Raw genomic sequence first — 72,089 nt, forward strand, 5'->3', positions numbered from 1 at the left:
ACGCGTAAAACCTGAACAGTTGCCAGAAGCCTTATCAAAAGTCCCGTAACTTGTTCTCACGCCATTCGCCCAGACGCAAAGGGGAAGAAAGGAGGCAGGACCTGTCCCCAGAGTCTGCAGCTCGGGCTTTTGTTTGCTGGGAGGAGGGGGAAATAATCCAACAATAATCATGCCAGCGAATGGGAGAAGCGAAGTGTGCAGCGCCCCTGCCTCCCTCTCCCCCTGGGGTGCGCTCAGGGAACTCTGGCCAGACTGGACTCGCGCCAGCTCCCAGACAGGCACGCACTGGGCTGCTGTCCGCGCGGAGTCCCGGGAGACTGGGCATGTGGAGGAGGAAGGAGGGTGGGTGTGAGCTACAGGGCAGGTGACACCGAATGAGGCTCCCCGGGGCTGGTGCGCTTGACAGCTTCCTTCTCGCCTGCTCGCCCCAGACACACGACCGTCAGATAAAGGAGACAGTGACGCTATAAATACCCAGCGCGAGAGCGCACGCCCCAGAGCCCTGCCAGCCGTGGCGAGGGACGGACAGACACGGGCGCCGCACTCCGCCTTTAGCAGGCAGCGACCATGCACGTGAATGGCAAGGTGGCGCTGGTGACTGGCGCAGCGCAGGGCATTGGCAGAGCCTTTGTCCAGGCGCTGCTAGAGGAGGGCGCGAAGGTAAGCGTGAGAGTCCCTGGCGGGGAGACCCCGGCCGTCCCTCAGCCACTGGTGCATCTTGGCGGGCGGCTTCCAGCCTGCCTGCTAGGAAACCACGAGCCCTTCTCTGCCTCCCCTAGTAGGTACCTGCTGCTCTCCCTCTCCTGGCTGCGGGTCCCTTCCCACAGCAAGTTTTCCTTCTCGCGAAGCGTGCAGCCGGGAGCACCAAGGCCCTTAGGTACGTCTGCTCCCCGGCTGCTAAAGGGCTGCGTGGGCTTGCGGGGGGGGGGGGAGGGAGGATTCCGTCTGTGTCCCCCCCCCCCAATACCTCGGAATGTGCCTTACCTCACCACGCTGCCTTCATGGCACAGGTGGCTCTCGTGGATCGGAACCTTGAAGCCGGTGAGGCGAGCAAAGCTGCCCTGGATGAGCAGTTTGAAGCTCAGAGGACTCTCTTCATTCAGTGCGATGTTACACATGAGGAGCAACTGCAAGGTAAGGAGGGAGTCGGTCAATGTTATACACCATCTTACCATGCAGCAACCTGGAAAAAATAGGACTACTGCACCTATAACTGCAATTCAAGCTTCTGGAGGGCAGGCTGTTTCTGATCACTTACAAGCATACTCAAGTGGGATCTGTTTCTCCCTCAGCAAATGTGTGCGCCTTTGGGTTTTAGGACTTGGCACAGAGGAAAGAAAGAATAAAGATGTCACTGAACATTTAGTGATACTTTTGTATGAGAGCCTGTGCATTACTGAACATAGTTGTAGGTATAGGGTCATTTTATGAGTAATGTATTAAAATCTTTAAAGTACAGTGTGTAATAAAGGATAGTATTTAAAGTGTTTAATACAGCTTCATGGCAGACTCAGAAATGTGCTCTCTCAACGTGAAAGTCATAGTTTCTGTCCTGAGTGATCCACAATAGCTACTTTGCAATACAATGGAACTAGTCTGAATTTAGGTTGCTGTTGCTCAGATCAGAACCTAGCCTTAAATGCTGAGGATGAAAAGTTGCTCTTTAAGGTAAGAAATGACACAATACAGCTTTTTACATTTTGACTTAAACCATTGCAAATAAAGAGCAAAGAACTCCTGTGATTTGTGAATGTTCTCAGGAATAAACCTCTCTACTGAGCTATGTATAATATTTACTTTTTATTCAGCATTACACAACAGACATCTTGCAAACACTTCATAATCATCACAACATCTCTTGAATGTTTGCATAGATTCACTGAGGCAGTGAGTTAGGTTAAAAAAAAACGTGGTCACTTATGTTGATGCTTTTTCCATGGAAAAAGATGTCAGATTTTATATAAACATAGTCCTGGCTGGGATGATTTAGTTGGAGTTGGTTCTGCTTTTAGCAGGGAGTTGGACTTGATTCTATAAAACATGATTCTATAAAAGAAAAAAAGTAAAATGAGCACAGACAGTATTCAAAACTGTTCTTGTCTTCAAAGAGGCTGTTGTTAATGTCACTTGATCAGTACTTTATTGTTTCATTGCTGTGAAATATGCACATATTGCTGAGTCAGACACCTGCATACTTTTTTAATATATATTTTTGTCTTTGAGTATTTTGCAACCCTGAAAAAAAGGCACCATTAAAGTGTTGTAAGCCTTTTATTCAGAAAATATCACCACCTTTAGGGACCCACAAAGCCACTTTTAGAATTCCCTACCTACATGTGTTGTGCTGAGAACAGAGGTTCTGAGGATATGGGCTCTTAAATTTATTTCTGATTCACATATTAAAACTCTGTGGATGTAATTTTTCAACAAGAGAGGCAATGAATCAGTAACTTCATATAGGAGGTATACATCAATTATTCATAAAAAGGCACAGTTCATCAAGGAATATGGTGAATTATTGAGAGTTTAAAGAATTACAATATTAATTACATTCTTGAGCAAGGATACACTCAAAGGATACATTCTTAAAATATTTGAGTTTTTCAGGCCATGTAAAGTTTTCTTTAAAATAAGATGCATAGACGAGATTAGATTCTGAAATCCTTGAGTCCACCAAACTAATGCAAGATTAAGACATGATGACTTGATTTTAGAAGATGCTGAGTGAAAAGGTGGTTGCACTATCTTAGTTCCATTAACCATCTTAAATAGAATAGTAATAGAAATGTAGCCGTGTTAGTCTGATGTAGCTGAAACAAAAAACAGGATTATGTTTTTTGTTTAATCTTAAATAGAGTTACTGTTAATAGTTACTGAATTGCTAGACAAGTGTTCTATTTGTTAAACATTAAAGTACATGTTTAACAACTGTTTAAAATGGTAATTTAACACACTTTGGTAGGGTAACAAATATCATGCTTTGCATTCCATGTGTAACATTTAAAATATATGGCTAGCTAAGAAACTTTCTCTCTGTATTTTACTGTAGGTGCTTTTAAAAAAACAGTTGAACATTTTGGAAGGCTGGATGTTGTGGTTAATAACGCTGGAGTGAATAATGAAAAGGACTGGGAAAACACTATACAAATTAATTTGGTAAGCATTATCTGTTTTAAAATATCCATACTGTAATATCTAAAGTTGATATTTTAAGGGAGTTAGGCACTCACCTCTAATTTAATTTCCCTTAGGCCACTTTGAATATCCTAGCCTATAGTACTTGATTACTTAAGGTAAATTTTAGGGGAAACTTGTATTCTGTGGATTTGAGAGAGTGTTTTTGAGTTGTTGGCTTTTGTTTATATACAACATGTATGGCCTCCTGGAGAACATCTAAAGAAACAAGTTTATCATTTGAAAAGAGTGTTTCAAACAATTTTTATTTAAACCACGTGTAAATGCACTGATGCTCTACAGTTAAGTTTCTTTCCACGTATCATCATGTTACTTCAAATTAAAAATCCTATATTGCCTGCAACACACTCTTGCATGTACATACACAGCCTCAATCTCTCCTACATTCCAGTTTCATGAGTGCCCTTCACGGTCAGTGTATGGTTCAGCCCTACATGTACGTGCTTTAGAGTCACTATAGTTAATTAGATTAGTACATAAGCAAGTACTGTACTAGAACTGTAAAACTCTTCTCAAATACTGATCTAGCTTAACAGTCAACAATAAAATAAATCAAGCATGTTATGGCAACTCATTAATTGTTGTATATCTGGACATTATTAATGTTAATTATAGCAAAATATCTATTGGTTATATAGTGTTATAGGCTTTTCAAATCCTTTACTTTTCTCTACTTTTTCTAGGTTGTACATGCAGAGAAATAGTTTTCCCTTAGACCAATACCATATCTTAAATCTAGTTTTTTGCTATTTGTACATAAACATTTCCCACTGATAGTCCATATATGGATGAAAAGCAGAGTGCTGGAACTGGTGATCAGTCATTCAACTCTGAAAAGATAATAAATTAAAATATTATTGGCCATAACAATGTCCTATAGTATTACACTATTTTAGGGTATATTAATGACGTGTAAGGCCTGGTCCAGCAGACCATATAGTACCTGTAGCATTCTGAATCTTGGCTGCTGTCTCTGGCAGACAAGCCTATCCACAGCAGCGGTTGTCTTGAAGGAGAAAGAAAGAAATATATACAAATAAGCTCTAGAATATAAGTAAGTTTCCCAAGGAATGGAAAGTTCATAAGCTCTCTGCCTCTCATATTTCACAATTAACTTCTCACATTCTTCATTCCAGTGGAATCTTTGCAGCTTGTAAATCTGGCTACAAATATAGAAACAGGGATGTATAAATAAAAACATCCTTGGCAGATGAGGATCTTTGATCCTTGAAAAGCCATTATTTCTGGATGACAGTAACCACAACAAAAGTTACATTGGTTTACATCATCAACAAACCATTAATATCATGGATTGTCTGTTTTTTGGCTCTCTGTATTAGATTTGTGAAAAAAATGTGTTATGGAGAGTGAATTTGTTACCTAAAGTCCTCCTAATGCTAATCTGCCTAGGCTTACTACTACCGGTATCTCTGGTCTGGCAACATGCATGGTCTGGCACAGATGATGCAGGACCAGAATGTCTTGGTGAAGGGCCATGGCAAAGATCTTTTTGAGCCACACAGGGCAGTGGGCTGCCCATAATGAGTTGATGGTGGGGCCGCCCAGAGGGGTTGGGAGACCTGATGCATGGCTGCCCAGTGGGGCTGGGAGCTGTGGTAGCTTGGTGGGGTGGGGAACCATGGTGAACGGCTGCCCAGCAGGTCTCAGAGCCCCAGTGTGGCATGTGCCTTGCGGGTCCCAAAGCCCCAGTGTGGGGCTGTCCAGCACATCCAGGAGCCACAGCAGCAATGGCTGCCAGTGGGGTTGGCAGAAGGTGGAAAGCTGGCCGGGAGGTCAGTGGCTGGGTTAGGGGGACCAGTGGCAGGGATCCAGAAATGATCTCCCCATGTCTGGCAAAATCCCTCATCTGGGACCAGTCAGGTCCCAACGGTGCCAGACCAGGGAAGTCCAACCTGTATTTCAAACTCTGAAGATTCCAAGTTAACAGAGATGTATAACAATAGGAATAGTGAGCATAAAAATTAGAGAATGAATCACTTACAAACAAGATCAACCTAAAATATTGCCCCATATTTAAAAGTGGAATGTACACGATAGCATGAAGTATCAGGGATAGCCATGTTAGTCTGAATCAGAATAAACAACAAGAAGTCCTGTGGCACCTTATAGACTAACAGATTTATTGGAGCATAAGCTTCATGGGCAAAGACCCACGTGCATCTGACGAAGTGGGCCTTTGCCCACAAAAGAGTATGCTCCAATAAATCTGTTAGTCTATAAGGTGCTACGGGACTTCTCGCTGTTTATACAATAGCATTAAGGCACACCTACCTTAGTCTCAGTCTTCACTGGAGTTCATTTCTATAAAAATTGATTAAGACTCAGCAACTGTTATTGAGGCTTATCTGGCATACACATAAATAAGTTGCCCTCTGTTGATATTAAAAGATTTGATTGGCCTAGGGCTACATATTTCATTTTCTAAAGGTATAATCATATGCTCTAAGTTCTTGTATTTTGTAATCAACAAATGGGCCTGTAGCACCTTAAGGTACGTCTAGACTACAGGCTTTTGTCGACAGAAGTTTTGTTGACATATACTGTAGACAAAGCTTCTGTCAACAAAGAGTGTCTAGACTACATCCAGTTTTGTTGACAAAGCAAGCCGCTTTGTTGACATGACAGTATAGACACAAAGGAAAGTGTAGATGCAATAACGCCTTCTGTCGACAGAACTCTGTCGACAAAAGGTGTTATTCCTCGTAGAATGAGGTTTACCGCTGTCGACAAAACTGCTGAGTTCTGTCAACGTTATGTCAACAAAACTCAGCAACAGTGTAGTTGCAGGTATAGTTTTGTCGACAAAAGTCCACTTTTGTCAACAAAACCCAGTAGTCTAGACTCACCCTTGGAGACTAACAAAAATGTGGATAATATCATGAGCTTTCGTGGCCACAACCCACTTCTTCAGATGAATGGAGCAAGGGGTCCAGAAGTACCCCTTTTTGTTAGTCTCTAGGATGGTACAGGACCATTCATTGTTTAAGTTTTTTCAGTTACAAACATGGCTACCCCTCTGAGACTTTTAAACCTGCTCAGGGAGTTAGGTGTTCATGCCCAGGCTGGAAGAAAGTGTCTACTCTCTGACCAGGATCCATAGCTGGGAACTCTCTTCTGGAGTCAGGCTCTTAAGACATTTCTTGGAAAAGTGGCAGTGATACAGGCTGAACTTCACTCAAAACAGGTGTGCAAAAAGAGAGCAAGAAGGTGCCTCCTCCTCATAACCACTCTCCCAGGATGTGGGAGACCCTGTTTCAATTCCCTCTTTGCTTAAGGCAGGCATGTCCAAAGTCCGGCCCGCGGGTCAATTGCGGCCCGTGTTCCAGTTTAATACGGCCCCCCAGGTAATTTGGCAATATCTATCTTTTATGGCCCCCAACGAATCCATATGTATTGAGATGAAAACATTGTAAAATCTCAGTTAATGTCAGTTGGTCTAAATCAGTTATAAATATATTTGGACACAACATGTATACTTGGTGTTATGTTCCTGTTCATATTTTTTGAACTTAAAAGTTGACAGACAACCTTTATTACCAATAATATGTAATGTACTTTACAATGTTCCTGACATATATTTCAGCTTCCTGGATTTTTTTTTTCATCTGGCCTTCAGATATGAAAGGCAGAGTGATTTAACACCTGTTTAGATTTGTCATCCATGTGACGAAATGAATAGTATGCCGTTTGCAATAAACTTTGCATAAAATAGTTAATTTGCATTTAATTTTAATGGTTCAAAGAATGTCAGGCAAAATGGTCGGCCCTCACGCATGTTCACTTCATCAAATCTGGCCCTCTTTGAAAAAAGTTTGGACACCCCTGGCTTAAGGGGAAAGGATTTGAACAGGTGAGTGCCCTAAGTGCCAAATTAAAAAGTCATTCTCATGCTCTCTGGCTCAATGTATAAATCATTCAAAATGCAAGTGGAACATCTAAAACAGGATAGACACATCAGAACATTCTGTAGCCCATCAGCACTCGCCTGAGAGATAAAACTCCTAATCAGATCTCTTCTCCTAAATCAGGCAAGAAGGGGAAGTGAACCTCTTAAGTGCCTAACCTTTCTGAGTTCCCTAAATTAGGTCTAAAGGAGGTTGCCTCCTTTCTACACTCTCTCCTATTTTATGTAGCATGAGCCATGTTCTAAGCACACTGTATCAGGCTCCATACACAATATAATGAGGCAACACCTATCTATTTTGGGCCCATATATAGGAATTTTGTGAGGGTGCTTTTTTTTGTAAATATGGACTACAAAGGTGTGAATGCACCCACCCCTCTTTCCCCATTATCCCTCAAGAAATCAGCCCCAGCCTTCCTCCAGCTGGCCAGAGGAGCATGTTCACTGGATGTTTTTGTACCCTTTGCACATGTGCGTGCGCAAGCACACACACACACACACACGGGCCTGTATTTTCACCTAGTTTGAGGAACACATTGGGGATTAAGCACAAAATAGGAGCCCAGCCACCTACCTGAGCCAGCAGTGCACACGTGTACCCAGAGGCAGAAACATAGGGACCTCTACAATAGAAATTAGCTGCCTACCAAGCAGCAGTACCTAAATTCCTGTACTCAGATACCCCTGAAATCCATGTAGGTATCTAAATATGGGGTTTAGGTGCTAAGTCCCTTTGTGGATTTGGGTGGTAATGACTTTTTTACTTTATGTGCAATATTGATAGTATTAATTAAGTCTCTATCCTGAAGGAGCTTTCAAGCCCTTCAGGATAGATGCCACTGAATTGCAATGTGTTCCTGGCAAAAGCATCAGAGCAAGTAGACTTCTAATTGGCATGGACTGTACTTTGGAAGTCATAGAAAACTCATTCAATAGGTGTAGAATCAGTTGTGATTTAAAAACAAATGAAAAAAACAAATTATCATGAAAAACAGACTGACAGCACATCTGCAGTTTAAACTACATTCTTGTTCTCCTTGATTTCCACAAGTCTATCCAGACTAGTGTTTGCACCAGACTGGTCTGTCTCAGGACAAGTTCAACTGAGATCCCAGGACAGGTTTTCCAGTTTAAATGTTATTTGATAAACTTAGTATCTTTCCCTTGTCATTGTAACCAAATATCATTTTTAGTATGATGAATTAAATACATTACTCCATCCACCCCCCTTTCAAGCTTTTATGAATCATGATAAGAGGCTAACCTCCAGGATATTTTACATCGTGAACTGATGACAGCATGTCTCTCACAGGAAGAAATGAGTGACACCATCAGGTTGATGCAGAGTCAGTATAGGCAGACATAAATGGTCTGAATTTAAAAGGCAGGCTTTAATTATGCCATCAAACAATTGATTGTGCCTTTATTTACATGCCTGCAGTTAACTCAGATTATAAATTATTGCAGTTGACCTAATCTGAAGACACAAAAACAGGTAGTCAAGGCAATTAACTATTATTTGTGCTCACAATTAATTATGCACATAAAATGGGCTGCATTTAATCATGGGCTTAACAACTTGCTAGTAAGTTTAGAGGCTTGATTTAAGGTCCATTTAGAAATTTAGTTCAATAAATGCAGACATTGGTTACAGATCAGCCATAAGTCTTCAAGATACTCTATCATAAGGCAAAATAAGTAAGATGCAATTGTGGAGTTGTGGGCAAACCTGCTGATGTAAAGACATTTGGTGATGTAACTGATCAAATTACATCTTTGTTATCACTGTATACTAAAGCAGATATATTTTATATGTTTTCCCCCAAGAGGAGTCTATCAACATATGCAATAGGCAGATGCATCAGAACCACAGAACAAATTGATATGTTATAGAAGGAAGGACAGGTTGTACCCTTATTACTAATATGGTTAAACTTGCTAGGATTACTCACAATTAAAGTAGTCTGAGATCTTTCCATGTCATCATCTGAAGAAATACTTGCCATACTTAATAAGGAAGCTGTATTTGTAGTGATTTTTTCCCAATGAATAAGAGAAGTACAAAGTTCTGTTACTGCTCTGAAAAATGGATAAAGACAAAATACTAGTATTTTCAGGTTAATTGTTTCCACCCTAACTAAAGCTTTCTTCAAGAAATTGCCACCTGGATCTGAGACATCGCTTTCATGTACATTACTGGGCACAATTTGTCAGAATATAACATGATCTCCATGACAAGCTCTTTGCAGTTTAATCACAAAATTCACTAGTTTAGAGGTAAGCACAGACAAAAAGCCTTGAAGGCAAAACAGATATGTGCAGAATATGAAGATGGTGTTTCAAGCTAGTTCTTAGCATGTGAATAACCAAATGATTTGTCATTCACCTTCATATACAACAGGTTTACTACGAGCAATGATTTGGATACAAGTTTTCTTCCCTCTGACAGACTTCTATAATAGATTAGGGATGTTTAATATCAATTAATTGAATAGTTGAGTAACCTCATGAATTCTTAATAGTTACTCTACTATTCTATAGTTCCCGACAGCAGGGCCAGCAGCCAGTGAAATCCGTTCCCAGCTCCCTGCCACTCTGCACTGCTGCCTCTCTGTCAAAAACTGGCTCCCCTCATGGACTGGCTGCTTGATGCCCTATGTTGCTGTCTCTGATATAGGGATGGCAGCCGCCCCTGTCCGGAGGTTAGGGGGGGACGGGTGGAGTCTGAGCTCCAGGACCCAGCATGAACCAGAACTGAGCTGAGTTGCCAGCCTGCCTACTTTTTAATACACTTTAATTGCAGAGCCACAGCAGGGGTAGGTCCCGGACACAGCACAATCCAGGACTGAGACAGGCTTCTGGCCAGCCTGCTAAAAAATGTACTGGCTGGGGGGAATGGGTGTAGTCCATAGCATTAACCTATAAGGTTTTGCTTATCGGTTAGTCGGTTAAACTATGCTACTACATCCCTATAATAGCTGGAAAATTAAATGTATAGTTTACAGTTTGATTGCTCCTACATTATGCCTAGATCTAACTAATGCTATCACTCTCAAAAGTACAGGTTGAACTTCCCAAATCTGGAACACTCTGGTCCGGCAACATCCATGGTCCAGGAGGAAGGACCACAGATCTTGCTGGACAAGAAAGCCCTGGAGGCAAGGAGCATGAGTCATCTGGGAGTCCCACATGTGCTGGAGAGCCCAGCTGGGTTGGCAGGGGTGGGAAGTTCAGCCCTGAGGAGCCCGAGGCTGGGGAGCCCCTGTGGCAACTGAAAGGAATCCTCAGTCCCAGCCAGGAACTCAGGCAGCTGCTGATGGTGGCAGGTACGAGGAATCCTCAGCTGGGAACCCCAGTGGAAGCAGGGTCAGTGATAGCCAAGGGGATCCCCAGCTCTGGTCTGGAACCCCAGTGGCAATGGAGCCAGTGAGAAGCCCTGGCCTGGCCAGGAACCCCAGCAGAGAGGGGCCAGCAGCAACAGGGGAAATCCCAGCCCAAGGAGGCTGACCCTGGGAACCCCGGCATGGGATCAGCTGCAAGGAGGGAAGCTCAGGCTTCAGGGACGCCCACAGCTCAGAGAGGAGCCTTGACTTCCTCTGATCCAGCAAACTCCATGGTTCAGGACCACTCAGGTCCCAAGGGTGCTGGACCAGAGAGGTCTAAATTAATTTAGACTTCTCTGTATTAATTCATCCACAACCATATTTTAAAATGGATAAGAATTATTTAAAATTGTAAGCAGGATACATTACCAACAATTATTTGGAATAGTGTTTTATTTTCTTTGTTTGACATAATTAAGCAGCCCACATTTTATTTAACAAAAATCATATTTAACAAAAATCATATTTTTTAGTAAAAACACAAAACAATAAGGAGCAAATAGAAACACTACAACTACCATATTGAATAAGACAATTGGCTGGCATATCTAGTACTGAAGTGGTAGCTAGCATCTATTGCTTAACATGAAGTGGAATAAAACTCTTTAAAACACTGAGGCAATTGTGGAGTGCCATATATACAATGAACAGAGATGAGTAGGATTGTTGATTACTGATTTGATCAAACTCTAGAGCTTGGAATCCTGGGTTATCTTTTCAGTTTTGATAGTGACTTGCTATGTGATCTTGGGCATGTCAGTTTTACCTAATTGCTTTCTGTAAGCTGTTTCTAAAGTAGTGGTGCTCAAACTGCAGTCTGTGGACCACTAGTGGTCCACAGCTACCTTCCAGGTGGTCCACAGCTTGAGATCAGCCCCCCTTCCACCCACCTTCCTTCTCCCCACAGCAAAGAGCCGGCACTGGCGCTTCAGCCTCGTGCTTCCCTATCCCCTTGCAAGGTTGGAGTGCCAGTGCTGGCTTCCCTCCCTTCTGGATCTGGCTGATGGGGAAGAAGTGGAGCCACAGCAGCTCTGCATGCTGCCACTCCTCACCTTCTTCCCCACACACTGCCTGGAGGTTTTCCCCACTGCTCCCACTGACTGGGGGAGTTGAAGCCAATGGGAACAGCAAGAGGCCATTCCTGGAACATGTTGCCTAGGAGCAGTGTGGAGTGCACTAGCAGCCCTGTCCTGCACACTGAGCCCCTCATTTTTGTCCCCACCCCAGAGCTCAGCAAGGGATCTACAAAATACACTAACCCCAAAATCCCACAAGAGTAAATCTGGCCCATGGGCCTTAGCCCTGAAACTCAGTGCTTTCTGGTCTCTCTCCCTTGCCCCATGGTGCTGGAATGCCAGAGGAGTGAGGTGTTTCAGTTGGGGACCACATAAGGGGTCCAGTCTCCCTAGCGGCAGCACTAGGAAAATGGCTTAGGCATAATTATGTAATTAATGGTGAGTTTCTATTAGCAACTGGTTGTCCATGGAAAGGTTTTTATTGAGCCAGGTGGGCCACAGGTCAAAAAGTTTGAAAGCCACTGTTCTAGAGCACCCATTACCATAGTTTCTAGGCACCAAGACATAAACTCCCTCTGCTTCAAAGTTTATCTTCACCTTTGAAAGTAAAGGCAAGAAACTTGATTTAGACACAGAAAGAGTGGCACCCAGTGAAAAAAGATTCCTCTGGGGTGAATTACACAGCTTATCTCTACTCAATGCAAGTGTTTCCCAGTTCTACAAAGACTCTCTTTTACTTTAACTGAAAAAGAACATTAACAGTAACTAAAGGTTAAATCATTTTCCTCTGAAGTCAACAAAAATTACAACACTGATTTCAATTACTGTTGGAGTCTAGACTGCAACCTCTTCTTTTGAAAAAGTGAGCCGCATTTTCGAAAGAGAGCACCCAGGCAGTCTGGATGCTCTCTTTCGAAAAAACCCTGTTTGCATTCAAGAACTCCTTTTTTCGAAAGAGCACTTTCGAAAAAAGGCATTCTTCCTCGTGAAATGAGGAGTACCGCCATCGAAAGAAAAGCCGCGTTCTTCCGATTTAATTAAGACGCAGGTGAAGTTTTTTCGAAAAAAGACTACTTTTTTCGAAAAAACCCTGCAGTCTAGACACAGCCTTGGATAGAGCATTTGTCATCTGTATAGAAAAAATGCTTTGTTTTAAGAGTACAGGTTGAACCTTTCTAGTCCAGGACCCTTGGGACTTGATTGGTGTGGAGCCAGAGAATTTGCCAGACTACAGGAAGTCAATATGGTCTAGTAGCATTACCAATACTTCCACTTGCTTACTGGGGTCTTAGAAGATATTTAGGATAAATTACAGTTAAATAACAACACCGAATTTGGAAAATCAGGACTGCTAACTCTAAATAATCTTTATGGGGCCATGGGAAACTTGGCCACGCCCATGATAAGTGGACATCCGACGAACTAAAATCATGCTGGTCTATGGATGTTGCTGAACTAAAATGTGCCGGTCTAGAGACATTCAATCTGTACTGAGATAGGAAAGTCTAATAATGATTGAATATTCTCAACATACATGATATGTGAGTAGAGAATGACAAATTTAGTCTCCCACTTTTTCTTGAGTTAGAGAACACCCATAAATGTCATAAAATGTGATTACCGGTGTTAATCATTATTTTCCTACCACAGTGACTAATAAATTTGAGGTTGTTTATTGCTTAAAATTATGGGTAGTGGACGCTTAATATTTTATTTACCATGCATGCTGAACATTAATTTGCTTTTCTAGCTTGTGAGAACAACTATTAGTAGCAGTATTATACAATACTACTTTATAATGAGCAGACAAGAATATAAACAAATAAGATTGAGATTGCTATAATAAATTGTTCAGGTGAAATGTTTACCATTAAACAGAAACACTTAAAATTAACCTTTCTAGTTCAGCACCCTTAGGACCTGATTGGTGTCAAACCAGAGAAGTTGCCTGACTACACGAGGTCAATGTTGCCTAGCAGCACCTTTGATTATTAAAGTTTTAGAATATATGGTTAACTTTTCTAAACATTTCTAAACTGAATTAAGAAAGAAAAAGTTTGTATTTGGATGCAGAAGGGGTAAATAGAGAGGGAAGTAACTTAATGTCTTACTCTACAAAACATTTGGAAACAAATTTAGTCTGACTACTTTAATAGAAATATATTTAGGCATTCTCATATTTCTTTGGGGTTTATTACTTATATTTCAATGGCAGCATTAGAAAGCTTAAATATTTCAATCTCCTAACAGCAGTTAATAGAAAAAGGCAAAATTAAAATACATATATAGAATTGGTCCAAGCATGCAAGAACCACTAGGGTTGCCAGATTGTTTCACAAAAAATACCGAACATGGCAGGGAAAAAATTGGTTGAACAAAAAACAAACAAACAAAAAAGTCATGGTGCCTTTAAATCCCCATGCTCCCCCCACCAACTGCAGCAGGGGAAGAATGTCCCAACCAGCCAAAACCGGACACTTGGCAACCCTAAGAACTGCCCAGGACCCAGCTTTCAAACCAATGTGAAAATAAAAACTGCAGTGGGTTCATTTCAGCTACAATCTCTCTCCCGTCTTTTGAGTTTGAGCTCCTCATTGTGCAGTCACCAGTCTGTTGTAATGACACCAACCCACATTTTCAGGTGCTGACCTCCTCTTCTAGCACCCCTTCCCAGGATGTGGACTCCAGGGCCCATAAGCCCTGAAACCAGTGCTGAACCCAACCAAGCCTCTCCAGTCACTTATGCATACTCCCCCAGATTCCACTCCAATGGGTGAATTGAGTATAGTTTAACTCTTTGCGGACCATTGACCAGGTAAACTAATGAACACACACTTTATACAGTGGTTTCTAAGCAGCATTAAGTTTTACTTTCAAAGCATACGAGAATTACAACTCCTTAGGAAAAACAACAAAAGCCTATATAATCTCTCCCAGACCGATCCTGTCCTTAAACATGGTTTCCAGCCTTTTGTCATGTGATTCTCTGACCTGCTTCAAAGCTCCACCTTCCCTTGAAGATTGGAATAACCAAATCCTTTATCTAATCAATTGTTCTGAAAACTACCATGGACAATTCATGTGAGTTCCTTCAAGAAGGCATGCAATAAGTTACCTTATTCTGTCTTTGGCATCTCCAGGCAATCACATCTACGCATTTAAAATGCAAGGTACAATCTTCAAAATGGTGATTACAATGTCCAAGGAAAACCACAAAATAGCCTGTGCTTGAAATTTTTTTTTTTTTTTTGAATGATGCTCTCTGAAAAAAATTAAATGCCATAGGCAAAGATTTAGATCCTTTCTGGAATCAAGACAAAAACCTGCTATAGTTTATCAGACAGAAATCACCCTAGCCATTCAGAAGCTCACTAGTACCCTCCAATACTAAATCAATACTTCAGATAGGATCAGGCCTGTGAAGAGAACACAACTTTTATTAGTGATCATGATTGCCACTACTGAAATTAATTGTGGCAAGACCAGACCGTATGAATAAAAATAAATCTTTAAAATAAGCATATCTTTGACACATATGCCATTGTGGATTGTGGCAGAAAACAAGAAAAAAGCATGCAAATTTATATATATAAGTTATTTCTGCCTGACAACAGAATGCCATCACATCATCAGTGACAGGCTCTGTCAGCAAAGCGAAAGCAGCCAGAAAGGTGGGGTAGGCGAGTATAGCAAGCCGAGGGTGCAGCTTCCTGGTATCTCTATAATTGCATATTAAATGTATGATCTTACTGGCTTACGTACTCTCGGTGCCTTATAACAGTGACCAATGTTAAAGTAAATACTGCAATGAGACACAAATTGTTTATAGTGTAATGAGAAACTGTTTAAACCCAGCTAGTTAGACTGTAGTATTGAAACCCAAAACCCCTCTCCAGGAAATAGCAACATCCTGTTCTCTACTCCCTCCCCCCGATTACTTCTGTGGTGCAAATCCAGCAGTATTTAGTTTCAAGCCTCATAGGTACCTCATATTACTCATTCACGTTATGTATAACTCATGAAGGAGGATGACAATCAAGCAACAAAAGAAAATATGAAAGTCAATAAACCAAGGTTTAACCACCAGTTCTCCCATAACTTAGTTTACAAACTTGCCCAATCAACTGTCTTATTTAATGTAGGGTAGATTGTTTTTTATACTCATGTTAAAAGTGTCAGTAGAGGTAGGGAGACAAAGGGGCCTATACATTTTCCCAAACACGCCAATTGCCTTTTCATCTGTTTAACAATGGAATGTAGAAAGTAATTTCTCAACTTGAAATACTAGCTTTTCTAGGAAAGGTGTGGTATTTTACTGCTTCAAGGAGCTAGAGGAGCAAAACTGAATCCTTGGATCATTAGAAATGCATTATGTATTGAAAATAACAGTAAACTTGTGTCAAATATAATTGCTGGTGATTAATGAGGATTGAAGTAGCGAGTAAAAATGGACCCACAGTTTTGCGCTAGTGTTTATAGATCACGCTAGGATGTTTATAATGCTATAGAAATAGCATTAGAATTTGAAGTAAAGGAGAAAAATATGTCAACATATCTAAGTGTCTGACAATGCTAAGTAGGTATGTTGCTAGAGCAGAAGAAATATGTTAGCCTTTGCTTAGATATATCATGTCAGCATATTTTACGTCTAGAGTGATATAGCCAAAACTATAAAACTACGGTGTCGGCAAGAAATAACATGAGAAAGCTAAGCATTTGTAAATTTTGTTTTTGAGCTTCTCATCATTTTCATATAATTTTCCAGTCAGCACATTAGCTATGAATACAGTACCATATATCAGCTGCCTTGTCTCAGGGTGTGTCTAAACTACACCCCTCTACCGACATAGTGATGTACATGAGGCACATCGCTATTGCAAATGAAGCGGGAACTTAAATATCCCGTGCTTCATTGGAATAGAAATGGCACTTTGACGGCAAAAAGCAGCAGTCTAGATGGAAATCGGTTGACAAGGAAAGTCTTTTCCGACCGATTCCTTATGCCTCATTGCACCCTCAATGTGCAATTATTTACTCTGCAAAACAATGGCATGCTGTCAGGGATTTACCTTTGTCTCCATTAGATTTTGGCTTGCATGAACTACTGTCATCCAATTCTATAACTGGGATTGCAGAAGTAAGCTAATATTACATTAAAACAAGATTTTAGTTCGTGATTTCTAGACAGTAAATATAATTTCTCTTGGCAGCAGTTGCAGTGCAATTGCTGTTATTGGCAATATACTCAGAGCTGTGATAATGTAATTATGGGTGTCATTATTTATTTTATAAACGTGTATATTTAAATATCAGCAGTATGGAGATGATGGATTTTGCTCGCAAGCCGTGACATTAGTTTTAGAATTGCTACAGGTAGTGGGTTTTGGAACCTAGGGGATAAGTACTGAGGTTTCAGCTTTGTTAATTTTCAGTTTACTTGCACTTAATAACTGGTCAGTTTCTAATTTGAACAGTTTGCTGTTCTTTGTTCTTGAATTTTTTATGGAGAACATCCAAATTGCTGAATTCATTTGTAAATGAATTATTTATCACAAGTCACTTCTTCAAGGGCAACATACTTTATCTTTTGATATAATTTCTGTTGCACGTAGTCGATTAGCAGGTATACATAAAAAAACTGCAAAATGGTTTTGTGACTTTTTATTTTCAAACACAAAAAAATACAGATTAATACATTAATTTAAGAATGATCAGTGATTAAGCGTAAGAGCCCACATTTCTCTCTCAAAATATGTAGTAAGAATTACCAAACCAGAGGGCACTTTGTCCCTCACATGCTCCCATTAATCCTACATCAGTGTATTAAAGGTCATATTACAGAAAAATATTTATACTTGGCTGGCTTGAAGGTAACTCTAGAGATGACATTTTTCCTTATAATCCAAAAGAGAACTAGGTTGCACAGAAATGTGAAGGCTGTTCTCTGGCATCTGGCTTTCCATCAACCATATTTTATAGTATCATGAAATAACATCTGGGAGATTTTCCTCTAAAACTCAGCCAAAGTATTTCTGGCTGATACCAAAAGTGGGAGTTCATAGTTGCATTTTATAAGGAATGAAGTATGAAAGAAGTATTAGGGTGTAGAGTGATATACCAGCAATAGTGGAGAGTACAAAGGGAGAAAGGGAGAAACAAATGCTGTCTCTATTTAGAGTGCATGTTTTTCTGCAAGGAGCTTCTTTTTCTGGCCTATTTACAAGGTATGTCTTCATTTCAACATTAACTTGAGCAATCAGCACCTGAATGTGAGCCTCTAGGTTGGCTTATCCCAGGTGTGAACAGCCACGGTGCTAATATATACTCTAATATTTTCACTCAACTGCATCCACGCTGGTGCTGCACTCACTTGTGCCCATCATTAGAACTTGTGGGGGCAACATTCCATGGTTCTTTGGGCTACAGACAGCTGAGACACTGTGATTTTTCCTAGTGAATTGTGGGACAATTTATCTGTCATTCTGGTCAAACAGGGAATTGTGGTAAAATATTGGAGGACCCTCAGCATTCAAATGGACTCAGTCTTTGTCTACATTTCTGAATGAGGTGGCTGCCAACCCAAGTGTAAGCAACATTTAAGGCTTTAGCTTCTACTCCCAAGTGGGTCATCTAGTTCAAGTGTAAATCCCCATGTGGAAGAGGGGTTATTTGTCCATGGACATGAGCCAGGTTAGTGACAACATCCAAGTAAGAGCCAAGGTTAGCTCTGCAGTGAAGACAGGCCTTCACAGTTACGGTCAAGATTTCCCCCAGCTTGCTGGCTTGCTTCAGCCAAGAGAAATGTTAATAATAGTCATTTCATCTAGAAAGATTTGCAATCTTGCGATGTTGATAAAGCAGTCAGCTATCTAGGTTCTTCCTGCTGTGTGGTTAGGACTTGATCTGGGAGTCATCTGGTTCCATTACTTTCTCGAAGTAGGGTTGGAAGATACAGGGGAGAAAGAGTGTATGCTGTGGCTGGCAGGTGGAAGCTGAGAGTTTCTAATCAGGGTTTGAAATCTAGAAGTCTCTGCTCATTGGTTGAGCCTTAATCAGGGGAGAGGCTATTTGGCAGTCCAGGGCTTTATAAGGGAGTAACTCAGCAACCAGGGACTGCTAACAGGAAGTTCTCCAGGTGAAGGAGGAAGCTAATACAGGACCCTTGAGGGAAGTGGCTGGCTGTAGTCAGTATTTGGGGGGGGGGGTTCTGTATGCTGAGCTTTTGTTTGGCTGTTTGGTGTGGTTTCCCCCCCCTTTTCCTTCCCTCCCTCCTCTCCCCCCCTCCCCCCCGCCCATGGAGTGTGTGCTGTGGCTGGCAGGTGAAAGCTGTGAGCTTCTAATCAGAGTTTGAAATCTAGAAGCCTCTGCTCATTGGTTGAGCCTTAATCATGGGGAGGGGCTATGAGGCAGTCCATGACTTTATAAAGGAGTGAGTCAGTGACAAGGGAGCTTGCGAACAGGGACTGCAAACAAGGACTGCTAAAAGGGAGTTGGGAAGCAGAGTGGGAAGGGGGTAAGGTACACTTGCCATTCTTTAAAATCTTTTCACTGCACTCCTGCCCTTCAAGGAGGAATTTAATAACATCTGAGGAATCTCTCAAAAGGAAGGCAGATTTCAATAGTTTGTCTTCCTCCCGGAAGAAAGAAGGGATTTCATCTGCACTAAGTGCAAGCTGATCACCATTTTGGAAGAAAAAATTAGAGGACATGAGGCCCAAATATCGACCCTACGTTTCATCAGAGAGGATGAAGACTACCTTGATAGAAGGCAGCATTTAATCCTGCAAACACAGCAGGCTGAAGAGCCAGTGAGGGCAGAAAAGGACAAGGAAGAAAACTGGCAGCATATAACCTCTAGAAGAAGGAGGCCAACTCAGGTATCCTCCATTTCTGTAGAGATAGTAACCCCTTTCAGGCTTCCTCCACAGGCACTGCAGTGGAGAATGCTTTGGCAGGACCTCTCAGGGTAGAAATCAGAAGGGAACACTATCTACCGGAAGGCATGGGATGTGTAGTCCTAGGGATGGAGGTTCCACAACCAGCAACCCCAAAGGAAGAAGATGGGTGGTGGTGGTTGGGGACTGAGTCATCCATCTGCCTTACAGACCTGGAATCTCAAGAAGTATGATGCTAACCAGGAGTTCGCATTCAGGATGTGATCGAGTCTTCCAAAAGTGATCAAACCTTCAAATTGCTACCCTTTCCTGCTTCTCCATGTAGGAACTAATGATATGGCCAAGAATGACCTTGAGTGGGTCACAACAGATTCTGTAGCACTGGGAAGAAGAATCAAGTATTTGAAGCACAAGTGGTCTTCTCGTCCATCCTCCCTGCTGAAGGAAAAGGTCCAGGTAGGGGTGATCAAATTGAGGAAGTAAATGCGTGGTTGCACAGGTGGTGTCGGACAACAGGACTCCGTTCCAGGCACAAGGATTGTTAGGAAGAGATGGGAGCCACCTAATCAAGAGAGGAAAAGGCATCTTCACGGGCAGGCTTGCAAACCTAGTGAGGAGGGCTTTAAACTAGGTTAGCTGGGGGATGGTGACCAAAGCCCTGTGCTAAGTGAGGAAGTTGGATACCTGGAAGAAAAACAAGGAGGAACAAGCAACAAGGGAGGACCCCTGATTCGGATGGAGAAGATAGCGCGATCAACTGTTTATCTAAGGTGTTTGTACACAAACGTAAGAAGACTGGGAAACAAACAGGAAGAATTAGAAGCCAAGGCCCAGTCAAAGAACTATGATTTGATTGGAATAACAGATTTGGTGGGATGACTCACATGACTGGAGCACTGTCATGGAAGGGTATAAACTGTAGAGGAAGAACAGGTGCAGGAGAAACTGAGGAGGAGTTGCATTGTACGTAAGAGAGCTGTATGATTGCTCAGAGATCCAGTATTATAGAGGGAGAAAAGCCTGTTGAGAGTCTATGTGTTAAGTTTAGAGATGGAAGCAACAGGGGTGATGTTGGTGGTGGTGTCTGAAATAAACTGCCGGGTCAGGTGGATGAGGTAGATAAGGCTTTCTTCAGACAACTGAAAGAAGCTTCCAGATCACAGGCTCTGGTTCTCATGGGGGACTTTAATCACCCTGACATCTGTTGGGAGATTAATACAGCAGTATACAGACAATCCAGGAAGTTTTTGGAGAATGTTGGGGATAACTTCTTGGTACAAGTGCTGAAGGAACCAGGGGCCATGTGCAGCTTGAACTGCTGCTCACAAACAGGGAGGAATTAGTAGGGGAAGTAGAGGTGGGTGACAACTTGGGAAGCAATGATCATGAGATGGTAGATTTCTGAATCCTGACCAAAAGAAGAAAGGAGAGGAGCAAAATACATACCTTGGACTTCAGAAAAGCCAACTTTGACTCCTTCAGGGAACTGATGGGCAGGATTCCCTGGGATGCCTACATGAAGGGGAAAGGAGTCCAGGAGAGCTGGAAATATTTTAAAGAAGACTTATTAAAGGCACGGGAACAAATCATCCCGATGCACAATAAGAAAAGCAAATATGGCAGGTGACCAGATTGGCTTACTGGAGAAATCCTTGGTGAGCTTAAACACAAAAAGGAAGCTTACAAGAAGTGGAAACTTGGACAGGTGACTAGGAAGGAATATAAATATATTGCTAAAAAAATGCAGCGGAGTTATCAGGAACAGGAAAGCGCAATTGGAATTGCAGCTAGCAAAGGATGTGAAGGATAACAAGAAAGGTTTCTACAAGCATGTTAGCAATAAAAGGGTGATCAGAGAGGGCATGGGGCCCTTACTGGATTAGGGAGGTAACCTAGGCTATGTCTAGACTGCAGGCGGATCTTTCGAAAGAGAAATCCGCTTTTTCGAAAGAGAGCACCCAGCGAGTCTGGATGCTCTCTTTCGAAGACGGCTTCTTTACATTGAAGAACGCCTTCTTTCGAAAGAGGAACTTTCGAAAGAAGGCGTTCTTCCTCGTAAATTGAGGTTTACCGCCATCAAAAGAAAAGCCGCGTTCTTTCGAAATAATTTCGAAAGAATGCAGCTTGCGTCTGGACGCAGGAGAAGTTTTTTTGGGAAAAGGCTACTTTTCCCCAAAAAAAACCCTGAGTCTGGACACGGCCCTAGTGACAGATACTGTGGGAAAAGCTGAAGTACTCAATGCTTTCTTTGCCTCTGTCTTTACGGACAAGGTCAGCTCCCAGATTACTGCACTAGACAACGCAGTATGGGAAGGAGGTAGACAGCCCTTGGTGAGGAAAGAACAAGTTAGGAACTATTTAGAAAAGCTAAACATACACAAATCCATGGGCCTGGATTTAATGCACCCAAGGGTACTGAGGGAGTTGGCAAATGTAATTGCGGAGCCTTTGGCCATTATCTTTGAAAACTCGTAGAGATCAGGAAAGATCCCGGATGATTGGGAAAAGGCAAATGTAATGCCCATCTTTAAAAAAGGGAAGAAGGACAGTCCAGGGAACTACAGAGCTGTCATTCTTACCTCAGTCCCTGGAAAAAAATCATGGAAGGGATCCTCAAGGAATCTATTTTGAAGCACTTGGAAGAGGGAGAAGTGATCAGGAATAGTTAACATGGATTCACGAAGGGCAAGTCATGCCTGACCAATCTAATTAGCTTCTATGATGAGGATATGGGAAAGTCAGTGGATGTGATATACCTTGACTTTAGCAAAGCTTTTGATATGGTCTCCCACAATATTCTTGTCAGCAAGTTAAAGGAATATGGATTGGATACATGGACTGTAAGATGGATAGAAAACTGGCTAGACTGTCGGGCCCAATGGGTAGTGATCAACGGCTCAATGTCATGTTGGAGGTCAGTTTCTAGCAGTGTACCCCACGGATCAGTTCTAGGACTGGTTTTGTTCAACATCTTTATTAAGGACCTGGATGACGGGATGGATTGCACCCTCAGCAAGTTCGCAGATTACACTAAGCTAGGGGGAGACGTAGATACACTGGAGGGCAGGGATAAGGTCTGGAGTGACCTGGACAGATTAGAGGATTGGGCCAAAAGAAATCTGATGAGGTTCAACAAGGATAAGTGTAGAGTCCTGCCCTTGGGACAGAAGAATCTCAAGCATTGTTACAGGCTGGGGACCGAATGGCTAAGTAGCAGTTCTGCAGAAAAGGACCTGGGGTTACAGTGGATGAGGAGCTGGATATGAGTCAACAGTGTGTCCTTGTAGCCAAGAGAGCTAATGGCATACTATGGTGCATTAGGAGGAGCATTACCAGCAGATCCAGAGAAGTGATTACTCCCCTTTATTTGGCTCCGGTGAAGCCACATCTGGAGTATTGGGTCCAGTTCTGGGTCCCCCAGTATAGAAAGGATGTGGATGCATTGGATTTTAAGAGGAATAAGGGAGCTTCCGGAAAAGGCTTTATTTTCCGAAAGATCCCGTCTAGACTGGCGCTTTTCTCTGGCAAAACCCCGAGCCGGAAAAAAGCAGCAGCCATGTTCATGCAAATGCTGCGGCGGATATTTAAATCCCCCGCAGCATTTGCAATTCCGACTGGTCTCATTAGCATCCCTTTTCCGGAAAAGGGTGCCAATATAGACACAGCCTTGATGTTTTTAAGTCTCGGCTTGACAAAGCCCTGGCTGGGATGATTTAGTTGGGATTGGTCCTGCCTTTGGCAGGGGGCTGGACTTGATGACCTCCTGAGGTCTCTTCCAGCTCTTATGATTCTATGATTTGTTCTTTACAAAGGGTCTGCCTGCCACTGGGACTCTCTGGTGCACCAGCCCACCGGCATAGATCAAACTGCAGGATCAGAGCCTTTGTCTGAGAAAAGTACAGTTAATTTACAAATAATTTACCTTCTTTGTGGTAGAATCTTTATGCATAGTCTAAATTCTGAAGTTCTGTGGCCTTTGTTGTGTAGCACGTCAGTCTAAATTATTCCTTTCTGGTCTTAAAAATCTCTACATCAGAGTTCCCCTTGAAGTCATTGAGAACCTTTCCATTAACTTCAGTGAGCTTTGGATCAGATCTGAACTGTCTTTTGATATGCAGCTGGACCATTTAAAAGAAAAGTGAATTTTTGGCAACAGAAATTCTGTGTAAGTTATCAACAGCCATTGAATATGTTTACAGAGGTGAAAGTATGGGTGCTCATTAAGGCTAGATCCTTTAGAACAGATAATGAAGGTTTACTTTGGGCTGTTCACTATTGACAAATGTATATCTCTTGTTAAAGGATATGCGAAGATTGCAATTGTTATGAAGTTGAGTGCCAGATTTTTATGTTATATGATAATGTTTAAATATGGGAGAGAGTGACATGTGCTGACATATATCTTATCTTGCCCTGAAATGTAAAGCCTTTGTTCTGCTCACAATGAGAATTATCTGCTGAATGAAAAAAATAAAGTAACAAAAGTGCCAAGATACAAGCTTCATTGAGAGAAGTGCAGTGAAGTTGGTTAACATTTTCTGTTAACCAACAAGAAGGTAAAATTCTTGTGATTCCCCAGTTTTTCTAGACTAACATGCCAGTGAACATTCTTGAGATCTTATTTATTATTTGATAAAAACCACAGATGTGCATGGCACCTTACAAAAGTTAAATAGAGTCCCTAGCCCAGTTTACAATCTCCCATTTGATCTCCTTATCACAAGTGAGATGCTCCCTTTGCAGCCTGAGCAGCTTTCCTAGGGCAAGATAGGACTTCTGATTCCCTATGGATAGGGCCCTACCAAATTTTACAGGCATGAAAAAAAAAATCAGATTGTGAATCTGATCTCCATTAAATCTGTATAGTATAAGGGAAATGTATATGGAAGACTAGATCTCACAAGGGAATCCCACATTTCACAAATTGGGGGATCCTGACTCAAAAGAGGGCCACACATGGAGTTGGAAAGTTACTGTAGAAGAGTCCTAGCACTGCCTCCATTACTTTTGTTCTGCCTTCACAGCTGGGTAGCCAGAAAGTTGCTGCTGCTGGCCAAGGGCTCAGCTGTGCAGGCAACTGCACAGAAGTGTGCGAGTCAATGCTATACCTTGCCATCCTTACTTCTGCACTGCTGCTAGTGCTGGCATTGCCTTCACAGTTGGGCTCCTAGCTACTCAGCTCTTAAGGATACCCCACCACCACCAGCAGCAGCAGAACAGAAAGAAAGATGGCAATAATGGAAGCCTCATACAATAATTTTGCAGCCCCCGCCAACCGCTCTCCCACCCCACACACACAGAGTGTCATTTTGGGTTATGACCCCAGCAATTACAACACTCTGAACTTTCAAATTTAAATAACTAAAATCATGAAATTTACAATTTTTAAAAACCTATGACTGTGAAATTGACCAAAATGGACGGTCAATTTGGTAGTAACTTACCAATGGTGCTTAGTGTGGGCTCTGTGCAATCATATGTATAGAACATTCATCATCCAGAGTCCCAACTAAAAAAAAATCTATTAGCAATTTAGCTTGTTTCATCTTATATATTTTGGTTACTGTTTATCACCAGAATAATTATGCCTTAGGAAAAGATCATCAGGTATAAATGCACGTAGTTTTAATAATTCCTTTGATGGTTAAATAGTACATATTGAACCTCCCAAATCCAGGACTCTAGGGTCCATCAACATCCGTAGTCCAGCAGGGCCATGGATGTTGCTGGACCAAAGCCCCAGAGGTAGTAATGTGAGCCAGCTGACGGAACATAGGTCTGGGGAACATAGGGCTGGGGAACCCCCACTGTGCCATTAACTGCTGGACCAGGCGGCAGCCATGGGTGCTCCCACCCTGACTAAAGAACCCCGGCATTGATTGGGCCAGGTGGCTGGGGAATCCTGGCCCCAGCTGGGATCCCCTGCTGCACTGGGGCTTCCAGTGGCAAGCAGTCTAGACAGGGATTCCCCCTCCCCCTGTGGCAGCAGGGCTGGTGGCAGCTGGGTGGCACCAGCTTAGAACTCCAGGATACTCTTGATGGTGATGGGCATTCCTGGCTGCAGAACCCATGGCTGAAGTGGGGCTGGCAGAGGTGGGCGGCCCCAGCTGGAGAACCCCAGGGAGTTCCTAGCAGTAGCGGCGTCGGTCCAAGCAGCGATGTGGTGTGGCAGGGCAATCATGGCTATGAAATCTTCAGCAGCATTGGGGCTGGTGACATCTGGGTGGCCCCAGCCCAGGACCCCTGGGGAACACCATGTGGCAGCTTGGCCAGCAGCAGCCAATCTGTCCCAGCTGGGAATTCTGGGAGACCTTGGGGGAGAATGCAAGCAGCAGGATGTGGAGCCCATGCCAGGCCATTGTTAGTGGGGCCAACAGCAGGACAGGAAGTCTGAGGGAGAAGAGCACTGACCTCCCTTGGTGTGGCAAATTTCCTGGTTCGGGACAGCTCAGGTCCCAAGAGTGACGGACCAGGAAAGTCTAACCTGTGCAATTAACATTGAATAGTACTACACAATGCACTAAGTAACACATCTTTGAAAGCATATATCAAATACTATTCCTTAAAGGAATATGAGCTTTGCTCCTTTGAGGTACTGAGCGCCTCCAATTCCCATTGACCACAGGAGGAATTGAAGTGCTAAAAACATCACAAGATTGGGCCCAGACAAAAAAGTGCATGATCATGATGATGCTGTGAACAGAGGGCAGAATGAAGATATATTTGACCTATGCAACTCTCACCTAAACCTGGTTTTTGATAATTTTTAAGTACACTGTAACAGTAGGTACAATGGTGCATGCCTGTTATCCCACCTACTTGGGATGTTGAGGCAGCTGGATGACTTGAGCTCATGAGTTCCTTGCTGTGGGACACTATGCCAATTGAAAGTCTGGTGCCACTGACGGCCTGGCCAGCTGAAGGACTGGTTAGAACGTGATATGATTAGTGTTCTCAGTCTGTGGACATGTCTACAGTAGGAAATTATTTCATAATTAAATTCAAAATTATAACTCCCAAAAAAACAAAATCAAAATAGCGTGTCCCCAGGGAGAGCCTCAAAATTAGTTTTAGGCAGGCTCTATTAATGTGGATGTGCTATCTCAAATTAGATCCCCAGGAAGCACTGGGGAGTAATTACTTCAAATTATTCTGGGGAGTAGTTATTTCAAAATAGCAGCAGCAACAGAGCATCCACCCTACTACTATTTCAAAATAAGTGTTATTCCCTGAGGAATGCAGGAGTACAGATTTTGAAATAATCAGCCCATTATTTTGAAATAATGGGATAGGTAGTGTGGACATTCTGCTTATTATTTCAAACTAACTTTGAAATAACTCCCTAGTGTAGACCAGGGCTGTGAGGCTGCTGGACCAAGGTGGCACCTACAACATGCAGTAGATTCAATTATATCCCTTTTCTTGAAATATGTGGCAAAATTCATCTGCAGACTTTTTGCATATTTTGAGATGAAAAACAGCAAAATGCCAGTATTTCCTACAGATTTCAATTTTTCCATCAGTAAGAGAAATTAGAAACACAAGGATATATACTACTGGTTTGCATTGGGTTAAACCTCTCTGTAGTAACAGTTGCCTTTCATGCATGATGAACATAAAGACAACAGAGAAAGAGCTTTGACTAGAATGAAGTGTGGCCCTGTGAAAATCAGACCTCTGGGTCTGATGCTGTCTAAAGAAGCGTGAGGCTGTAAGCAAAGAAAATCTTTCTGGGATAATAATAATTTAATATAGGTCATCCAGCTTTTGGTGGCACGCATCTGCAATCCCAGCTACTTGGGAAGCTAAGGCTGGTGGATCACTCAGGGGTTGTAGGCTGTGGTGTGCTATGCTGATTGGGTCAGAGACCAGGCCACAGAAAGCCTGGTCTGCTGGAGTTGAGGGAATGCTGTGACAGCCGAAGGAGTCATGATGAACATAGCTTGCACACAATCCCATCAATATTGGACAAAAATGAAAAACTGTATTCTGTTTTAAAAAAGCAAACTTCCCAATATTTGTCTATTGCTCTTACTTACCAATAATATACTCCCTAGAATTTCTTGCTATGAGCAGGCAAAAAAATTAATCATTTTATACCTGAATGTGCTTTGTGCTCCTGAGTTTGTAAATAGCATTTATAATAGAATATAAAACTTGATCTCACAGTCTTCTCACATAGCAAAACTCCTATTAAAGTGAACCAGAGTTATTCCTGTATAAGTACAGCAGGATCTGGATAATGATGTTTACATAAAATTTTATAGTATATGGCTAAATGTACTACATTTACTATTAAAATAGTTTATAGATGAAGAATGAAAAAATATAGTGGCCTAAACTTTAAAATAATTTCTGTTTTGTATTTGTAATTTGGAGAACATTACTGCACTATTACAAAGGTACTTAATGTTCTTATATTTTAAGAGGTTCCCTCCCCTCTCCTCTCCCCCTCCCCCATTTAACTGGCTGTCCCTTCCAACAGGACTTTAGTCATAGTCTGGTTTTAACTTTACATTTCTATTAAAGTATTTTGAGAATTTCCCATCCTTCCCATTTGCAGCTAATCATGCACATCTTCCCTGGTCAGAACTCTCGATGAATGCACTAGGAGTTGCATGTGTAGAGACTTACAAAGTGGCTACTTCTTCATTAGAACTTTTGAATTTAAAGTGGAATCTTGTAAACAGTGATAGACACAAATAATATTTATAAAATGCATCATTTAAAAGTGAAATAATCTTTCTGGCTATAAGACATCTCTTTTGTTTGACTAACTAAATAGAATTGGGTTCAATTTTAGGAAAAATTGAAGGTCGAAGGGAGATCTAGTCAAAAGTCAGCACTCCTATTATTTTTAATTAAAAAGAAATAATTTTAAATCTTAACACTAAAGCAGTAATGATGACATTCTGCACTGGCATGGGCAATTCCAATTAGGACCTTATCCTAGAATTCTTCTATCTGATTAATTAATTCTGTCTGCAAGAGCAGTGCAATAATAAATCTTGGTGAGACAAAATTAGGCAACACCTGAGTGTGTCAGTTTTCCCTCCCTCAAATTCGTGGATGAGACGATGGTGTAGGGAGGAGGGTTTTAGATTTATTAGGAACTGGGGACGCTTTTGGGAGAGGGGGAGCCTATACAGGAAGGATTGGGCTCCACCTAAACCAAGGTGGAGCCATACTGCTGGCACTAAATGTTTAAAAGGTAGAGCAGTTTTTAAACTAAGAGATGGAGGAAAGCCAACTGGTGTGGAGGAGCATGTGGATCAGACGGAGACTTCTCTTAGAGGAGAGTCTCTAGGTTTTAGTCAGAAAGAGAGGAGAGGAGATAATAAAGTATGAGCTAGATCAGACAAGAAACAATCACATATACAAGAATCTAATACATCAGGGAAGGGCAGACAAACAGAGGCAATTTTTTAAAAGTGCTTCTACACAAATGCTAGAAGTCTAAATAAGATGGGTGAACTAGAGTACCTCATATTAAAGGAGGAGATTGACATAACAGGCATCACATAAATCTGGTGGAATGAGGACAATCAGTGGGACACAATCATACCAGTATATAAAATATATCACAAGGACAGAATAGGCTGAGTGGCACTATACATGACAGATAATGTAGAATCAAATGACGTAAAAATCTTATCAACCACCTGACCGGGACAGTGATAGTGGCGTTGAAATGCTAAGGGAGATTAGAGAGGCTATCAAAATTTTAAAAAAAATCAATAATAATGGTGTATTTCGATTATCCCCATATTGACTGGGTACATGTCACCTCAGGATGAGATGCAGAGATAAAATTTCTCGATGCCTTAAATGAATGCTTCTTGTAGCAGCTGGTACAGGAAGCCACAAGGGGAGAGGCAATTTTCAATTTAGTCCTCAATGGAGCACAGGATCTGGTCCAGGAGGTAACTATTACAGGACTGCTTGGAAACAGTAACCATAATATAACATTTAACATTCCTGTGATGGGAAGAACACCTCAGCAGCCCAACACTGTGGCATTTAACTTCAAAAAGGGGAATTATGCAAAAATGAGAAGGTTAGTTAAACAGAAATTAAAAGGTACAGTGACTAGAGTAAAATCCCTGCAAGCTGCATGGAAACTTTTTAAAGACACCATAATAGAGGCCCAATTTAACTCTATACCCCAAATTAAAAAACATAGTAAGAGACCTAAAAAAGAGCCATCGTGGCTTAACAACCATGTACAGTAGACTTCCGATAATCCAGCATCTTTGGGACCTAGGTGGTGCCAGATTATCGGATATACCGGAGATATATCCGATATAGACGCGGATAATAATTTTGTATCTAGAACCCTGCAAATTTGCAGATATCCACTTTCTAGCCACAGGTATCTACATCTGTGGATGTCAATGTGCAGGTATCCATGGCTGATTTTTGCAGATACAGATGAGGAAACAAATTTTAAATTCACACAGAGCTCTACTGATCTCACTGCTATAGAAGCTAATGGTAATTGACTTTAATGAAAGAGAACAAGGCCTTTAAATTCTAAGCACTTCCAGACAGGGACTCTTTCACTAAGCCATATCCTGGGAGGTACTAACTATATGAAACTCTTGGAACCATGAAAATTTCAGGGCTCAAACTCTCAAGAGTTCAGTCAATTACTTACACATTCTTCAGTGCAAAGCATACCATCTGTGATTATTAAATAAAAGTAAAGATGGCCAAATCCAAATTAGTTTAATTTATTGATCACTTTTATCCTCAAGCCAAACACTTTCATATTAGTAATTATTTGTCTATTCTGTATTTCATATAATATTTGTTTCAACACTTTTATTATGTCAGCTGTTACAGTGCTTCTTTAATGCTACCTGCTATGGGTTGTTTATCTAGTTCAGTGGTTCCCAAACTTTTCAGCATCACGCCCCCTTTTTGATTTTTGAGAAACCCTCACACCCCAAAAATAGCAGCAAAACTTCTTGAGGAACTAACTGGGGACGAAAAACAAAAATAGCAGCAAAACTTGGGGGGCGGGAGGGATTGACGGGGGTGGGCTGGGTCGCCTTGCGCTCCCCCCCCCCCCCGGAATTTCTTCACATCCCCCAGTTTAGGAACCCATGATCTAGTTTATATCTTAAAATTATAAGTAAAAGCTTCACATCTCGTGAAGAAAAAAATAAAATTTATTTCCCCTTTATATTTCATATATCAGACTTCTGTGATCAGAGGAACGTACATTGGCCTGGAATACATGAGAAAAGGAAATGGAGGGGATGGAGGGGTAATTATTAATATATCATCTCTCGCAGGTAAGTAAATCTTGTATCTAAATACTTGCTCCTTGCTGGTACTTTGAAAAATAAATGAATCAATATTTATTACATATTCATTTTATGGTCTTTTTATTCTTTTTCATACCTGTACAACATCTATTTGTCTAGTAGTCATCTCCAAAAACAAAGAATACTAGTTTTCCCAGCCCAGTTGAGCTATGTGGTCTATTTACTCCATAATTTCCTGCACTGTTAGTTTCAGGTCCCTTCCAGGTTACCAAATGATTGTAAATTAAGTGACAACAGGTAGGCTTAATTCATTAAGTTTCACTAATATTTTATCTTGCAACGCCAAAAATAGTATTTGCAACATATGGTGTGTATAAAAAGATAATCTTCAATATTTACCGACCTAAAGAGGACACATTTGCATTCTGAGTGGATTTTTCAAACTGTTTAATTTTTATAGCATAAATAGAACAGGAATTAAATTTAGAGTACAGGGAAGTACCAGAAAATTGCATGAGGCAGGCCCAAAATCCATGAGAAAGAGGGAAGCTAAGCAAAACCTCCTTCCTCTAATGTTTCAGATACCACACTGTGTGAACATTATGTTGTACTACCTCTGTTGATAGTAAAAGGGAATGACTGGTTGAGAAGTGGTCCTTCTAGCATCGTCATTCAGCAGACAGGTGGGGAATACTTGCAGGAATTAATATTGACCCTGTTATTATTGATTCCGTTTCACTCCCACTTCATACTTTCAAATTATGTGGGGAGAACTTGGAGGCAAGAAAATAATTTTGTTTTTTATATGTAGGTTTTAAAGTCTAAAGGACAGGGACTTTTTGTTGTGTTTGTACAATGGGGTCCTGGTCCATAACTAGGGATCCTAGGTAGGGTTGCCAGGTGTCTGGTTTTCACCTGGACAGTCCCATTATTTCTGGCCCCCGTCTGGTTTAAAAAAAAAAAAAAAAAAAACAGAAAATACCGGACATGTAAACTGTATTTTCTGTTTTTCTTGGACAGAAGGCCAGCAGAGACATTGTTCCCCTGCCATGTCTGGCTTGGACGGGGGGAAGTGAGGAACGCCAGGATTCTTAAAGGCACAGCAATCTGTGCCTCTTTTTGGCGGGGAAGAAAGGGAGGCTCAACCAAACTTTTTTTTCCTGCCATGTTCAGGATTTTTGGTGAAATCATCTGGCAAGCCTAAATTCCTAGGAGCTACTGCAATACAGATAATTAAATGAGAGGAGACACTGAGTATAGAGCAGAGGAGGAGAAGACACTGACTGAATATAGGAAGCAGTGTGGATTGGATGCCTCCCTGTGTATGCCCAGAGTTCTACAGTATTCCCATGCCTATCAGGACATCTGCAAGCTAAAGCCTTGTCTACACTAACCCTTCTTCCCTTCCCTCTCTCCCCTCTCCCCCTAATCTATCCTACACAACTTCAGCTATGTAAATAGTGTAGCTGAAGTTGACATACTAAGCAAATGTGATAAATCAACTGCCAGTGGATCACTTGCTGCAGTATCGATCCACTGCATTTTGGAAACAAGGCCTAAAAAAACCAAGTTTCCTAATAAGATTATGCATTGGAGCTATGAGTTTAAACTCAGTTTTACACACACACACAGCGCCTCACATGAGATTTTCCATTAAATGTCTTCATGTAGCCTTAACTCAGCATTAATAATGTAGTCTGATTCAATGTCTATTGAAGTCCATAAGATAATATTCCACCAATTTCAACAAGCATTGAATCAGGCCCAGAATATCAACTACCTTTGTTACACTGACAACCATCAGCCCTGGTGAAAGATTAAACAGTTTCACAAAGCATATAAACATAAAAAAAGAGAGCAAAGGTAGAGTACTGTAGCACTGTGGAGCCTGAGTCACCAGTACTGATATGAGTAACCCAGTCCTCTTGGGTTTCGATAAGCTTTACAAATGTCTTTTTAATTAAAGATATATTTACTTTTACATTATCAAAAACGAGGTGTACTATGCTTTGGTTACTTTTACGCAGCATGAGTATAGCAATTATTTTATCAAATATATTATAAAAGTGAATAGTCTTTTTATTTCTATTAGTGTGTTATGATTATATATATTTTTTTACTATCTCAGACTCTAATCCTGCCTAGATGAAACTCCTCATTGAGTTGATTTAAAAAAAAAAAAAACACACTCACTGAACCAAGTTTCCTTTTTTTTTAAGCAGACTTAGCTTCTGTTGACCATTAACAAACCTGTTACTCTATCAAATTTGTTTTCAATTCTTTATAAATTTTCATCAGACAGGCTCCACACATAACAAGTATCCTGGTCACTTATGGTGTACAATAAAAAGAGTCATTTAGTGCTAATGTAACACTACGTTCAAAGTCCTGTACACACTGTAATTAATTAGGCTTCAGTTCTTTTGGAGTTTTGCCATTGATTTTAATGAGAAAGCTGAAGCCCAAACGTTCAGTCCTATAAGGTGAATTCAGTGGTACTAGTCACATTCTTTACAGTAAGTAAGGTTTACTCGGGGGAGTCCCGCGTGGCCAGACCATCACAGGACCAAGGCTTTGTTCCTAAAAGCTCTTCTCTGATGAAGTGTGAGTTAGAGGCAATTTAGCTAGGGCCATAGAACAAATTTTTGGCACCAAGAGGGACTAGAACTGAAAATTACCTGACTCCTAACCCACAGCTCATCCCAGAGCATGCTGCCTTTCCCAGCTATAAAACCTCTGATAACTTTCAAAGGAATTATGCATTCATGAAGAGGAAGTTATATCACAAAGTCTCTGAGACAATGGCACTTTTGTGTGTGTAGTTGCAGAACTGGCCCCCATAGAAAAGAGCTTGCCAGTGGTTTTTAAATATCACTTGACATTAAAGGAAAGTAAGATATTTTAACCCCTCTTAGGGTACAGTTTAAAGCAGTTTTGAAATTTGTGAGAAAATGCATACACTGTGAATTTTAAGAGCTGAAGTTGAAAAAAACTGAAGAGGATGATTGGGTTGGCTGGTTTTTGTTCTGTTTTTTGGTAATTTTGGCAGATTATATGTTTTCATGGAGCTACGATATAAACTATGATTTTTGAGCCCTCTAAATTCTGAAATAAAAAATCAAAATATATTTATAGAGGACTTAAAGGTAGGTACCATAGTCAGCATAAAAACATACAGGCTGTGTCTACACTGCACCCCTTTTCCGGAAAAGGGATGCAGATTAGACAAGTCGGAATTGCAAATGCAGCGGGGGGATTTATAGATGCCTTGCTGCATTTGCATGAACATGGCTGCCGCTTACTTCCGGCTCGGGGCTTTGCCGGAGAAAAGCGCCAGTCTAGACGGGATCTTTCAGAAAATAAAGCCTTTTCCGAAACGTCCCTTATTCCTCTTAAAATCAGGAATAAGGGACCTTTTGGAAAAGGCTTTATTTTCTGAAAGATCCCGTCTAGACTGGCGCTTTTCTCCGGCAAAGCCCCGAGCCGGAAAAAAAGCGGCAGCCATGTTCATGCAAATGCAGCGGGGGATATTTAAATCCCCCGCTGCATTTGCAATTCTGACTTGTCTAATCTGCATCCCTTTTCCGGAAAAGGGGTGCAGTGTAGACACAGCCATTGGGTTCTGACTTGTTAGTCATATAATATAAGGTCAGAAGGGACCACCAGATCATCTAATTGGATTTCCTTTATATCACAAATCACCGACACCACCCAGCACCCACGCACCAAAATTAGACCTAAGTGTTACAGCCCACAGGAGAGTAGACTCCTATGATCATCCATTACTGCCTGTGGCAATCAAGGTTCACCCATGCCCAAGACTGCTGGAATAGCAGGGAAATGATAAAGTGAGGTAGATGCAGATGATCCCTACAAGAGACCCACACTTCAGAAAGCACAGTTCACAAGTTGCCAAAATGGTGGGGGGTTCCTATAGGATGATTATCTTGAAGGCAATGAATTTTAGAAAGCCCACCAATGTAGGCCCAACCAAACATTTACACATGCTGCAGTTTGCTTTCATAAAGTGATTTCAATCACTTTCAAGACTCATGGAAGTAAAGTTAAAAATGCATGTATGGGGCTGCAGGATTGGGATTTTAGAGTCAATAGCTTTTAAAAAAGCTGATATACTCTGACAAGAAAAAGAAAAAAAGGGTTGTGCTAACCAGAAGTCAGGGTAAGAACACTGGGGTGGAGGGGAGGAAACATAAGCTGACATGAATGGGTTAGGGATTTTGATTTTGCTCCTTATAAAATATCCTGGAGGAAACATAGCAAGGGACTTCTACAAAGCAGGAGTCTACATAGGGAAAACAGGAACCTCTATAACAAAGTCTACACATAGAGAGCCAATTGTGTTCAAACTTGAGCATCTGGTGAAACCTCTCTCTCATGATATAGTCCATAGCACAGCTACAGAATATCAACTGTTTAATTTGTTTCCCTTATTAGACCTCTGCTAGGTCAAAAGAGATTTTTAACTTTAGAACATATTTCAGGGTCATTCTGTGTTTTTCAGCTTGTTGTTTGAGAAGGAGGGCTATCCAATTTTGTTTTGTAGTTTGGAAATTATATTTTTTTAAGTAGACATTATAACAATTATTCACTTTTTAAAAATAATTTTTATACTGTACATGCTCCTAGAGGCTTTGATAATCACCTTTTAAAAAACACACATACATAAACATGGCAAAAAAATCTGTTATAACAGAAAAAGCTCTCAACATGTTACAACAATAGTTAATAGTTTGTTTCTAAATAAATGTCATCATTTCCCCAAAACTTGTGCTTGATTATTTTTAAAAACTATTTTATAATCAGTGAAAATTTAGCAAGACAATACTTAGTGTGAAGCAAAATGCAGGACAATGTAGCACTTTAAAGACTAACAAGATGGTTTATTAGATGATGAGCTTTCGTGGGCCAGACCCACTTCCTCAGATCATTTCTATCACAATACTTAGTGTGTGACATACAATTACCCATTTAAATGTAATTCATAACAAATTGAATATATTTACTTACTATGTTATTTTGCTAATGATCTCTAACAGTATATTTTTGGCACCAACCACTATCTTCTGATGAATGCAGAGTTCCCGCTGAAATCAAGAGTAAACATGTGTGCCACCAGAATTTGGCTTTCACTATTTATGTATGACATTCTAAACCATGTTATAATAATTTTAATATTATAATTATAATTATTTTAAGAGTAAAGGGAATCACATTTCATCTCAAGATAGCTAACAATACAACTAATGAAAGGTTAACTAAATGCTAAGAAGTCATATTTAAAAACAGATACTTCATCAAATCCCAGTGGGTAATCCCTGTCCATTAGGGGGAAATTCTTCACTGTGTGTTCACCAAATCAGTTAAATACATTGAAAAAAGAGGCAATAGCAACAAATGCAAATCTGACATACAGCCTATACCTCCATTGCTAATTTCCCAATTTGTGGATCATGAAATTTAATTAAAACCATTGACCATGACAAATGAATAAATAGATTTAGCTAGAAGTCTCACTTTACATCTAAAATGGTAATTAATGATCTGGACACCTTAACCACAAAGGGACTAGAGCAAAAACCAAAGGGAGGAGTTGCCTTTTTGTCAGCTCACCAATAAATCAGGCAGAGAGAAAATAACAGAAAAAATTGCACTGTAGTGCCTATAGTGTTAGTGTAACTGTCTTTTGACATCTAAGTGAGTTTTTGTGCCATCTTCCACTTAATTTTCAGCTAAGTATGCATTTAAGTTCATTTTCTGATTTTATGTTCTCTCTCTCTCTCTCTCTCTCTCTCTCTCTCTCTCTCTCTCTCTCTCTCTCTCTCTCTCAAAGAAATTGTAGCCTGCTTAACTAACCTCTAGTCTAAGTCCTTCCTCTGGATTCCTAATACAGCCTGTCTTACCTACTTTTTCAACTGTAAATTTGTTCCGATTGCCTTTATCTTTATGTTATGCACAGCACATTGTACTATTAAACAAATACCACTTGGGTGTGATGAATAATATTGACAATAACTAGTGCTGACTCTACATTGCAGGATGTAAGAAATACTCTACTCTTGGAGGACAAATCCCAGTAGAAGTAAACTCACTGATAGCTCTCCAGCATCATAAAAAAGCAGGGTTTACAAAGGTCTATGGTTCCGGTCTACAACGTCACAGATGGAGACTCAGAAATAGAACAAGCACTCTTCCTTTAGAGGTGCCAGAGTACAGTGATCCATTCTAACAACTTTCAAAAGCATCCAAAGGCTGAACCTTTTCATCTGAGATGAAGAGTTGAACAAACTTAAAAAGACACCATTATTCATTTTAATACACCATTTACTCCCCACCCCCAAAAGTGAAAAGTGCTAATAAAAGTGCAGTTTTCACTGGATCAATTTAGCATTTAAATAAAGAAAGATGTCTTAAACACTGAAATATCATTTTTCATGTCAGAGTTGTAATTATAAAGCCTTATCAGAAAATTATTTCCTTTGGGTCAAAGTAACTCCAGAGCAGAATGCCCGTACAAGGCTCTATGTGCCACTTAATATCTCTACTGAAATCTCATGTTAACAACTTGATGGGTTCATAGATCCTTGCTTGTATCTTTCCCTCTGTGATGAATCAGACCCTTTGTTGCTGATATTTACAAAAACCAAAAAGGAAAAATAGATTTTTTTAATTGGGGTGATTTCCATTAGTCAGAGCTAAACAACAAACATTAGCACAGCAACTTTAGCATCCAAATTTAATGACATCTCCATTCAGGAATGTGTTCAAGTTGTATCTCTCTAATTCAGGACAGGCTGTGCTTTGCTTCTTACAGTTACATAATTTCCAGATGGAATTGCAGTCCCTTTGCATTATAATTTGGTCATTATGCCTGCTAGCACCCTTGTGACTGAAATCCCTATAATGGAAGATTCATGGTGTGTCATCCTTTGATTATCCCACTGGCAATCCACACTCAATTGGGCAAAAACTGACCTCCTAACCTTTCCTCCCAAACCTTCTCTGACTTTCTTGCTTTTCTACTGCAATTGATAATACTGCACTCACCCCACTCCCTTTGTCATCACTCAAGGGTACATCTAGACTACAGAGCTTTTCCGGGATACATCCAGTATTCCGGAAAAGCTCTGCCATGTCCAAGAAAGATGTCTGCTTTTCCCAAAAAAGTCGGAAAAGCAGACGCATTTTGTCAGCATCCCTGTAAACCTCGTTTAATGAGGAAGAAGGGATGTTCCCAAAGAGGCTTTTTTCCCCCAATATTTGGCCCCATGTAGATTATTCCATTTTAACTCATATTTAGTTTGTGATCTACTATATTCCCCTAATCCTTTGCTGCAGTACTACAGTAAAACTCCAATAGTCTGGCATCCAATAGTCCGGCACTCCTGATAGTCCGGCATCAAAATGGCAAGAGCCTAGTGAGCGAACTTCGGAAAAAAATGAGTCACAAGGCAACAGCAGCAGCAGCTGAACTGAGCAAAAAGGGTAAAAAAGGCTTAAAAAAACTAAAACATTACAGTATACTGTATACAGAATGTAGATAAAAAGGGTTAAGAACACTTTATATACAGTATATAATGTATACAGTGTGTGTATAGATAGATAGATAGATAGATAGATAGATAGATAGATAGATAGATAGACCATTTTATAGTACCTCCTGATAGTCTGGCATATTTGATAATCCGGCACCACCTACGTCCCATAGGTTCCGGATTATCGGAAGTCTACTGTACTTCCCAGACAGTCATTTCCCATTTTATGTCGGTTGCAATTGATTATTCTTGCTTAAGTATAGTGCTTTACATTTGTCCTCATTGAATGTCAGACCATTTTTCCAGTTTGTCAATATAATTTTACATTCTAATCCTGTCCTTTAAAGCATTTGCAATCCTTCCCAGCAAATTAACACAAATTTCACAGTGCCCTCTCTATACTATTATCCAAATAATTTATGAAGTTATTGAATAGAAACAGATCCAGGACAGATCCCTGCAGTACCCCACTCAATATGGCCTTCGATATAGACTATGAAAAATGTTTTTCTCTTTTTGTATTCTTACTCTCTCTTGCCTTTTCGTTTTTTTCTGGAATTTGTTTTTTTGGCTGGTCTCTCATTCCTTTTCCTATTCCCCAGATTGTCCTCAAAATTACAACTTGAATTAAGAAATTTAACTGCTAAATTTGATTGTACATCTGTTCTAATCTCAACAGGTATTTATTATTAATGTATGTATTCAACTCTCTTCATTTTTCAAGGACTTATGCCTGCTGCACACCAACCAGTGTACTGTGCTACAAAACATGGCATAATTGGATTCACACGGTCTATAGCAGTGAGTACTTGTGACCAAAATCATTATCAGCAGTTCTTTGAGAACATGCTTACTTTCTCATGTTCCCTCTGAATAGCATTGCAAGTAAAATCAGTGCCCACTAAAGTGCTATGTGAGGTTGTTTTGTTTTAACAAAAGCTTTTAAGGTGGTCTCCGAAAATTCCTTCCTTTCACAGGGAAATCCAAGGCCAAGTTGACACAACTCCAGTTTCAATAATAGCATAACTGGAGTTAACATATCTTAAATCATTTTTTCCAGCAGCCCAATGCAGGAGGTTGATGGGAGAAACTCTCCTGTTGACTTCCCTTGCTCCTCGTGACCCTGTGGAGTACTAGGGTCAACTTGGGTGCCATCAGCATTGGATTTAGCAGGTCCTTACCAGACCTGCTAATTTGAAGCTTGGAAAATCAATCTGCGGAGCCTAGATCTCCGTGTAAGTATAGACAAAGCCCAAAAAGACAACAACTGGGCTGTATGTGAAGTTGGTGATCAGTACAATGTTTGGGCAATCTTCTTAGTGTATGGGCAATGAATGTGATACAAAGAGGGGATAAAAACATATACTTTTGGACAAATCATTTAATTTTTCAGTTTCTCCATCTGTAAATTAGGGATGATGATATTTGTGTAATAAGTGATGCTGCAGTGCAAATTAGTAAATGTGATTTGAAAATTAAAAGTACTCCCCATTATTAAAGCTGGCTTGGGCATTCTGCTTACTTAACATTGGTCTGGTAGTAAAAATGAAAGGCTCCAATTCAGAATGGTATGCTGGGTGTTGTACAAATATATAGGAAGAAGTGGTCCCTATCACAAGCATCTTATTGTTTAATTTATGGCAAGATAGTGGTGGAGGAAAAAGGCTTAAAAGTACATGGGTGACAATAATATCATGTATTTGCATGGAACATTTATATGCGTAATTTGATGTAGCCTGTTCACATGAGATATGTTCCCCAAAGAAGCTGAGATATATTTAGATAAGCAACCAGACTTTTAAGATATTTTCCCAAACCTCTGAAACTTCTAAGGTTAAGTAATCCAGATCAGTTTGGGAATAGAAGTCACATATCACATCTTGGCCATCACATAGTTTGATTTTTTTGCATAATTTAAAAATATATATAATATTCCAACAACAAAGAAACATGAGAGCATATGCTTCTTCCTAAAGGACATATGGAAATAAAACACCAAAGAAACACAAAAGGACTTCAAATACTCACCAGATAACAGAGAAGGCAAAGCAGGCCACAGCCAGGTACAAATTAGAAATTTGGGGGATTTTAATTGATTGTCTGTCCCAGACATAGAAGGCCAGCTTCTGAAGAAAGAATCTCTAGATAAAGCTCCAATAAAAATGATCAACCTCAGATTAGGCAATATAGTGGTGATCAGAGTCAAAAAAAAGTTATTCTAGGGAAAAAAGGGTTTGCTGGAGTTATATTTAGGACAGCCATTGTTTCTTTTGTATTAGGCTATATCAGTATACCAGCCATAGTGCTCATGGTGGTAGCTGAAATTGCTGATGAGAAAAACTCAAAAAAATGATTTTATGTAAAGAGTGTGTTGGATTTCTTTTCATAGTAATGCTCAACAAAATATGGGTGTATGCAAGATCTTGTCTTGCTCAAGAATATATTGCTTAAACTTTTCCTGAAACATTCAATCATCAGAACCACCAACGATTCATTGGTTGGTAATGATGCCAAGACTACAGATCTTGGGGTACATTCTGAATTTTTCCAGTAACCAGAGGCAATCTTGTCCAGGAGTTATTAGCATAATCGTTCATATGATTTTATAGACTAAGGAATAAAATCTAGAGTGTAATCAAGACTTCTTGTATGTTTATATGAATTACACTTATTTCAATGGTCTTTATCCTCTTCATGAAGACCTCTTCCAACCATGTATCAAATTAATTTAACTTTTGAGTACCAATTCTGTGTAAAACAAAACACTGAAGAGACACAACAGGACTTCAAATACTTACCACATAACAGAGAAGAAGGCAAAGCGTGACACAGCCAGATACAAATTAGAAATTTGGGAGATTTTTTTTTTTGCATCATTTTAAAAATATATAATACTCCAACAACAAAGAAACTGATAAAATGAGAGCATTACAGAAATTATATACGTACAAAAACAGAAAGGTATATATAAGACCAGGATCAATACCCAGTTTGCCACCCACACAGCCCTTTTATGCTAGCTATTTGCATAAAACACTGACAAATAAAGGGCTAATATCCTTCTGTTAGTTATACGGATTGTGTCAAGCAATGTATTTTCTAATCTTTGTAAAAGTTCATAAAATGCTGAAAATGAACATGTCTAACATTTTTGTAGATGGCAGCTCAAATGGGAAATTATGGTGTGCGACTTAATACAATTTGTCCAGGCTTTGTTAACACACCAATTCTTCAGTCTATTGATAAAGAAGAGAATATGGGACAATATTACGAATACAAGGATGAGATCAAAGACATGATGAAGTTCTATGGTGTGATGGAGTAAGTGAAGCTATATAGAATATTCTTTGGTCTTCTATAGCTGAAGGGAAAGTAAGTAATAATAACACAGGGAGTTGCTGATCCATAGCAGCGTAAGCATCTGTATTATATTTCTATACAAATTACACGAGACAAAATAGAAGGCAACTGAAATAAAGGGACTTAACTATGTTATTGCTGTCCCTTTTTAACACAATCATCTAGTTAAATTTCAGGGCCCTGGAAATGTTCCATTGGGAAGTAGAAATTTTCTTTGATGCAATCTTTTTTATTTACAAAGAACATACAAAGTCCTGCATCTCAGAACACAAAAGGAATTAAATAGCAGAAATCGCTTATTTTTCCTCACAGCACCAATAACATTCTTCTCAGCATGCGTCTCTAACCCAAAAATCTTTCCCCAGGTCTTTTCTAGTGTCAGACACCATGCTTTCAGTTGATCCTTCAGATGTCTGGGTCATTCTGAATCTTCTCAGTTGCTGTGTTCTCTCCCTTCTGATCTAATCAGAGCCAAACCCTGATAGGCCATTCAGTCTAAACTACTGGGAGGGTTCATCATCCCCTTTTACCTTATATTGGACAGGGGTTGTGGTTTGTTAACAGAATGGTGTGTTCACAACCTGTCTCAATGGCACTTGTGATCCATGCAGTCACCAGTACTTCAAAGCATAACACTGTGTTGGTTTGCCCACACTTTTTCAGATGTCACTTGGGAAACAAATGCAGAATACACAACAGAGGAGATCTGCAGAGGGATAGTACTTATTACAGGGAATTTTAATAAAAAACTAGATGGCAACCAAACATCTGAAGTATTTACCAATGACTAGACTTATAAGGGATCATTTGCCAAATTGCAGTGATATATTATTTGTATGCCCAAATTATGACTCCATATCCTTCCTGAAATGCTCTTGGAACTTCTGTTGCAGTACCAAAAATATTGGTATGTAAATTGTAGATGGTTCAGTTTGCAAGTGTTTATGCAAACATTTATTTATACTTTGTTTAGTGCATACATTTTCCACAATCTCTAGTGCATTATGCTAACAAACTAACCAAGAAGGTATTCTGTGCCATGCCTGATTTTCAAAATAGAAAAACATTTATTTTTCTCTAGCCCATCACTAATTGCCAAAGGACTATTAATGATCATTGAAGATGATGCTTTAAATGGAGAAGTTATGAAGATTACAGCATCCAAGGGGATTCATTTTCAAGAATATACCGAACTTCCTTTTCAGTCAGGAAGGCTATAAATCTTATTCTGTTGTCTTGGCTCCAAATTAATATAAAAATGTACTTTAAACAATTTTAAAAAAAGACAAATGTGTTTGTGTCCAAAGAGTGACATATTTGAACTCTTTATTGCAGTAATGTACAGTTGATAGAAAGAAATGTGTAAAAATATGATTTCTTATTTTGATTTTAAATACTGCTATTAATATTCTTTATTGATAGAATAAGCATATTGCTTACAAAGATATTTCATGATGCAATAATAAGGGTCAGATTCTGCCCGTTGGTAATTATTTGTATGGTGCTCTCTTGACCTACTGTGGCACTGCAGGCACTCCTTGCTTCAGTTGCCCTTCCTTCAGGAACTTCACACCAATCACAAGAGTGTAAAAGAAAATGTCCCTATTGGGGCTCTACTTTGCTCAATACAAATAAACTTGAAATAAAAAATCACCCTTTCCCTTCAGAAGTCACACAGATGTTTCCTTTGGGACTTGTCACCTCTCACTTCTGGCCTCTCTGGACAATCTGAGTGCAAGGTCAGGATTTTATTACATATTTATCTAATTTGTGTAATAAACTGTGGAGTAATATTGTTAGCTATGTTGGGAGCAATTTATTAACACACTGTCTTACTAAGGAACGGATAGCTGTAAGCATATGGGGCATATTTACTAATAGTGCAAACTAGTACTACTCCATTATTTTCAATTAGTTACATCTGTTTACAAATTGGGCTCAAAATACTAAAATGTGATTGTATTTTGCTATATGCAGGTAGCCAAAGATGTCTTAAGCGTCTATCTACAGTAGTTTTAGCTTCTTTTATGTGACTGGGTTGACAAAATAGCTTACATCTATTTTCCATGTATGTGTTGCATTTTTTTCTGTGATGCTAGTAGAAACATTACCATAATAATGGCAGCTTCCCATCTTCTTTTGGTTACACAGTAACGCATCGGACACAAAATCCATAGTTATAGAATAGAGCAAAGTTAAACTGTGAGTATCAGTGAAAAATATTAATTAATTTAAAATGAGAAGTGACCTATGCAAAGTCCAAATAAAATCCAAAGTCTGTGCTATCATGATTTCTATGGAATAACTAGGGGGGAAGAGAGGAGGAAATCACTCAATAACAAGGGGAAAAAACATCTGTTTCTGATGGGTTTTTGAGCACATCTGCTTCTTAATTGCAATCAAAGACTAAAATGGAAATATAAGCAATAAAAATTCCAGTTGCTTTTCTTTACAATTTGAAAAATGGATTTTAAAAATTAGGAGCAACTACAGGGATCCGTTAAAGAATGTGTGTTTTTGATACAGCCTTGTCCAGAATTTGTTTTGCCTGTAATTATATTTTGTATGTTTGGATTTTTTTTTATGTACTTTTAAATGAAATAAAAATAATTTACACTTATTTAAGAATATTTCTTCTTTATAAAAGGAGTTTTGGAAGAAGAGCTAAGATTAAAGAAACAGAAAGCTGAGAAAAGGGTGGGAAAAAGATTAAGCACATATTCCTGCTTTCTCTTCCTCTTTTCTTTTCCCTTTAGCTATGTGAAAATGCTTAGTCAGCTGTTTGGAGACTATTTAAAATCCTTGAATTTGGCCCCCACCAGTAACAACAGCATCGATCAGAAACCTTTACAAGATCTCTAAAACAGCTTTTCATCTCTCCATATATGCACACACACATCATAAAAATCCAAGAACTAATATCCCAATGATTTAAATTTTGGGATACATTTCACTGAGAGTATTTAAACTTTGCCTGCCTATAAGGTTAGCGTTAGATACTTAGTTTTTACCAGAACTTGCCTGTGTAAAGCAAAAGCTGATGTAAAACTTAAAAGTAGTAAACATGTTTCATTAAGTAGATAGGCAATAATAATATTCTTTGTTTCTTTTCTTGTCTTTGAGTATTTTGTTTTAAATAGTTTACAAACAAAAGCAAGCTATATTATTAAGCATAATATGTTCAAACCATCTAACTAATAGGAACCATGGGAATTTAGACAAGTGGCCAGAATTTCAGAAGAACACCCAGCTATTAGCAGCAACATTAAGAACATATTTAGTTCAGAAAATACTTGGAACACTACATAATTTCATTTTATTCATGTGGCATTATCACTTTGATTACTGTGCTTACCTCTGATAATTGTATCTCAAAAAAAGAAATATTGAAAAGATTGGGATGGTTTAATTTGGAGAAGGGACCTAAAAGGAGATATGAATGAAGATTGTAAATGATGAATGAGATTGACCTATTCTATCAGGCACTCCTATTTACCTTTATCTAAAACAATGATCAAGAGTAAACCAAAAGTCAACAAATTTAAACCTTTGAGATTGCAAGCGCTCTCTAGTGAGGTATTGTCAGCTAGTGCCAAATCACACAGGAAAAAAAGCCCCTGTCTCATAATAAGTCATCAGTCAGAAAAGACGGAATCAGGGCATTTGTCACTTGAGAAGTACAAAAATAATGGCAAGTATGGGCTTTAGATTGGTGACACTTGATAAGATGTGTGTCAGGAAAGATCTTTGATTCTATGTTCTGCTGTTATTCTCAAAAGTAATATTATCATATATAATAATGTGCTGGGCAAAGTCTTTTACTCAAATTCTGGGGAAGGTAAAGTTAGGCAGACGCATATTGCTAGAAATCAACTTTATATGGACCTATCTGGGAAGTAATGAACCCCTTGGTACATAGAATAACAACCTACATAGCAAATCATGGAAGCAATTTTAGTTTGGATAGAGCCAATAAAAGAAGAGCAATAACCAAGGTTTGGTGTACTCCACTGACCCAAAATTCTGTGAATTCAATTCAGGTAAATTCTAATATAGAGGTTTATATTAATATATTACATATTAAAATAAATGCAACTAGCAGTACAACAGCCCCTATGTTATTTATTTTTATATTAAACTTATTTTATGCTGTTCCATTTTTCGTATGCTACCAGAATGTCAATATCAGCTTTCAGTCTCAACAATGCAGTTCACACTTTCAACAGATGTTGGCTTAGAATATCTGGACTTCTCACTGCATCACATATACTCATGTCATATTTTCAAGGTTTTTTTTAGCAATCATGAAAGAAATATGTTTTAAAACAACGAAAGCTGAGGGAACACAATTCTGTGGCAAGTGGTGAACTATGTTGCCACAGAACCTTAGTAGCAACCTTAGTAACAGCATCTATGTAGAATTCAGTGCTGAATTTATCACAGGGTTTGTCTTGATTGAAAGAACTTTGATTTGTAGGTAGTAAGACATATGCTGTTTAAAAGTTGAGGAACTTTAAAAATAGTTGGACTTCTATGGGTTTCTTTTCATTAAGAAATATGATTTTGTTCTTTTTTAAAAAAAAAAAAATGCTAAAGACCCACCCTGGTCCCATAATACACATATTTCTGGCTATATGATGTGTGGGAGTATGCACGTTCAGTAAGATAATATCCAGGCCAGATAATATTCAGGTTTTGGTTTGTTTTGTTGAATAATAAATACCTCACGTGTCCCTTTAAACAAAGGAAAAAAATGTTTATTTTCATAAATCTGTTAGGTTTTAGCTTATTTGGATCTTACACCTTTTTTAGCCTGCCTTGTTTATGCTTTCTAATCATAGCTTTATATATATATATATATTTATATATATATACACACACACACACACACACATTTATTCTCATTTTCAGTTTATGAGTTACAAAGTTGACCTGACTTTAAGCTGTTTCTTTTTTGCACTGGAGAAGTAACAAAAAAAAATGCTAAATCATAATATATTATCCTTCACTTCTTTGAACCATCTGGACTGCTGGATCAGAGCCCAACATTGTCAAGATTTAATGATGAAAAGCAAATACACTTAACTAAGAGGGGAAGTTAAAGTAGGAGAGTTGTCCCATGGAAAGTTTGCAGCAGTTCAGAGGTGTCCTTGTGAGTTATGTTCAGCACTGGAGGAAGGAAGTCATTGTCCATAAAAACAGGGCCCTAACCTGGAAGTAGGACCTTTAGTACTTCCTCACATATCTAGCACCATTCTTTTCAGTGTAAGACCTGTATCCAAAATACAAATATATATAAAAAGGACATAGCTGCTGAATTTTTCTAGCTTGCTCAGACTTCATTGCATTTGATATAGGAGAAGGAAGGTCAAGCCTCTGTGTCAGTGCTTCCTCTAATATAGGGAAGCTGAAAGGAGGAACGACAGTGCACTGTATTCTCACAATCCATTGACAGTTTGCTATATTGAACAACCATATAAATTATGTAGGGGTGTGGCGGGGTAGCCCCGCCCCTCCCGGAAACCGCCGGGACGCCGCGATTGCAGGGGGAGGGCTCACCCCCCGGATTGGCATGGATAGCCGCCTGTTGTCCCCGAGCGGGGGGGCCAGCGCACCGGCCGGGTGACGAGCCGGGGCCGGCAGGCAGCACTGAGAGGGGGCGGGGCGAGCAGACGTGGCGATGACGTCACGGGGAGGCCGGCCCGGGGAGGGGCCGGAGGCCAACGAGGGGGGTGACATCATCTGCCTGCGACCGGCGGGCAGTTTAAAAGGTCGCAGTGTGCCAGCCATTAGGGGGGACACCGAGGAGACGCACCCCCCCACAAGAACCGGTGAGCGGACGCCAGTATTGGAGGCCCTGGGCAGGATCGGAGGGGAAGCCCAGGTGAGCCTATTGGACCAGGGGGAAGAAGTGGCCCAGGGCAGGGACACGGACCCTGAGAGCGGGGGAGTTTAGGGTTCTCGACCCCCCTCGCTAGGTGGGGAGTCTTTCCCTGACCTTAGGGCCCTGGGTCGGGGTCCGGAGCAAGGGCGGGCCCGGACCCCCTTCCCCCAACCACCGAGCTGATCCGAACGGAACCGAGCGAAGCTAGTCGCATTAGGTCGCTGACGACAGTGACAACTGAGGGGGGCGGACGTAAGTCCCTCTGCACGGGGGTGAACCCCTACAAGGGGCAATTCTGGATCACACAGAAGCTTATTGGAATTTTAGCAATTGCCTTTTTAGAGACAGGATTTGACCAAGTGTTTTACACCATAATTGGCTAAATGGTTAGTAGCACTGAGTCAGCCATAGGAGGGGAAAAAAACATATGAATCGAGTATTGGTAGGATAACCTCCACCGGACTACTTAACAGAGTAATTAAGATTTGCATATAATTGTCCATAATATATTCTGTTCTTCATCTTGCCTGCATTTTTTTCAGGGTTTTTTTTTAATTTTTTTCCCCCCTAACTCTGTTTTTCCTTTATGCCATTTTTGCTGGTAATAGTCATGGCAGCTGTATGGACAGCAAGGAAGACATGGAGAGTAGAGAAGGAAAGACTGCTCCCTTCACGACAGGTTCTTGCTCCAGCATTCTCAGACCTTTCAGGAGATATAATCTCTCCAACAAGTTCTGGGTCAGCCTCAGGACTGCCACCCAGTGGGATGTGCCCAGTAAACTTCCAAATGAAGTGTTCTGGGGGAATCCTTAGATGATCCAACTTCCTCCAGCTGCCTCCTCTCAAACTGGAGGAGTAGTGGCTTCTTCTGATGCTCTCTTAAATAGCCAATTCCCTCACCCTATCTTGAACTGCAAGCCCAGCAACCCTTCAGAGGAACTTCATTTCCACTGCTTGTACCCACGATCTCATCCTTTTGGTCATTAAAAGTTTATGACCATGGGTGAGGATGGAGATGTAGAATGAACTGTAAATTGAGAGCTGTGTCTCAGAATTCAGCTCCTGCTTCACCACCACAGATCAGTTCAGTGCCCACATCACTTCTGGTGCTGCATCAATCTACTGGTTTCTCACTTTCTTTGGTAGTTTAATTGCTTTATAATTGATCACTGTAGGGAAGGCTTTTGGTGGGGAAAAGGGTAGCCTGTAGGCTGAGACAAAATTCTCTCAGTAAATTGTTCCATAAGTGCTTGATTGAAAGAACCTTACATTTGGTCTTCCAGGCTTCATCATATGTTCCTTAGCTTCATTGTCCAAAGAGAAATGCAGTTTGCTCAGATGTCCTGAATGGAGAAGTAGTCTCAGATATTTTGCTGGAATCCAACAGAGGATGCAAGCCACTAAACTGATGCGTTTCTGGTGCTGTTTCCTGCTAAGTAGATGGGGTGTCTCATTTGTCACAATTTGAGGTCTTTACATTCAGTCCATCTCTGCCTGTAGATACAGAGTTACAATGATCCAAAATCAGAGGAGACAAGCATATTGATCGCTGTGGCCTGATCCTCACCAGAGAGGGGGGTGGGGGCCATTTCTTGGCAGGCTGTAGATAAAAATAATGTATTTCTTGACATTAATGCTCCTTGGGCATCCAGGAATGGTAATAAATCCAAGGACTACAAGGCTTCCTACTATCATGAGGAAAACATGGAGAGAAGATACTGTGATGGAAGTAGTAGTCTCTCAGCTAGCTCTTCCAAATGTTTCCTCCTTCCTAACAGCATCACTTCATTTTTGCCTGAGTTCACCTCAGTGCTGCTTTTTATTCAGATACTGATCCCCATAAGCATTGTGAACCATCTGACATCATCATTTGCCACGTCTGCCAAAAAGATAGTTCTCTCTTCTCTTGCCATACGATCATAGTTCAGTGTCAAGCTATTTAAATACAGCACAAACAGAAAATGCTTTGATCTAGAAAAGATGTTTCATCTAGTACTTAGTAGCAGCTTACTTTTATGATTTAAAAAATAAAAATAAAATATAAAAACGAAGATCTTGCAGCTGTTGTAATATTGTGCATAACTACTGCTATCATCATGAAACAATTTGAAACTAATATCAAAATGACAAATCTTATAAAATTCAAAACTTCGAACTATTTTCTGAAATTGCCAGTTCTGATTATTTTGTTTTCATTCCAAATTAGAACAAAAATGTTTTAAACATCACACACTGATGAGAGTGAACTATACACTAAGATAATTTTCACCATTCTGTAAATCAATTCCTCACTGTGGGTATGTCTATACTACAAGGCTCTGTCAATGGACCCATGTAGATGAGTTTACTAGACATAGGAAAATGAAGTGGCGATTTGAATAATAGCCGCTTCATTTACATCAAAATGGCCACCGAGCTGTGCCGATCAGCTGTTTTGCAGCACAGTGGGGCAATCTGGATGCACCGCAGTTGACAAGGGAAGCCTTGTCGACTACGGCACGTCCAGACTGCCCCGCCGTGCCGCCAAACAGCTGATCGGCAGAGCACGGTGGCCATTTTGATGTAAATTAAGCAGCAATTATTTAAATCGCCACTTCATTTTCCTATGTCTAGTAAACTCATCTACATGGCTCCGTTGACAGAGCCTTGTAGTCTACACATACTCTGTATAAGCTTGATCTTGAAACCCTTATTCAAGTAGTAGCCTAACTACTATTCAATTAGTGCACAAATATTTCCAGCAGACAGTTGTGGCTTTTTGACTATAAGGTAAGTTATTGAGTATTCTGAGCTTCTGACATTGTATTTGTAAACTTTATTCATGTGAAAAAAACCTTAAAGCATTTGTACTTTTAAAAATTACACAGAGACAATAACTATGACATTCAAAACATAAGGGGACATATCATGCCTTAAAAAAGTTCCCAGAACTGTCCGCTGACATCAGTGGGGAGTTCTCCTTAAGAACTGATAGCACAATATGGCCAGCACAAGTAGCTCAAAAAAGTAAAAAGTAGCTCAAAATTGGGTCCTTTGGTACCAGGACCGAGATGTGTGTTCTTAAAAAGAAGTCTAATACACCAGGTCACTATTCTTTGGCCTCTTGATTTCTTCTGAAATGTCACAAATTTAAAAAGAATAGATAAGAACAAATCTACAATGTATTTTTTCAAAAAATACTTTGGCAAACTATAAAATAAATATTATTTAGGCAGAGGATTCGGGGAAGAAGAAAAAAATCTCTTCCATTATACATCTACTCTATGGCACAATTTTGAGTTTGGAAGGATAATACATGCCTTTAACAACATTTATACATCGATAACTACTAAGGTTGTTTTTCCGCTGCTAGTTTTCCTTCAGCTTGGTATCCTGTAATAAGTAGTTGAAAAAAAGAATTCTTACATCTCTCAGAGCAGATAGTTCAGGTTTTTTCTGACAAAACAAAGAATGATTTTAATTTAATTCAGGGAGCTGCATTTTACAATAAATGTTTTATAGTGTAAGTTAAAATGCTTCAGGTGAAATGCAAGATCTACCTGTCCAGTGATGTCTTTGATTTTTAATTCATTATAACAGGAGTGGGGGCTGTACTTAAATCATACTTTGAAGAATTTAACTTTTATGGCTGCTTTAATTGCTGCAAGTCACAGGGCATCATTATTAATATCCAAATAAACAAATTATATTTTATTTTATTTACATTTAAAACTTTATTTAATGAATTCAGAATACTACACTTACATTTACTAATTAACTTCTTCTTTCACCATGAAGACACTAACATCCCCATGCAGGGAAGCAATTGGAATCAAGACAACACTTCAACGAATGGTTAACTTTAGGCATGTTTTTAAATACCAATGTTTTTAATGGGGCTTAATCCTGTGTTTAGTGCAGGGATGGGCAATAATTTTTGCAGGGCGGGAACACCAAGAATTTTAGTAAGTGGTCACAAGACACACTTTTCTATTATATTAATGGCGGGAGTGTGTGGTCTGGGACAGAATTTGGGTGAAGGTGGGGTTCTGATCTGGGGCTGGAGTGTAAAAGGGGCTGCACTGTCTAGGAAGGAGTTTGCATGCAGGATGGGGTTCTGAACTGAAGCAGAGGATTGGAGTACAGAAGAGGGTGGAAGGTACAGGTTTTGGCATTTGACAGAGGCACTTACCATTAGCTGTGAATTCCCAGTGGTGCAGCAGTGTGCTCAGGCAGGCAGGCTGCCTTCATGCCATGGTGGCCCACTCTACTCAAAGCTGCTGCATTGCTGACAAGCATGATTCCGCACACCCCAATGGGGAGAAAGCCAGTGGGGTCCACAAGCTGATCTCACCCACAGTACCATTCTCATATTTCTCATTGGCCGAAAGCCAGCCAATGGGAACTGGGAGAATGGTGTTTAGTGAAGGAGACACATTGACCCATAGGAGCTCACAAAGACATGCTTGCTACTGGCAGCCAACTGCTTTCAGGAGCGGTGTGACCAGAGCTGTAGCAGACAGACTGCCTGAGCTTCCAACTGAATTATGAGACATTTTCCTTTGGCCCCAAGTCAGATGGTCATGGAGGGCTGGAGAAAAATGTTTGGTGGGCTGTATTTTGCCCATCCCTGGTTTAGGCTATGTCTACACTACAAAGTTGGAAAAAGATATGCAAATTGTGAATGGCAATTTGTGTATCCTTTTCCACTTTCCTTCTGAAAGTGGCTTTTCATACATTTGGCCCATCTACATGGGTCCAAATGCCAGAAAAAAGGCCTCTTTTAGAACATCCTTTCTTCCTCGTAGAATGAGGTTTACAGGGATGCTAAAGAAACGCCTTTGCTGCTTTTTTTTTTTTTTTTTTTTTTGAAAAGCAGATGCATTCATTGGATGCAGCAGAACTTTTCTGGGAATTCGAAAAAGCTCTTCAGTGCAGACATAGCCTTAGTAGTTGCCTGAGCCAGGGCCTAATTTAGCAGTGATTCCCATATTATAAAGCAAACACAATTAGGGCTTTAATTATGCCCATCCTCACTGCAGTGTGCAAATAGAGAAAAAAGCAAGGAGCTTTTCTCATTCCTTAAATTGCTGTGCAGGAGCCAAGAACCCTTGCTTACATTCAGGAAGGGCAAGGATTATACACATTTGGACATCCTAAAGGAAGGAATTAGAACTTTCCCTCTTCTGAGGGAGGGAAAGACTTCAACCTGTCTTCCTAGAGGCACTGAGCATCAGTTACGCTTTGATTCCAAATTTCAGCTTCAATTCTTTCTTATTTCTGACTAATTATAACAACATTAATGTGTATTAGTGCATAATATGTCCTGGACGAGTAAAATCCATCTCTCAATTTCAGAAAATACAGTCCAGTGTTGCAGGATTCAAAGTTCAGTCATGCTTATGCTGCATAAAAGAAACTGCTGAGCTTTGTGGACTTTAACTCCAGCTAAAACCATTCACTGCTCAGAAGTGTTCATGATAGGTTCAAGACCTCTGATAAATCAGATCCCCACCCATGTAAAAACATCCAAAAGAAATTCCCATTAGTGAGCCAAGAATTCTCTCTTTGTAGACACCCCACTGCCAAGAAAAGAGAACCTGTTATCCCAAAACAGGTCATTGCAGAAGATGGTCAATGAAAGACAGACACGGTCACATTGTAAGAGGCTATAGCTACAAATTGGTCATGCCTGCAGATCAACAAACAAGCCTACAGCAGAATAGCATTTAAACATCCTATCATTATGGCATTATCTTAACTTTAATTCCTAGGGCATTAGCTGAGGAGTTTTGTTATCAATTAGGCAGTTGCTTAAGATCATAAGTGTATATTAAAGCAAATTTTAGAGTGTAGCTCTAAAATTCCCTTCCTCGCTAATCAGGAAAAATTCTATTAGTTTTTAAAAGCATGCAACAATGTCATAAACTTTTATGAACTATTTTAATATAAATTCAGAGATATAATAAATAGGGCTGTCAACTGACCTGCGTTAACACCTGCGATTAATGCAGGACAAGAGTAACAATTTTTTAACACAATCACAGGTGTTAATGCTTCACTGCCCCTTTGAAGTGCCACACTGGTGCTTCAAAGGGGCAGCACAAGCAGAGCTACTGTTGTGCTTAAAAGAATCAGCCAGGATCTTTTTCAGGAGGATAAGGCAACACGCAACATTTATTGAACATACATAGATCAATCAACACTTTATCATATGCACATGATACATTACACTCATGCACTCACACACACACACACACACACACTCACGCACACGCACGCGCACATGAACGCACTCCATCTTGTTGTTACTAATAGTTGCTCCCCCTAACTACACTAGCCAGGTGAGTTAGATGGGGAAGGGGTGGAGCCGGGCTTCTGCCAATCCGGATCGATGCTCCCATGTTGACAAGATGAAAAACCCGGGGTCCCTCTGTAAGATGCCTCATTTTTATCCCTCCCATGCAGCCAGTTAGTCATCATCTCCCTTAATGCTGCTTCAGAGACTTCTTCCAAGGGCAGGCACTTGCTGCTGGACTCCCAAGGCCTTCTGTATGTCCAGTCTTCTTAATGAGCTCACTTCACAGGTATTGTCTTGGATCTGGCTCCCAGACCCTCTCCACCCTTGCAACTGCTACTGGATGTGCTCACCTTTCATTCTCCATTCACACCTCATTTATTTCAACTGGGAAATCAAGGAAAGGGGAGAGATCTATTCTACTCCTAGCAAAAGACAATTTTCTTTACCTTATCTATTCTTAAGACCTATAGCATAAAGAGCTTGATACAAAGTTCCTATGGAAAAGACTGGATACAAGATTTAATACAAGGATTCTATAAGAAAGCTTAACATAAAGATATATCTAAAAGAACAAGATATGTATATATGTATATATAAAATCTCTTAATACAATGTTATATGAGAATGCTACATGGTTATATGGATATGTTACAGACATTTATCTACACCAGGGATCAGCTGGAGTCCCCAGTTGATCCCAGGCTCCACTGTTGCAAAGCCCCTTTGAAGTGCCAGAGTGGCCCTTCAAAGGGGCTTTGCAATAGCGGAGCCGGGGATCAGCTAGAGTCCCCAGCTGATCCCAGGCTCCATGCAGTGTTGCCCCATTGAAACGCCACCACAGCATTTCAAAGGGGGAGGCACACGCGATTAATCATGCGATTAATCGTGATTACATTTTTTAACACAGCCCTAATAATAAATCCTCTTGAAAGGCTGATTACCTTTCAAAGTTACAGCAGCCACCAAAGCAAACAGGTGTTTTGAATAGTGAGTAATTACTTAATGATTACTAATTGCGAGGCTCTTTTTTATTTATTTGCATTTTTTCTATTTTCTTAATTTAATTTTAAAATAGCCAAGATATTTGAGAAGATATTCTCATCATCAAATATGCAACATACCTTGCTGTCCCTACAATATTGGATATAGATCATTAAAACTGGCTTACATATAACAAGTGTGCAACCCATTCATGTATCTGATCAATGGTTGTGACATATTTATGATGCAGGGAGTGAGTATATCAATCTTAAAGCAGAAACAAGTCATAATAAAGATAAATAGTTTTTTATTTAGAAACCTTGCTTTTGGATTGAGAATATATTAATGACTGGTTTAGAATGCACAACTTAGAAGGGCAGCCATCACAACTGCATTTCTAAAGCCTACCTCAATTTGATAACTCAGAACTAATTTATAAACCTGGATACATTTTTCACTGTCTCGTAAGTCTCCAAAGCCCACTGTCAGCAACGAGGTACATGAAAAGTTCTGATTTGCCTGCTGCAATCAGATTCAGTAGCTTTGTTTATATGACAGCTGCCAAGACTTTTGAATCACTAAGTCAGACTGCGACATGCCCGCTTGCATAACTTGTATTTATTGGCAGGGTTTGAAGGTTCTATAAACCTGTTGTTGGATGTATAAATCTAGTCACATGTCCAAAACTGAAACAAAAAGATTCATTTGTACAAAATTAGCTTTAAAACTGTACAGTCAGATCCACTCAGTCTGAGGCAGGTAAGTGTAATTTACATTTCCCTGCCCCCTAATTCTCAGGGGCAGGGAGAAGATTCATCCCAGGGGTGGCAGACAGTAACCAATTGCCCCCACATCAGAGTTTTTGCCTAGAGAGAGCAGCTGTGAAATCCACCAGGACTCCACATATTTACTGCTAAAAAGGCCACTAGGGAGTGAGCTGAATCAGTGCATCTCAGGTTGCAAAGGCCATTAGAGGTATGTCAGCATTTTGAAGCAAGCCTCCCTGCCTGGTCTGACAGACTCAGATGGGCAGGGCTCACACTAGTGCTCTGAGAGCAGCTGTGTAGACAGTGCTGTGAAGTTGCATCTTGTGCTGGAGTTCTGAAGCCTGCCCACCCCTCTGCCTTGAAAAATGGGCTGGCTGTCTACAAACTCATTTCCCACAGGGAAGGAGCCTGTGGCTGCTTATCTCAACTGCGCCCATCTACTCTGGTGGTCTTTCTGTCACTTGAGGAATTCCATAACCCTTTCTATGACTTAGCTTGTAATCTCATGATATGTCCTTTATGTCTACACCACAGAGTTTTTCTGAAGAAACTACACTTACATCCACACTGCGATTGCGATCAGAAAGTCGAAAGAACAGAGGGGTTTTTCTGACAGCAGAAAACCTCTTTCTACGAAGAAGAAGCCTTTTTCCAAAAAAGCTTTTTCAGCAAAAGGCATGTGTGGATGCAGAAGAACATAAGAACATAGAGAGTGTTTTTTTCAAAAGAAGAGGCCTCCAGGAAAAAGCCCCCAGTTGGCCGCTCCATCCACAGTAATCACAACTGAAATGTAAGACAGCATCCAATCAATGTGGACTCTATCTTTCAAAAAGAGTTTTTCCAGAAGATCTCTTCTGTAAAAGCTTCTTCTGAAAGAAGCTTGCAGTCTAGACATAACCTTAGCTATTGCTTTTGCTTAATGAAGTGTGTACCAATTTTGTGTGCAATTCTGTTCAGGTTCCTAATGGCATAAGCATCAAATACAATTGCCTTTTGCAATTAATAGAACAGATCCAAGAACAAATAACAAAGCAATAACTTCTCTAGATAGCATTCGAACTACTGCTTAAATGGCAAAAAGAAATCCACTGCACATTCTTCGTACAAATTAGTTATGCGTTATCAAATTAGAATAGAGTTTAAGTATCCTAACATATACTAACTCCAGAACCAAGTTTTGTAAATTTAAAAACATCTATATCACAATTATAGGACGAGTTTCTTACTTAGCAAAGTCTAGTGGGACTTTCATTTCTCCTGAGTGAGAAGCATTTCCATGTTCATTAAATGAGTCTCTCATTTTTTTCCCCATTGTGAAATACTTTTGTGTTTAATCCTTTATTTTAAAACCACTGTGGTGTTCTTTGTTTAAACACTCAAATAATGACTAGTCACTTCTGCTTTCACATGACTAAAGTGCTTTGAAGACAAATAACAGCGAAATAAAGACAAACAAAAATATTAAATATTAACCTGAAAAAGACTACAAGGGCCAATTTTTCCTCAAAGCTCTCAGTTTGGCCTCTAGTTTTCTTCCCTCGTATTGCATGTGATAGACACAATTTTAAAATCAATCTACAGCTCAACAATACATAGTATACACACATCTAAACTATTGTTTGTGCTCTCTTTTGCTTGGGGGAGGTATATGCAAATTCAAAAGTGCCAAGTTAAAAGCCCTTTTTTAAAACTGTGCTTTAATCAATATATATTAACATAAATTGTGTTGATGAGTATTTAGAAGCATCAGTCTGTAACTAAAATTTCCATACTTTTGGGATTTAATAGCAATTAAATGCACTACAACATAAAGGATTTTTGAGGTGCAAACTTTGAAACATGATAGCAAAATAGCATTGTGGGGTCCTGTTTTTAAATCCGTAATTTCCACATTAAATGTTCACAGTCAGACACATATTATAGAGCTCAGTACAGGATGTTGATATCTGTGGATCAGACTAGATGATCACTTCTGGCTTTAAACTCTGAGAGAGAAGTTCTAAGTGCCTGACCTGCAAATGCAAGTAGGATCTGAAAGCCAACCTTCATCCTGAGTGTGAGCTCTCCAATAACAAAGGATACCTAGCTTTTATACAGCATTTTTCATCAGTAGAATTCAAGCAGTTTACAAAGAAAGTCAGTGTCCTTATCCCCATTTTGCAGATTGAGGCACAGAGTGGTAAAGTGACATACTTTGTGTCATCCAGCAAATCAATGGCAAGACTGGGAATCGAATCTCTGTGCATTAATCACAGTTTAGTCCACTAGACACTGAGCTCCACTTACCTGTCCTGCATAAGGACTCTGCAATCTAGTGGTGCAAGCAAGACTCCAGCTCACTTTCCCTATCATTCCAAAGCTCTTCTGATGCTTCTCTTACCACTCTTGCTCCTCTGTTCCCAAAAAGATGCAGGCCACCTGTCTCAGCCTCTTTCCTTACTGAAAAATAATAGGTTGGTCAGCAATCATTCACCCTATTCCTTCTCTTTCCATTCCTTGGCAGGTCCTGTTCTCTTTTCCCTATACCCCAAACTCTCCCACAGGGACCTCATGTGCCTACTCATCTTATCTAAATCTCCCCAACCCATCAGACCATCAGCCCTCGCCTACAATCTTTTCTGGCAAATTACACTGCAGGATCAGAACCCTGTGAATCTAAAGAGCATCCAGTGATCTCAGTCAGTTCAGAAACACATGATGCACCAGCTAAACACTTATGCAAGTAATACTTCTGAAAAAGCGGAGAGTTTTTTCAGTCTATTTATGGAGAAAGCGAAGTTACTCACCTTGTGCAGTAACTGTCATTTTTCAAGATGTGTGTTCCCATGGGTGCTCCATTGTAGGTGCTAGGCTTGCCCTGGCACTACAGTACAGAGATTTTTTTTGCAGCAGTAGTTTGGCCAGACTGCGCATGGGCAGGGAGTGTCTCATAGCGTTTGCGCCCTTTCACGCTGCTCGGTCCAGTCTCAGCCAGTTCCTTGTACCTGCCTCAGGATCTGGAAAATAAAACTCAGTAGGCAATGTCTCAGGCTCACGCACCTCAGCTGCCATGGGCTGCTCCTTCTCCAGATCAGACTGGGGAGGAGGTGGGGATCTCAGACCCTGAATCAAGTGGGGTGGGTCGATCACAGGTGAGTGTCTGGAAGATGAGTCATGTGTCCTGGACCTAGGAAGTGATCTGGAAGAGGGATGATAAGAGCAGTGGTATGGTGAATGGGTCATGTAGTACATGCGACTATCATAAGGATCGTGGTGGTAGTATGAAGAGCGGGACGGGGAGTGATCATAACGGTGAGGTCTGCTATATGCTGGCCTGTACAAGTAGTTAGGAAAGCGAGGTGACAATGATGGAGAGTAAGATCTCCATGGTAACAGAGAAGGAGAGATTGAAAACCGGTGATGGTAGTGTTGGTGCTCTCTTGGTGGGGTAAGGAATGGAGATGGAAGGCACTCCCGAGAAGATCACTGACTGGTGATCGCCTGGGTGGTGGAGGTGGTGATGGCAATGACAGCTCTGGCGAAAAAGTTGGGGATGGGGAGCATGGTGATGGGCTCTGTTGATGGCATGTCTTGGTAGTAGCCTTCCTAGGCTGTGACCATCTCGGTGCCGGGGTCGGTGCTGTTGCCTCTGTCGTAAGAGGTGGTGCCATTGGGGTTAGTGCCGCCTGTGGTGCCGGTGTCAGTGCCGGTCAGTGCCGATCAGGCTGGTCTCCACCCAGCGCTGGGCTGCCCGATAGCTCGGCAGGCACCGGTGCCATCTTAGGAGGCAGTGCCGATGGTGCCGAAGGGGGTGCGGGCAGAACTTGTCGGTGCCGCAGTCGTCAGTGCTGATGAATGGTGTGCGGTCGGCACCGTGGAGGCAGGTTTTATTGCTTTGGAAGGTGCCATTACAATAGTGCGCACTGTAGACACCCCAGAAGTGCCCGGTTTATTGCCTACACTCAATCTGCCGTGCAAAGTAGCAGGGAGAGAGTGGGTTGGAGACAGCTTGCTTTTCCTTGGAGGGGCAGCAGTTGGAGAAGAGGCCCTTCGCTTCTGTGATGGCCGTGGTGGGGGAGGCAGATCCTTGGAGGCTGAAGAGCCTTATCGAACAGGATCATCTTAAGCCTCACCTCTCTGTCTTGTCAAGTTCTAGCTGTGAGCTTAGAGCAGTGGAGGCACTTCTGTGGGACATGGCTTTCCCCCAGGCAACGTATGCAAGAGAAATGGCCATCCGAATGGCCATCCGAATCAGGCATTGCCTCGCAGCAGGCCTCACATTTTTTGAACCCTGGTGAGCCAGACATAGTTCAGTATTTTTCTTTCCTTCCTTTCTTTTCTCTTTTCCCCACCCCCCTTTATTTTTAAAGGGAGAAGGGTAGTGACAAAGTTAAACTAGGGAGTCAACAGAAATTTATATAAATCTAAGCAGATAAGAACTTATGAACAATAACTTCAAACTGTAACTAACTTTTTTTTTATAAATAGGGAACGACTGAATGGAAAAGAGAATAACTATAAGAACAGGTATAAATGAGAACAACTTTGAATTTCCTCATGAACAAGAGGATCTGAGCAGTTCCCTCTGTCTGCAGCCTGAGGTGGGAAAGAGGAACTGGCTGAGACTGGACCGAGCAGCGCGAAAGGGCGCGAATGCCGTGAGATGCTCCCTGCACATACACGGTCTGGCCAAACTACTGCTGAGAAGAATCTACGTACTGTGTCACTGGGGCAAGCCCAGCACCTACAGTGGAGGACCCAAGGGGACATCACTCGAAGAAGAACTCCTATCTTTGAATTTCTCACATTTCCCTAAGCAGCCATCTGGTCACAACCACTTTGCTGAGAAAACAGCCTGCAGGAGAAAAAGATATCCTTTCATTACAATAGTGACAGACCTTGCACTGACTTGCAGTCCTCTGCTAACTCTTCCACAACCCAGTCACATTATTAGAAAGAAAGTCACTGTATTTAAAGTATATAGTCTATTCCTACTGCCACCAAATTTTAACTCCTAATATCCTTTCTGGGTCATAAAGATCACATACTGTAATGGTGGTATTTTCTTTCCCAAGGTGTTAACATATCCTTCATGAAATGTTGAAGATTCTGTACATTTTTCTGCTTTTCTCTTATCATTCTTGGTGTCCCAGACTGGTAGTAGATGTGGCATATATAGTTATTCAATAAATGTCTTTTTTTCCTATTCTGTACTGCAGTTTTATATTTCTAAAAACTCTGTTTACTTTCTACACAGAGTTGTGGCAACATGTAACAGAGAAGACCCAATGCTCAGCCAATGTGACTTTATATTTGTTCTTTCTTGCAGTCATTCCTCTTCATGTGAAATTATAGTGATTTTAGAACACTAATACATTTTTCCTTGGTATTTGGAAATAAATGAAAATATATTGTCATACCTCGGTGTTCTGTACCTTGGTACCTTCGGTGGTCTGAATTGTCAGTGTCAGCGTCATCTGGTCAGAGTCATCCAGGCACACTCCTGACAGGACCTCTACTCTGTTGATGACGATAAACTTTCGGCTACGTGCATAACAATTGGTACTCCCTTTATCTAGAGTGTTAGACCCCATGCACTTGGGTCAACACAGGAGATCTCTGAGAGGCCCCGGAAACGACAGATGCAGGCAAGGTTTGAAATCAATCGAGCAGGTTTATTGTCAAATGCGAAGCTCTACCAGTTGGTAACAGAGATCAGTACAATGTTACACCACTGGGCATTATGGCCTGCATTGACAAGGTACCAGCACCAGGCAGGCTTATTGCCATATAACAGATATTAACAGCAGTTAGTCAAAGTTAAGCTACTGTGCATTCTGTAAGTTTAGGCAATGACACCTGCCGTTCAAGCGCCTAGTGCACCCCCCCAAGGTCGGCCGGAGAGCACCCTTTGCGGAGTCGTTTTATACACAGGTACAAACAACTTACATCATTTCTTTACGTACCAGGTTGCCACCCTCTGTTGCCTAGTTACCACCCCTCACCTTACCGAAAAGGGGCTTACTTACTATCCTTCATGCTCTCAAGTCCGACCTGGTCCTGAACCTAGGTCGGTATGTGCATTAGTTTTTGGGGAGTCTTTGTATCAAGACAGTTCTTATTAAGAAGTTCCGCTACTCCCCTTTGGCTTACAGTTTGTACTCAGTGCCTCTCTGTGTCCTTCCATGCTCGACCTAACTTATACAATTACACAGTTATCAGTAGGGCCTCTTTCTTGGCTCCTGTGTTACTGAACCAAAGTCTTGCTCACTAGATTGCAGGCCTGTTGCTGTTTTCATGTTACAGGTCTCTATTTAGGCCTGCTGACTCCATGTTACTGACCCTCAACTTACTACATATATAACGGTCAATTGATGAACATTGATGAACAGCATAAAATTACAGAGACAATGAGGGATAAAAGAAGAGTATTAATGATGCACACCTTCTAACAATTGAGAAGAATTAATTTTTAAGGCATCAAGAACTGCACAAAACATGAACAGGAAAACTGGTGGTTATGCAATTAGCTCAGCTAAAAAATAAGATCATATGATTCCCACTCAAGTCAGCGACAACAAGCTGTGAAATGCAAGTTTGCACATGAAAATTTGAGTGTAAGCCAACAGTAAAAATCCAGCAGTATGCTGAGCACTGCATAGCACCAAGAAATCACTTAAATACAGCCATTGTAGATATAAACAGGTTAACTGCCAATGTAAAGCAACTGGAACTGCTATTAAAAAGCATGTACAGAAAAGTTATTCAAGGATGAAAGGATTTGCAGAGAAAGGCAGAGAGATTATACCTTTGCGGGAAAGTTGAAACTAAATTTCTGGTGATGAAAATGGCCTTTGTGTTGGTTTGATTTATTGGTTTGGCTGAATTAATTTGTTTCATAGATGTGATTTTTGTAACGAGACTAGACAGTCTCCCAATACATTGTTCGGCCACCTCAGGCTTTCATATGAGCTTTTTGTTGTAGCTGAAATAGAAAGGAAATAAAAAGGAATTAAAAATAAATAAGTCAAGTGAATAAATGGAGTCTTGAGTGTACAAAAAAGTATTACCTATATTACAGAAGTGAGTGTTAAGAAAGATACGTTATTATTCGGAAAACATAAGATGGATTTCCTATGGAAGAAGGGATACTGTCTTGGAGAAGATTATGCCACCGAGATGACATTTTATTTTATATGCTTCTGTTAAAAAATGATTAACCATGAACAATTATTCCTTTTTTAGGAGTTCAGCCATGTCTTTTATCATCTCATCCCAATTTGTTGATCATAAAAGTTGTGGATGCCTCAAATCCTATTTCAGATAGCACGGTAAATGTCTTTTTGGTCCTTTATGCATCTCCAACATGTAACAGATACTGTACCAGCAGCCTGGATGAGGAAATAGTGGACTTTAGACTATTTCACCTTATTCCCCTATTGCAGGGGTAGGGAATCTTTTTTGGGTTGGGGGCCTCTGACCCACAGAAATATCAGTAGGGGGCCACACACAAGTGAGAAGCACAAAAAAAACAGACTGAGAAGGAACCTCTCCCCCCCCCCACACACACACACTTTCCTCACACACACAGGGGGACCAGGCTAGTAGATTGTATGTACTGTGGGGTGGCAAGAGGGCTAGAACACCAGTGCAGGATTCCCAATGCTGGGGGGCCCTGAGTCTTGAGGGCTGGATCCAGGCAAGCCAGGGGCTGCATCTGGCCCCCAGGCCTGAGGTTTCCCACCTCTGCCCTATTGAAAAGTCCCCGAACAGAAATGAGTTTGAATGTTCTGTGGCTAGAAGGAAACTCTTATTATAAATCACTTAGACTGCACATGTAATGAGAGCCCCGAGCTATGTACATAATGAAATTTCTTCTTTCTCTTCATTGTGGTTTCCTTTTGCCAGCACATTCGGGGGGGGGGGGGGGGGGGGGACACTTTGTATAATAATTACTTTATTCTGATTTTTCCTAAAATGCTTTCATGAAAAAATAGACTGTGATTTGGACACACAGTTGAAACTAACTACAAACAAATTCAGTGAAACCATTCATTAAAATCCATGGAATTATCATTTACTAGATTTATAAAGGGGTAACAGAGCAGAACTTGCTCTACAATTGTCTATGTTTAGACACATAAAACAAAATATGAATAATAACTAGCTGCTTTGAAGTATTAAAAAGCTATGCAAACTGAAGAGATAGGAAGGTACCTGGGCTAGCATCTTCATTCCTCCCTCTCTATAGGGGGAGAAAGAAAAGGATGTATTGGTCATGTATGTAGTTATTGTATTTGATGTGCATGCATACCTTTAAATGTAAGATTCCTGTTTGCCAGCTGAGGCCGTTACCTAACTGGGGTGAAGACCAGTTCTAACCTTTCTTGAATGGAGATTTTACACTAGACTGGTTTTTTTTTTCATTAATTAAAAACAAAATTTATCTAGTCTGGAAGCAAGTTTTTCTCTTCTATGTATATGGAAAACATAACTGGGAATATAGGCATTACCATGTGGGACCAGACCAGTTGTCCATCTAGTCCTGAATGGTTCTTATGGCAGCTCAGGAAGGCCTCTGCAGCCACTGTCACTGGTGTGAGGCTATGTCTTCACTTGGGGGAAGATCGATGCTGACAATCTATCTTCCAGAGTTCAATTTAGTGGGTAACAAAGACACATTAACTCAAACTCAGAGGGTGCCCCTGTCAGTGGCCAGTACTCCTGCTCTTGCAAGGAGTAAGGGAAGCTGACAGGAGCCCAGAGCATAGATGCATTCAAATATCTGCATCATCTTCTGCAGCACCTGGCTTGATTTTCTTCCCAAACGTTTGATTAACTCAGTTTTCCTGCCCTAGAAGAGTCCTGTTTTCAGTTGTCTACACTTCAGATGGCTAGAATGAGGCTGCAGTTATGTTCCTCCATTGAAATGTATATTTGTTTAGAAGAAATTCACCAACTATTCAGCCCTAGGAGAATGGGGACCAGAAATGGGGAGGAGGACCCCATCTGCTAATTGACTTGGTTTTTTTCTCTCTCTCTCTCCCCATTAGCTCAACACTGCATTATCTTCCTACAAACAAAGAATCTTTACTATCAGATCTGCAAAACTCTCCAGTTTACCTCCCACCCCAGATAATGATCTGAACTGTATTGTACATGGATGTTTCAAACTACTGGCTGAGGAATGTTTAAATAGGAAGCCACAAATAGTCAAGATCTGCTCTATTAATTACAGAAGTGGTCAACCTCTCACAGACGGAGGCTTTTGCCATTATATGAAAAATGAATCTCGCCACAAAAGATACACTTGCACCTGGGGTAAGCTTTAATATAATAAAATACTACAAAATTTTCAAATGAGCCAGCAACTGAAGGGAAATACGGCACTGCAACACAGGTCTGACCACGTAGGGGTCACAATGACATCAATGCTAACTAAACTGTTGACATAACATTTGAAAGAGGAAAGCTTCAGGGGGTAACCGAGTTAGTCTGTATAGGTTAAACTTAAAAAACAACAAATGGTCTGGCAGCACTTTATAGACTAACACCATCTACATGTTTTTTGGTCTATAAAGTGCTACTATACCATTTGTTGATTTGAAAGAGGGTATGGGGAAATATATCAATGCTGAACAGATTGGTACTGTCTCATAATATCAACACCACTTCTAGCTGTGAACAATACACCCTCCAAGCTGACAGAAAAAATAAGCCAACAGCCTCAAATTGCTGCCCAGGCAAAACAGGCAAATTGAGCATGGAGCGAACAAAATACAGTAAACTTCTGATAATCCGGCACCTTTAGGACCCAGGGGGTGCCAGATTATCAGATATGCCGGACTATCAGAAGGGATGGCTATGAAGGGTCTGGGGTGGGGTGGGGGATACTACCCCAGACCCCCTCATAGCCCTCCCTTCTGATAGTCCGGCTCTGCCCCAGGAGTCCCTGATTCAGCCACTGCTGGTCAGTTTCAGCAGCGGCTGAATCGGGGACACCTGCAGCAGAGCAGCTGGAGTGCTGCCGGGTTGGTCCCGTAGCGCCGACCCTTGGCGTCGCGAGACCAACCCGGCAGCACCCCAGCTGCTCTGCCCCAGGTGTCCCCAAGTCAGCCGCTGCAGAAACTAATCAGCGGCTGACTCCAGAAAGCCAGAGGCAGAGCTACTCTGCCCCGGGCTTCCTGGAATCAGCTCTGGTTTCAGCAGCGGCTGAATCGGGACGCCTGGGAGAGAGCAGCTGGGGCGCTGCTGGGTTGGTCTGGTAGCGCCAAACCTCGGCGCTGCGGGGACCAACCCAGCAGCACTCCAGCTGCTCTGCTGCAGGTGTCCCCAATTCAGCTGCTGCTGAAACTGACCAGCAGCTGATTCCAGGAAGCTGGGGCAGAGCAGCTCTGTCTCGGGCTTCCTGGAGTCAGCCGCTGGTCAATTTCAGCAGCGGCTGAATCCAGGACAGCTGGGGTGCTGCCGGGTTGGTCCCGCAGCCCCGAGGGGCAGCGCTACGGGACCTACCCGGCAGCACTCCAGCTGTTCTGCCCCCTGCTTCCCGGATTCAGCGCTGGTCAGTTTTAGCAGCGGCTGAATCGGGGAAGCTGGGGGCAGAGCAGCTCCAATGGTCCAGCTGCCCGGAGCACTTCCGGGTTCCTGATGGTGCCAGACCATCAGGAGTGCTGGACCATCAGATGCCAGACCATTGGAGTTTTACTGTACTACGATCTGAGGAGCAGTTGATTTCAGCTGACAATGTGAAATTCTGACTGCACTGGGGTAAATGAAAAAAACTTTCATTGGCTTCATTGAAGACACAATTATACCCACCATATCTAAAACATTCAGTATGAGCAAGTATAGCAGAAAGATCAGTCAAACTCCAATTTATCAGTCCAGGCAAATGGGATAGATGACTACTAAAACAGATCGAAGACAGAGATTTTCCAGCAGACTAACACTGGAGAGAGAATTGTGTTCTTTAGTTACTGAACTGGTGGTAAAAGTAAATTTGCTTGAGGCAGACAGTAAGGTTACATACACTTACTCATTTTAAGGCACTCATTTTAAGTGTATTTCTCATGTACGATACGAATGTTTGTCCTTTTGAATAACAAAAAGTTATTTCAAATGTACTTCCCACTTGAGTAGCGGTGTTCAATTAAAGTCTAACTGCTCATCCATCCCTGGCTGGGTAAAAAGGCGAGATCACAAAGGATCTTAAGCCTACAACACAGCACTTTTGCACTGATAAGTCAGGGGCTGAATGACACAGAGAGCATAAAATCTGAATGCTTCGGAAGAACAGGCTCAGCCAGATTGTGAATCTGAACATGCTGCCTGTCGCTTTGTACTGTAATATAGTAGAAAACGACTGCATTTAGTTAGCTTTAAGCCAAATAGAATAGGTGTGTCCAATATGCAAGTTTTCCTTTAAGTATTAAAGATTATTTTAATCTAGAAACTGTAGGATTTTTAACTATTTTTACATAGAACAAGGCTTTCTGCTTAATGCTTAGTTAAGCCTGGCTGGGATCTGATAGTCTGAAGGTCCGTGCAATCAGTAGTGTTACTATACAAACATATAACGACAGCTTGGAATAGAACAGGGCTCAGTTAGAGAGGGAACCCGGAAGAGTGAAATCCTTTAAAATTAACCAGCACAGGGGGCATTTCCTCCATTGGTGTAAATGTAAGAAACCAGTTGACATGAGTGGAGACGCTGTCTCCTCTCTAACGTGTCAGATGCTCTCTTGCATTTTTGTGGCAGAATTGGAAATAAAATGAGAGAAAGTGAGCCAAATGGTACTGTGTTAGTAAAAAATGAATGGAAAGTGGAAGAGCAGGAACATCAACAAAAAAAACCCCACAATAAAGTCCTTTTACCTCTCAAGTACTTCCTTCTTAGGCAGAGTACAATGTACACTCAGATGTTAAGCTAGAATCAATAGAAACGGGCAAAATCAGCTGTTGTAGTGGTTTTTTTTTTTAAGTAGAGTCCGATGCTACAATATTAGTAGTAGGGGAAGATGATGCCATCACAACCATAGGAGGTGGCATCATTACATATTTACTAAAAGTTCACTTGTGTCATTGCTTGGTCTACCAACAACACCTTTGTCTCCACTTCTCCACTATTTTACTGCATGTGTTGTTATGCTACAAAGAGAACTGAAGAGGTACATCACCATAATATTTATTAGATATTTCTTTTTGAGAAGGTGAATCATCTTTTGGCTCCTAGGATGGAGAATGAGTCTTAGCCACTCCTGCAATGACTCACACTACACTATAGTCTACGTCAGAGACTATAGTTAAATAACCAACCCATAAAGCAATGCTGTACTACTTTCACACTTGATTTACCTTAATTAATTTATATGCCAATAAACAGTTCACATCAGAATCTCATTTATGCTTTTGAATTTATATCTCAGTGAGTTGCTGGAAATAGAAAATTAGAAAAATTTGAAATACTGCTATTAAAAATGGAAATAAATTATTAATAGTGCTGTTGATAGCTGTCTAATCTTTCAGATATCTAGACACATGAACAATCAAGCAAAATATACCAGCTCTGGCTAAATAACTACAGTGTTATACTTGCAGGTAGTATTTAGGAGGCAAATGAATCAGAGATAGATAGAGGTGAGAGTTATTCTGCAAAACCTTCTTGGTTAGGTTTTTAAGGAGAGTATGGCTCCAACAGAACAGGTCAACACTCAGAATTTCCATTTTTCAGGAAAGGTTGGCATTTTATTATTTGGAATGAAAATATACTCATAATTTCCATTTCATTACAGACTAGTAGGGGCTGCCAGAACTAAGGATGCAATTGTCACTAAGCATAACGGCTTTAAATGACAACACATAGCTCAAAACAATAATTATCAACCCAGCAGGTTCCTTTCAACGAGACCTCTGATCCTGTGACTAACCTAGGAAGCACATTGTATTCTGGTAGAATGCAACATGGCAGTGATCTCCTGAAGAGAATGGGAAAACAAAAAAGAAAAATACAACACAGTTAGTTGCTTTGTCCTTTTGCTTTCCACTTGTATCTTTCATGGGTGCCTGGTATGAAAGGTACCTTATTTTTTTGTAGGCAGAGGAGCAAAAGTGGCAAAGAAAATTAAGCGATGAGTACATAGTTAAGAAAATAATTGGGGAGAGAAGCCTTCATGGAAAGGTACAAATGGCCAAACAACAAACCAAAACAAGAGGAGACATGGAACCATGAAAATGGTCTCCTGTATGCAGGGAAACCAGTTTGATTAAGGCAGGAGCTCAGGGTCTTGAAAACTGGATTTTGAAAGGGATAATATTCTGACTGGATATTTCCTGAAGTGTATCTGTGTTGCCAACTGTGACCATTTCTTTGTGAGTGATGTGATTTCATACAGGGCTGGAGTCAGTCTGGTGAATATCTAAAGGCTGGATTAACAAGATTACAGGCCAGTAGTTAATGTTTTTGGACATGGTATAATGGGGACAAACCCCATTCATGTTATGACAATGAAAATATAGTGTATTTTATTGAATATAAATAAAATATCATGTATTTTGTGTTTACTGAATAAACACAAAAAGAAAATTGAAAGACATGTTTAAATTGGAATCTAGCTAGCTATAAGTGCTACAAATTCAACTCTTGTATCCTCAAATGATGGAGCATTTGTGAAATAAATCCCATTCAACTGACAATATGTTAAGAGCATTAAAGCTTTGCTTCCACCATAGTTGGACAAAGATACTGCCTTAATAAAAAGTAATAAGAGAACTACTGCTGTGCTTCACAGTCAAATGCAGACTCATTGCAGTGAAAATATTTGAAAAGACTCTGATCTTTGTCATGCAAAAATGTGATGATTCCAGTAGCACACTCATCCTGCATGTCACCATATCTTATAAATGCTGAAAAAAATGATATTTTAGCAAAAACCATCAGAATTTAGTTCATTCAGGTAAGCACTGAGCAACATCTGTGTGCATGTTTTCATCTCCTCTTCACTTTGTACTAGGTCAAGAGATGTAAGGAAGCCACATTTTTGGATTGTTTAGCATAAATTTCTCTTTTTTTTCATGCTGGAGATAGCTTGTCAAGTACAGGCAGTCCCCGGGTTACGTACAAGATAGGGACTGTAGGTTTGTTCTTAAGTTGAATCTGTATGTAAGTCGGAACTGGCGTCCAGATTCAGCCGCTGCTGAAACTGATCAGTTTCTACATCGGCTGAATCTGGACACCAGTTCCGACTTACATACAGATTCAACTTAAGAACTCCAGGCATCCCCAAGTCAGCTGCTGCTGAAACTGATCAGCGGCTGATTCCAGGAAGCCCGGGGCAGGGGCTTCCTGTAGTCAGCCCCTGGTCAGTTTCAGCAGTGGCTGACTTGGGGATGCCTGGGGCAGAGCAGCTGGGGTGCTGCTGGGTTGGTCCAGTAGCGCCGCCGCTCCTCGGCGCTACTGGACCAACCCAGCAGCACCCCAGCTGCTCTGCCCCAGGTGTCCTGATTCAACTGCTGCTGAAACTGATCAGCAGTGGCTGAATCAGGACTCCTGGGGCAGAGCAGCTGGGGTGCTGGGTTGGTCCAGTAGCGCCAAGGAGCGGCGGCGCTACTGGACTAACCCAGCAGCACCCCAGCTGCTCTGCCCCAGGCCCGGGGCTTTGCTCCACGTCTCCCTGGTCTGCTGGGGGGCGTGGGGGGCACACTAGCTGCATCCCCCCAGCAGACCAGGGAGACGCTGAGCAAAGCGGAGGAGGACCCGGGCGGGATCGCGGCGCTTCCAGATTAGTGCCGCGATCCCGCCCGGGTCCCCCGCGGCTTTGCTCAGTGTCTCCCTGGTCTGCAGACCAGGGAGACGCTGAGCAAAGCCGCGGGGGACCCGGGCGGGATCGCAGCGCTGATCTGGAAGCTGATCTGGCTCCTCTCTTCTCCCCCTCCCCCCCCAGCAGACCAGGGAGACGCAGAGCAGCTTTTCTCGCCCCGGAGGACGGGGGCGGCGGGACCAGGCGTCCCGCCGCTCCCGTCCTCTGGGGCGAGAAAATCCCCGTTCATAACTCGGACGGATCCGCGTAATTCGGGGACTGCCTGTATAACAAAAGTACTCAACATCAAATTTCTTTCTTCCTCCAAGTATAGCATCACTTTGCCATCTGGAAATTTTTGCTTTATAATACTTTATATTTTTGGTGGTAGGACTCATAATACCACTTCCCAATTTTCTTGTTTGATATTCAAATGGAGATTCTAAGCTTGACACAGAAACTTATAAGGAAGTCAGCAGATTTAGAGCAAAGACAAAAATCCAGACTTGACTTTTGAAGCTCTGGTGTGGTTTAGTCAAACCTTTCTGGTAGCACATTCCATAAGATACTCATAAATGCAGCTTCCAGTCAGCACATTTTCTTATGCAATAATGGTAAAACTCAAAGGGAAATGCAGTTTTTCTTTGAAATTGCTCATTGTTTCTTTCAAACAATGTTGAATGCCCTCATAGTTCACTACAATTGTTCTACAAGATTCTGCAAGGCAGGAACATCTCGTATCTAACAGGTTAAGACTAGATTTCCCTGTTCACTCTTGTTTGTTTTTTCTTTTTAATTGTTGGGATTGGCAATATTGCAATTTATTTAACTTTCGTGGGGGCAGGTGTTTAAATAAAAGTGATCTGTTCTTGGATACAAAAAAAAGCTTTCTTGTTTCTGGTCTTTCTCCTTTAATTAGTGAAATGCACTGAAGAGCTATAGTTCACACACTAGAGTTTGGAGAATAATAGATATTTCAGTGTTCTTGAAAGATACAAAATTGAAAAATTTTGGTCATACAAAAAAAAGAAATTGGAATTTTTCAGCAAAATAAGCAAATCATTTCAGATCCAACAAAACATTTTGGCTACTAGGGATAAGGGATCTTCCGGAAAAGGGCTTATTTTCTGGAAAATCGCGTCTAGACTGGCGCTTTTCTCCGGCAAAACCCCGAGCTGGAAAAAAGCGGCACCCATGTAAATGCAAATGCTGCGGGGGATATTTAAATCCCCCGCGGAATTTGCAATTCCGACTGGTCTCATTAGCATCCCTTTTCCGGAAAGGGGTGCCAATGTAGACACAGCCTTTATGATGACAAAATTCAAAATGTTTTCATAGAATCATAAGGTTGGAAGAGACTTCAGGAGGTCACTGAGTCCAAGCCCCTGCTAAAAGCAGGACCAATCCCAACTAAAGCCAGCACTCTGTCAAGTTGGGACTTAAAAACCACTAGGGTCGGAGATTCCACCACCTCCATAGGTAGCCCATTCCAATGCTTCACCACCCTCCTACTGAAATCCAACCTAGACCTCCCCCACTGCAACTTGAGACCATTGTTCCTCATTCTGTTCTCTGTCACTAGTGAGAACAGCCTCTCTCTATCCTCTTTGTAGTATTTCAATGTTGGATATTTTAAAATATTTTTGAAGTGTTAAAAATTAATTTTAAAGAAATTGTGGAAAAAACGGCATTTCAAATCACAACATTGGAATGTTCTCTTTTGAAAATGTCTAAACAAAACATAATTTTTGCAGAATATTATCTCCAGAACAATTCAATGAAACTGATACAACATTTCAGTGG

At 40.8% G+C, this 72,089-nt stretch overlaps 1 protein-coding gene across 2 annotated transcripts; it reads left to right on the forward strand.

The window, feature by feature from the left end:
• Nucleotides 1–241: 241 nt before the first annotated feature.
• On the forward strand, nt 242–44,220 carry HPGD (15-hydroxyprostaglandin dehydrogenase). Of its 2 annotated transcripts, XM_006126992.5 has the most exons (7): nt 269–660; nt 1,011–1,134; nt 3,050–3,156; nt 30,618–30,714; nt 38,965–39,041; nt 41,398–41,561; nt 42,682–44,220. In XM_006126992.5, the coding sequence occupies exons 1-7, from the start codon at nt 568–570 to the stop codon at nt 42,818–42,820; spliced, it is 801 nt and encodes a 266-aa protein (XP_006127054.1). In that variant the 5' UTR covers nt 269–567; the 3' UTR covers nt 42,821–44,220. The 2 variants fall into 2 exon arrangements, with proteins under 2 accessions (XP_075786336.1, XP_006127054.1); XM_075930221.2 differs by lacking the exons at nt 38,965–39,041; nt 41,398–41,561; nt 42,682–44,220 and adding an exon at nt 31,269–31,665 and having other exon boundaries at nt 242–660.
• Nucleotides 44,221–72,089: the final 27,869 nt, after the last annotated feature.

The sequence above is a fragment of the Pelodiscus sinensis genome, chromosome 4, assembly GCF_052426305.1.
Source record: "Pelodiscus sinensis isolate ZL-2025 chromosome 4, ASM5242630v1, whole genome shotgun sequence".
Lineage (NCBI taxonomy): Eukaryota > Metazoa > Chordata > Testudines > Trionychidae > Pelodiscus > Pelodiscus sinensis.

Bases quoted from the DNA above. Each gene is read 5' to 3' on its own strand.
- HPGD (XM_006126992.5), top strand. From the start codon at position 568: ATGCACGTGAATGGCAAGGTGGCGCTGGTGACTGGCGCAGCGCAGGGC. The intron at 39,042-41,397 runs GTGAGTACTTGT...ACATTTTTGTAG, and splicing joins GATTCACACGGTCTATAGCA to ATGGCAGCTCAAATGGGAAA. The intron at 41,562-42,681 runs GTAAGTGAAGCT...ATTTTTCTCTAG, and splicing joins AAGTTCTATGGTGTGATGGA to CCCATCACTAATTGCCAAAG.